At 39.9% G+C, this 69,223-nt stretch overlaps 2 protein-coding genes across 5 annotated transcripts in view; both read right to left on the bottom strand.

Annotated features, from left to right (window-relative positions):
• Positions 1 to 35,986: 35,986 nt before the first annotated feature.
• LOC308703103 (cell adhesion molecule CEACAM5-like) lies at positions 35,987 to 55,808 on the bottom strand. The gene is made up of 17 exons (XM_081386372.1): positions 55,679 to 55,808; positions 54,200 to 54,229; positions 50,214 to 50,468; positions 49,214 to 49,468; positions 48,680 to 48,964; positions 48,122 to 48,376; positions 46,667 to 46,951; positions 45,790 to 46,044; positions 45,169 to 45,453; positions 44,575 to 44,829; positions 42,139 to 42,405; positions 41,045 to 41,146; positions 40,206 to 40,262; positions 39,731 to 39,784; positions 39,431 to 39,499; positions 37,002 to 37,049; positions 35,987 to 36,573 (listed from the first exon to the last, which is right to left on the bottom strand). The coding sequence occupies exons 1-17, from the start codon at positions 55,707 to 55,709 to the stop codon at positions 36,566 to 36,568; spliced, it is 2,796 nt and encodes a 931-aa protein (XP_081242498.1). The 5' UTR covers positions 55,710 to 55,808; the 3' UTR covers positions 35,987 to 36,565.
• Positions 55,809 to 61,396: 5,588 nt separating this feature from the next.
• The window catches only part of mybpha (myosin binding protein Ha), a 26,415-nt gene continuing 18,588 nt past the window's right edge, over positions 61,397 to 69,223 (bottom strand). For 2 of the 4 annotated variants that reach the window (XM_081386375.1, XM_081386374.1), the window contains 3 exons: positions 66,057 to 66,243; positions 65,771 to 65,816; positions 61,397 to 61,679 (listed from right to left, as the gene is read on the bottom strand). In XM_081386375.1, the coding sequence (XP_081242501.1) occupies positions 65,785 to 65,816; positions 66,057 to 66,243 (219 nt within the window). In that variant the 3' untranslated portion in view covers positions 61,397 to 61,679; positions 65,771 to 65,784. The remainder of the gene's footprint in view (positions 61,680 to 65,770; positions 65,817 to 66,056; positions 66,244 to 69,223) is intronic. The other 2 variants (XM_081386376.1, XM_081386373.1) reach the window with 2 other exon arrangements.

Below are 69,223 nucleotides of genomic sequence, written 5' to 3'. Positions count from 1 at the left end.
CACAAAAAATGCTCGCTTGCCATTCCTTTCCCGGATAAACACCTTAAAGGGTTAGTTCACCCAAAAATGAAAATTCTGTCAGTAATTACTCACCCTCATGTTGTTCCAACCCCGTAAGACCTTTGTTCATCTTCGGAACACAAATTAAGATATTTTTGATTAAATCTGGGAGCTGGATCACTTCTCCATAGGCTTCTAAGACATTATAACTTGCTGGCCCAGAAAATGTATTAAAGACATTGTTAATATAGTCCAAGTGACTACAGTGGCTCAATCTTAAGTTTATAAAGCGACAAGAATACTTTTTGTGCGCAAACCCCCCCCCCCCCCAAAATAACGACTTTATTCCACTATTCATTTCCTTCTCTCTGGGCCTCGAGTTTTTTCACGTAGTATAACTGCGCAGCGCGTCTGTGTTGTACGTCACACGTAGACTCACTATTGGCCGACGCTGGTCATGTGTGTGATGTGTGTGACGTACAACACAGAAGCTACATATAAAGATACTACGTGAAAAAACTCGAGGCCCAGAGAGAAGGAAATGAATAGTGGAATAAAGTCGTTTTTTTTTTTTTTTTTTTTGGCGCACAAAAAGTATTCTCGTCGCTTTATAAACTTAAGATTGAGCCACCGTAGTCACTTGGACTATATTAACGATGTCTTTAATACATTTTCTGGGCCAGCAAGTTATAATGCCTTAGAAGCCTATGGAGGAGTGATCCAGCTCTCAGATTTACTCGATCTTAGGCTGCAGACAAAATACAATGTGTTGAAATGCAATGAAATGTAGTCACAACCAACATCAGGAAGTCATCCATCAAACTTGACCATTTCACACATATTTTTAACACATTACCGTTTAAATACTCTCACAATAGGGCTCTCAAGTCTCGAGACACACATTTCAACCCACTCACACGCCACACCTTGTATTTCTCACGCAGAGAAATTTCCAGGATAACGCCCACCAAGTTGCGCTGCTAATAAAGGAATCAAGTGAGTTCCCCATAGAGTTCAGAAGGCCCTGCCACACACTAGTTGATCAAATAAAAAATTATAGCTACAGAACAGCCAATCAGAAAATAGTATTGCTGTACTGATTTGTCCCTAGCAATAATTTCGATGAAACATATATATATATATATATATATATATATATAATGACTGTTTTCCGGTTGGGTCTTGTGGTTTTTATGTATTACTTATTTTATTTAACCAGGAAACATGAGGCAACAACAGGAGAGAGAGAGAGAGAGAGAGAGAGAGAGAGAGAGAGAGAGAGAGAGAGAGAGAGAGAGAGAGAGAGAGAGAGAGAGAGAGAGAGAGAGAGAGAATTGAATTTTGAAAAAACCTTTATTCACAATAATTCACACAACTTTAACAACAGAAAAAAAAAAAAAAACTAATCAACACACCTTAAAGCAACACACAATAACAAATACAACCAAGCCTCACAAAAGAGGGGGGGACGTTACAAAGAAAAAACTAACTCTTCTTCAGAAACAACACACAATGCTCCATTACTACACCAAATCATCTCAAAAGTAGTAAAGTCTTCCATAGTTTTATAAAATGTAAAATCAATCACCACTCTTGATTTAACCAGCATTGAAAAAACCTCAATGATACTTTGGCAAGGCTTTTGCTCTATTTTCTTTTTCCTACTAGTATATATTGCCAGTTTTTCTTGTCCCAAAACAAAATTCAACAATTGACAGGCATACCTCTTGTTCCAACTATATTTAAAACCCAGAATAAAAGTTTTTTCAGAAAAAAAATCTCTTTACAATAGCTGAATATTTATTATAACCCTTGTGCATTGTTAGAATTTACATCCTTTCGTTATGTTTGTGGCTGAAAACAGCCACTACTTTAAACTGCTGTAAAAATGTATCAGATAAATATTTTTTTCAAATTTTTTTGCATTAATCTATTAATCAACCTCAGTCCTGCTCAAAAATATTATGTTTTAAAAAAAATTCAGGAGAAACGGCGAAGTGTGGTTTTCCACTAACGCGGAGACAACTCTCTTTCTTCAGCCTGCCAGTGGCGTGACTCCAGGGCCGACGCGCTATGCCATCACAAGGCATAGTCATACATGTTTGTATGACTGTACAAACATGTATGTGTTGACGCAAGTCATGCTGACAATGAGGTCAATCATCTCCTCCGTAAAAAACAGATTGAACACGGAATCCATGTTCTGGACCCTTGCGAAGGCATAGCGCGTCGGCCCTGGAGTCACGCCTCTGGCAGGCTGAAGAAAGGGAGTTGTCTCCGCGTTGGTGGAAAACCACACTTTGCCGTTTCTCCCAATCCACCCAGATCCAGGATCCTCCGAATCCTCCTCGCCTTCAGTGGAAGCTAGAGAGGATGATGAGGGTGCCACATCCAATCAGGATCTGACTCTCCTGAGTCTGTGGTGTCAGAGGGAGAAGACGAAACATCCTGCAGCTCGCTGGAAGGGTCAGGCTGCATAATCATCTCTAAAACTTCACTACAAGTCAAGCCCTTTCTCATGTTGCTTGCTGCTCTTCTCACCATCAAATGACCAGCAGGCTTGCATGCACGCGTTTAAATCCACTTGCTTTGTTTTTGTTTAGTCTGCATTTCTCACCATCAAAAGGCAGCAGATGCATAAATACACTTACTTTGTTTTTGTTTACTCCATGCAGTTCTGAGAGCTGAGGTGCATATTTTGATTTTCTCAGACGCATCAAGGTGAGTTCACACACACACACACACACACACACACACACACACACACACACACACACACACACACACACACACACACACACACACACTTTATTATGCTGTTATACTCCATATAACTCCATGTAAAAGCCAGAAACTAAGCTTTTTTTGGCACAGGCCTATCTAAAGGGTTAATGGTGCCACCCGGTTATCAACAGTAAAAATTACAAATTTTACCTCTTCCCAACAGGGAAAACCACCAACAATCAAAAATGCATGATTATATGGTGTCATGGCTTTGCAATCAAAAAATGTGGTTATAATGGAAGTCAATGGGGCAAAAACAGCCACGAACAGTAAATGAGGGAGAAAAAGTTAAAATCTGATGCTGCACAAAAACTAACAATGCATCAAAACCAATGTTGTTTCTAATCTTTGACATGTCCAAGACTGTGATAAAAGGTAAAAAAAAATCCAGTCCACAATCACATTTTATATTGAAAATGAGTCATTTTGTGTGTTTTTTTCCCAAATCAGTGACATCATTTACAAATTTGGCAATTAAAGAGTTAAAATCCTGATTTTTTTTAAAACATTTAGTATTTTTGAGCAGGACTGAGGTTGATTAATAGATTTATGCAAAAAAATTTGAAAAAAATATTTATCTGATACATTTTTACAGCAGTTTAAAGTAGTGGCTGTTTTCAGCCACAAACATAACGAAAGGGTAGTAAATTTGCCCACAGTGTACTGTTGAGTTTTTGAAAAATTTCAAAGCATTTTCCCAAAATATGTGTCAAAATAAGATTTGTCACCAAAAATCATTCCATTTGCTGAAACACAGAAAAAGTTATAGCCAAATTTAGACTCAAAAATACCCCATAGTGGATGAAAACATCCCCAACAGCACATAAGGGTTAAGGGGGGGGGGTTAAAATGCTATTTCATGCATACTGAGTTTTTTACACTGGTAAAGAGTTGGATTCCCATGCTAAACATGGACAAAGTTTCAAAAACTAAGTTGTACGTTTGAAGGAGTACAACTTAGTTTTTGAACTCCTTCCGGTTTGTCACAAGTTTCGGAAAGTTTTTTTACGTAAGTCTTTAAAGTCTTACGTAAGATAGAGCGTAATTTCCTTACATGGGTCCTAAGGGCACTTCTCCGTTAAGATCGCGGGCGCGCGCGCACTCGTAGACCAGAGCAAGAGAGTGAAAGCAGTTCGCCATCAAAGCGCCCTGCCCGGCTTTTGGGAAGTCAATGTCACCAAAGAAGTGTGTTTTTGGTTGCCAGGGCAAGACAACCCTGCACAGATTCCCAAAGAACCCAGCGTTAAGGAACCCGTGGATGGAGTTTGTTTTCCTGAGCATAAACGGAGTTGTGTAAGACTGTTGTTCCCTGCATTTCGACGATGATCGTTTTATAAACAAAGCCCAGATCGACGGATTTGCAGATCGTCTAATGCTTAAGGATCGAGCAGTCACAATGATAAAGGTTCGCGGTCGTGCGTTGGAACCGGACGGTGAGTAAAATTGTTGAACAAATTTCTCTGTGTGCTGTTAGCTCGGCGCGTTAGCACAGCTAAGCTTCGCCCACACGGCCCGCCCCCAGCCGCTCGTTTTTTTCCGGAAAGACTCGGTACAGCCTATCTTTCTTTAAAAAATATAATAAAACAAAAGACTTTTTGGAGATATGAAGGATGCAATATTACTCTATAGGTACTCAAGATTAACAGGAGATTGAGTGAAAATGAGCATTTCACCCCCCCTTTAATAACAGAAATAATTGTTCTAATCTAGAACATTGCATAAAAGCATGAAAAACTGTTTCCCTTTGAAAACAAAAGGGACATTCGGAACTAACTGGATTCAAAACAGAAATAAAAGAGTTTACAGCAATGATACCATGAAGGATTCTCCACTGTAAATCCCCTGCCCTCTTTGATAATGGCGGCTTATATAGAGATCTCCACTCAAGTTTTACATTTTCATCTAGCCCAAAAAAAGAGCGCCATGGTGTAACCTTTCTTTCAAAATATGTCTTAATAAAATCCATAACACAAGCTCTATACAACAAATTACCTTTAGTTGACAATAAATCCAACCACAAAGATTGCCAATTCTTTAAAAAAAAAACTGTACACCCATTAAAAACTCTGAAAGGTCCTGAGCATTGGGAGTGTATGTCCCAGAGTTGTAATCTTTTAACTTTTGGTTCTCTTCATCTGTGAGAGCTGATCTCAGTTTAAACAAAAACAAAGAAACAAGACGGACGTACTTGGTTACTTACGTAACCTCGGTTCCCTTAGAGATAAGGGAACGAGTACTGCGTTGCAAACGCTGTGGGAAAACTCCTTTTCTCGAGAATATTGAAGCCTTTATTTTAAAACGCATTGCATGCAGCACAGGCGAGAGCATCAAGCTCGCGCGAGCGAGCTGATAGGCTGTGCTGTGGGCAACTGCACGAACCAATGGCGGATCGGCAGAGGCGCGCGAACCAATCAGGGAGCTTGGCACACTGCCAGTGTCAAGCGCGCGAAACTGCACGTGACCAAAGCATATAAATATAGACAATATTCCGCCATTTGACAGATATAATCGACTGAAGCGAAAACACCTGACATAAGAGAGATTGCACGGCAAGGCAACGCAGTACTCATTCCCTTATCTCTAAGGGAACCGAGGTTACGTAAGTAACCAAGTACGTTCCCTTACGAGAACGTTCTCTCGTACTGCGTTGCAAACGCTGTGGGAACGCTTATTTAAAACGCCGTGCAATTAATCTCTTATGGCCGCTCTGACTCACCAGAAGTTCCGGGAAGTTACAGAATAGCCAGGATAAAACGAGACCGAATTTCGGGCCCAGAAAATATCCAATAATAAAGATCTGGGCCAAGGGCCAGATTAACTTCACCACAAGTCCAGTGACAACTGAGTGTCCAATTTCACAACTAGTCTGGGTCCACAGAGCCAAAGTCTAGAAGGAAAAATTGTGTCTGCAAAGCAGAGACATATAAGTTGAAAAAACTCACAAATGTGGACGGAGTGGACTTAGCCGGCCGCCACACAAATATCCTGTATAGGAACACTCACGTGTTCAGGTCTGAAGTCCGCAGAGCCAGGTTCTGAACAGAGAAGAGCTCGTGCCTGCAGAGCAGGAACATCCAAGCTATAGAATCTAACAAATGTGGACGGAACGGACCAACCGGCCGCCGCACAAATGTCCAGATAAGAACACTCATGTGTCTAAGTCCTAAAGTCAGCCTGGGTCCGCAAAGCCAAGGTTTAGACAGAAAGAACTCGTGCCTGCAGGGCAGGAACGTCTAGGTTATAGAATCTGACAAATGTGGACGGAACGGACCAGCCGGCCGCCGCACAAATGTCCTCAATAGGAACACCACTCGACCAGGCCCACGAAGAGGCGACACCTCTCGTGGAGTGAGCTCTAACACCTATGGGACAGGAAAGGCCCAGTGAAGTGTAAGCCAGAGCAATGGCGTCAACTATCCACCTGGACAGCGTGAGCTTAGTAACAGGAAGGCCCTTGGTTCGGCCCCCGAAACAAACAAAGAGCTGTTCAGACTGTCTGAAAGAGGCTGAACGCTCCAGATAAATTCTCAAAGCTCTGACGGGGCAAAGCGTGAGAGAATCACTGTCCTCTTCGGAGGAGGGAAGAGCTGACAGAGAAATAACCTGGGCTCTGAACGGAGTTGAGAGCACCTTAGGAATATATCCATGTCTTGGCCTAAGGATGACCTTGGAGTCATTAGGGCCAAACTCCAGACAGGAAGCGCTAGTAGAGAACGCCTGCAAGTCCCCTACTCTTTTAACTGACGCCAGTGCCAGAAGCAGGGCGGTCTTCAGAGAGAGGGGCTTGAGATCTGCCGACTGAAGTGGTTCAAAGGGAGGTCCCCTAAGAGCCCGCAGGACCAGTGAAAGGTCCCAGGCCGGCACAGACGGTGGCCGAGGCGGGTTAAGCCTTCTGGCACCCTTAAGGAAACGAACTATAAGGTCGTTTTTACCTAAGGAGGCTCCGGCTTCCAATACGTGAAAAGCAGCGATGGCTGCCACGTACACTTTGAGAGTGGAGGGGGAGCGACCCGCGTCCAACATCTCCTGTAGAAAAGAAAGCACATTTGGCACTTCACAAGTGTGTGGGTCGAGGTTTCGAGCTAAACACCAGCTGGAAAACACTGACCATTTTAGGAGATAGAGGCGTCTAGTAGACGGAGCTCTAGCCTCCATAATAGTGTTTAGGACACCTTCTGGGAGATCCTGGGGTACCCGTTGAGTGGCCATACATGTAGGGCCCACAAGTCGGGACGAGGATGCCAGATTGTCCTGTTGGCCTGAGCCAGAAGGTCGCACCTCAGTGGAATTGGCCAAGGGTCTGTTACAGACAGTTGCATCAACTCTGGGAACCAAATCTGGGTCCGCCAGAGAGGAGCCACCAAGAGGACCGCGCTTTTGGTGTTCCTGATCCGTTCGATGACCTGAGGGAGCATCGAGACCGGAGGAAACGCATAGAGAGGGAGGTTGGGCCAGTCGTGGGCCAACGCATCCCTGTTCTTTGAAAAGAATATTGGGCAGTGACAGTTGTCTTCTGAGGCGAAAAGATCTACTTCTGCCTTCCCGAAGACCTCCCAAAGCAGGAGGACCGTCTGAGGGTGGAGAGACCATTCCTCTGGGGGAACTCTGCCCCGAGAGAGCACGTCTGCTCCTGTGTTCAACGTGCCTGGCACGTGAGCTGCCCTGAGCGAGCGCAGGTTGGTGTGAGCCCATAGCAGGAGCTGCGTGGCTATGGCAAGCAGGTTGTGGGACCTGAGGCCGCCCTGGCGATTTATGTAGGAGACCACTGACATATTGTCCGTTCTGACCAGCACGTGGTGTCCAGCCAGGTGAGGGAGGAAGGTTTTTAGGGCTAGAAAAACTGCTCTCATTTCGAGGCAGTTGATGTGTAGGCGTTTCTCCGAGCTCGACCAGAGGCCGGAGGCAGGCCTGCCCTCGTACAGCGCTCCCCAACCTGAGTTGGAAGCGTCTGTTGAAATCACCCTCCTCTCTGAGACCACCCCCATGCTCACGCCCTGCTGGTACCAGCTGGCGTCTTTCCAAGGTGCCAGGGCTTGAACACAGCGCTGGTTCACCTTGATAACCAAGTGGCCTGAATGCCAGGCGTGGGGTGGCACCAGAGGTGCTAGCCACAGCTGAAGAGGACGCATACGCAGTAGGCCGAGTTGGAGTACTGATGATGCGGAGGCCATGAGGCCAAGGATCCTCTGGAACGTTCTGAGGGGTACATAAGAGCCCTCTGTGAACGATGCTGCGAGCTGCTGAATCGTTAGAGCACGGGCCAGTGTGGGCCATGCTCTCATAAGTACGGAGTCGAGAACTGTTCCCAGGAACGTGATACGTTGGCTGGGCAACAGAATACTCTTGGCAAAATTGACCTTGAGCCCTAGACATTCTAGATGTCTGAGGAGCCAGGCTCTGTGAGTATGTGACTCCGCCTCTGACTGGGTCAATATGAGCCAGTCATCGAGGTAGTTCAGGATGCGCATTCCCCGCTGTCTCAGGGGGGAGAGAGCTGCATCCATGCACTTTGTGAATGTACGAGGTGCAGGTGCCAGTCCAAATGGTAGGACTGTGTACTGGTATGTCTGCCCCTCGAAGGCGAATCTCAAGAATGGCCTGTGGTGGGGGTTCACTTGAATGTGAAAGTAAGCGTCTTTTAGATCTATTGAGAAAAACCAGTCAGCTGGGCGAATTTGCGCCAGGATGTGTCTGGTCGTGAGCATTCTGAACGGCTGTGACATGAGAGCCTTGTTCAGATGTCTCAGATCTAAAATGGGTCTCAGGCCGCCGTCTTTCTTTGGAACAAGAAAGTAACGGCTGTAAAAACCTGACACGCTCTGAGAAAGGGGGATCTTTTCGATGGCCCCTTTGGCCAGCAGATTTAACACTTCGGTGCGGAGGACATGACTCAGTGTGCTCCTTACCGTGGTTTGTATAACCGCACGAAAACGCGGTGGTCTGCGGGCGAACTGAAGCGAGTAACCGCGCTTTATGATGTTCATTACCCATTCTGAAACTCCGGGGATAGCTTGCCAAGCTAGAGCCCGCAGAGACAGAGACATTATCATATCTGGAACGCCCAGTGTTGGGGGTTCGAACTGACATGTATGTGAGGGAGAAATTTTGCTCGATTTGTGTTTTTTGTGGGTCGCTGTTAAAACAGCGTTTGTGTGCAGGGGTGCGTGACAGGTGACGGGCCCATGTTCTGCATTTAATACTGCTCCAACCGCCTGAACTGAAGAGGGGGCTGAGAGTAGCACTCGAGCGATCTTCGGGGCTGGTCCGGCCGCGGCGGGACAATGACCCCTTTTTAAGCCGGTTAGGACGGCTTCTTGGGCTCGTGATCGAGCGTGAGCTTCGGCCGCGGGCCCTGGCGCTTAGGGAACGGGAACCGTTTTGCAGGCTTCATGCGCTGGCTAGTCTCAGCCACTGGGCGGGGCTGGAGGACTTGTGAAGCTACCCTCTCAGGTCGCGGCGTGCTCTTGGGGCGCCGTTGGACCGAACTGGAGCGTTTAGGGAGGAAATGCTTCATGGCGCTGGAGGCTTTCTGAGCCTCAGTGAAGCGTTCTGCGAAGCCGCTGACAGATGGGCCGAAGAGACCAGATGCTGTGACCGGAGAATCGAGGAAGGCGGTTTTGTCTGCGTCCCTGATTTCGGTCAATGTCAGCCAAAGGTGGCGCTCTAAAACTACTAGGCTGGCCATGTTGTGGCCCAGTGCTTGAGCGGTGGTCTTAGTGGCCCGTAGCGCTAGATCTGTCGCACTTCTGAGGTCCTTAAAAGTGTCTGGGTCAGGGCCTGACTCATCCATGGAGCGGAGGAGCTTCGCCTGAAACACTTGGAGGGTCGCCATGGCGTGGAGAGCAGAGGCGGCTTGACCGGCGGCAGCATAAGCGCGGCTGGCAATGGCCGAAGTAGTTCTGCACGGCTTAGATGGGTGCACAGTCTTAGACCTCCAACTTCCAGCAGTGGGAGGGCATAAGTGTGCAGCGACCGCTTCCTCCAGTGGGGGGAGACACACATAACCTTTCTCTTCAGCGCCGTCAACAGTGGAGAGCGTTGAAGAGGCAGATGAGCGCGTTCGCGCTGAAAAGGGCGCGCGCCAGCTTTTTGTGAGCTCTTCGTGGACCTCAGGCAGAAAAGGGGCGGAGCGCTGACGAGGGGCCTGTTGGCGCCCCGGCAGGTACCACTCGTCGAGGCGGCTTCTGGCAGGCTCAGCTGGGGAGAGCCAGTCGAGTCCCAACTCGTCAACAGCGCGAGACATGACACGGAAGAGTTCGGCGTCGATGTTCGCTCGAGTGTCAGAAGGATCTAACTGAGAGGGGGGGGCGGGGTCCGCGGAGCCCGACCAATCCTCACTCTCAGATGCCGCCACGGAACCTGCGTCATCCATATCATCAGCAGATCCGCCGAAAGAGACGAGCCCAGCCGCTTCAGTGGAGGGGCGTTGGTCGCTCTGAGAGAATAGAACAGGCGAAGAGGGCGTGGGCGAAGCACGGGGAGAGAGGCCCGGCGTGCATTCGCTAAACTCACCGCGTTCATGAAGCCTCTGATCGCGCCGCTTCTTCCTACGGGGCTCGCGGGGCGCCGAAGATGGAAGATGGGCGGAATCACTCACCGACGAAGCGTGCACGAGCCGCGAGCGGAGAGTAGAAACAGGCATCCCGTCGCAGAGAAGGCAGCCGCCTTTAGTGAGCGCTGACTCGGCGTGCTCAGGGCCGAGACAGGCAGCACACTGTGTGTGTCTGTCAGACACATGCAGAGGAACCCCGCAGGATTCACAAATAGAGAGCGGCATTTGAAACAACGCCGCGCGCTGTGAAAACAGCGATTTTGCTCTTTTAGAAAGAGAGAGAGATAGAGAAAAAGGATACTCGTCGGATGCCACAGGGAAACGCTCAGCTGGCAGATGCCGGGATGCGAAGCTGTTCCGCTGGACGGCTGTTCAACGACGAGCGGCTTCTTTATCCGGAGAAGATCAGCGACGAGGTGAGTCGAGCTGAAGGAGATAAAATCTGTCAAATGGCGGAATATTGTCTATATTTATATGCTTTGGTTACGTGCAGTTTCGCGCGCTTGACACTGGCAGTGTGCCAAGCTCCCTGATTGGTTCGCGCGCCTCTGCCGATCCGCCATTGGTTCGTGCAGTTGCCCACAGCACAGCCTATCAGCTCGCTCGCGCGAGCTTGATGCTCTCGCCTGTGCTGCATGCAATGCGTTTTAAAATAAAGGCTTCAATATTCTCGAGAAAAGGAGTTTTCCCACAGCGTTTGCAACGCAGTACGAGAGAACGTTCTCGTAAGGGAACAGATCTAATACCCAAATGTTGGGATGCCATCTCTGCGTTCTCCAAATTTGAGCCAGCCAAAGTCAACATCTGTCCTAAAGTGACAGCCCTGGATTTTTGGAGAGCAGAACCGAACCCATGTAAATTACAATTGTTCGTTATATCCAGACATGCTCCAAATATCAAAGGTTCCTCTAACAGCCAATTAAGAGAGTATGAGCTTTCAGTCTTTTGAATATGAAACAAACTCCACACTTTAAAAAGGTTTTTGTAAAAGTACGGCATCTTTGAAAAGTCAATTTTTAAAGGTTTCATCAAAAAAAAGATGTTTATCCAACCCAAACCCCCCAAAGTTTTGCAATATGGCAGAGGCAGCGGCCCTCCAACTCACATCAGACGCACCATCAAAAAATCTCTGTAGAAACTGCAACTGAAAAGCAGCGGTTCTGCTTTGTAAATTCACGAGTCCTTGTCCTCCTTCTTCCTTGGGCAGGTATAAAACACTCTGTTGTACCCAGTGTAATTTGTCCCAGAAAAAGTCCACAAGGACAGCTTGAATTTTCGCTAGAAGTTGCTTTGGAGGATCCACACAAGCCAACCTGTGTCACAGAGAGGAGGCAACCAGATTGTTTACAACAAGAGTACGTCCTCTATAAGACATATTTGGAATCAACCATTTCCATTTTTCCAGACGCCCCTTAATTTTTTCACACACCCCTTCCCAATTTTTCTGTTGAGTTACATCATCACCCAAAAAAACACCTAAATAATTAATCCCTCTTTTACCCCAAACTAACCTATCAGGAAGGTTTGGTTTGCCATCAACCCACTGACCAACCAACAGTGTCTCACATTTTGTCCAATTGACTTTAGCAGAGGATAATAACATAATTTGTTTTATTAATTTAAGTAAAATTTGTACATCATTTTGTCCACTAATTAAAACCATCACATCATCAGCATAAGCTGACAAAACAATGTTATTTTTTACAATTGGGTAAAAATAAGCCACACACCTTTTGTCTTATTTGTTGTAACAATGGTTCAATGGCCAAAGAATATAGCATCCCAGATAAAGAGCATCCGTGTCTTATACCTCTTTGAACCTGGAAAGGAGTGCATAAGCTGCCATTTATCTTCAGTACACTCTCAACTTTATAGAGTACTTTGACCTTGTCTATAAAATCTTGACTAAAACCAAAAGCTCTCAAAGTCCCCCACAAAAAGAAATGTTCGGCTCGGTCAAAGGCTTTTTCTTGATCCAAAGAAATCAAGCCAATGTCTAACTTTTTGAAACTTCTAATACATCACGAATTAGTGAAATGTTATCAAACATTGATCTACCACGAACGCAATAGGTCTGGTCCGGATGGATGACCTCGTCCAGCCAGTCTGTTAGCTAAGGCCTTGGAGAGCAGTTTGTAATCGCTGCACAGAAGTGAGACGGGCGGCATCTCTTTATTTCAGTGAGATCCCCTTTTTTCGGTATGAGGGTGATTATCGCTCTACGACAACTCAGCGGCATCATACCTGTCATTCAGTACCTGTAATATATCCACTCCCAGCTCCGTCCAGAATGATTTGTAAAAATCAACTGGAAGACCATCAACTCCTGGACCCCTCCCAGACTCCATGCCTTGAAGGGCCTTATGCAGCTCTCCCAAGCTCAACGCACCTGAAGGGGCTGCATTACCCTCTTCAGACATCTGGGGTAAGGAAGTGAAAAAGGCATTTCCTTCTTAACTCCCTGACTCAAGACTCACTTCTGTATAGATTCTAATAAAAACCAACTGCTCTCCTTCGGATATCAACAGGTTCTACTAACAACCCCCCCCCCCATTCTCAGAGTGCAAAGCTTGAATTAAACGTCTTTGTCCATTCTTTTTCTCAAGGCTGAAAAAGCATTTGGACGGCGCATCCATTTAGGCTATATTTTGAAATCTTGACCGGACCAGTGCCCCTTGTATTCTATGCCCCAGCAGATCATCTAACCGAGCCTTTTTCCTTAATCCAGTTTCTAAATATTGATTATCTCCAGTGGATTCCGCTAACTGTAGACATTCATTTATTTCAGTTTCTAAATTCTCCAAAGATCTTCTTATATCTCTAGTAACATTGTGAGTGTACTGCTGACAGAACTGTCTAATTTGAAGTCCAACCACTGTTGTACTGATTGAAATTCGTGCTTTGTATTTCTGTATTCCTCCCCAAAAAAACTTTAAAGAGCCCCTAAAAAACTTGTTACTCAACAGAGAAATATTAAAATGCCAGTAAGCACTTCTAGGTTTGAGAGAGCTTAAAATAAAACAACATTGCACCATTCCATGATCTGAGAAGCCTATAGGAATAATTCTGTTAAACTGCCTCCTTGTCTTTACTAGTTACCTGTAACATTACATAATTAATGAATTAACGTATTGTTTAGGTCAATATAGACTAACCTTAATACATTATCCTATTAATTTCCTGATTAATCCACTTCTGGGGATGTCCCCACCAATCTCAAAATCAAACCTACGCCCTTGCCTATGAGTACAGTAAGTCATCTCATCATTGCTGGGGAATATATGTGTCCAGGCAGCTGGTAGGTTAGCTAACAGTTTGACCAGAGTATGTGAACTAGCCTAGCTAGCCGGTTGAATCCCTGCTAATTTCAGCAGCTATTCTAACACTTGTTTAGTATTAGTTTTGATTCAGAAGGAAAGAAAAGGAAAGAAAAAACAAAATATTCCAAATTATTATGGAATATTAATTTGCCATTTGCCTCTTCCCTGACATCTTTGAAACAGACAAATGCAATAATTAATACAATGCATTGTCTGGATAAAATATAATTAAATTATATATTCATTAAAATATAATGAAATAGCCTAGGCCAAAGGTTTTCACATTGGCCCTCATTTATCAAAAGTGCGTACACCAAATTTCCAGCGTACACCTGGCGTACACCCAAAACCACGGTGACTTTGAGATTTATCAATATGGACGTTGGCGTACGGCACGCTCAAATCCTACGCCAGCTCAGGAGGTGGTGTACGCACGTTTTGAGTGCGGGAATGCGCAGAAAAACAATTCCTAACACCGCAAAACGCACTGACAAACTAAAAGATATGATATATTATGACCCACTGTAAAAAAACAACAACATAGAATTATAAACTTCAGTGTTTATTTTTGTGCAACATGGACTTCAATGTTTAATTTGTGTGATTTTACCAAAGCATTTGATTTGTAGGCATATGTATTCCTTAAGTTGCGAGCCTGTGCGCTTTACCTGACGTTTCAAGCCTTGTTTATACTTTCGCCTGGCTCCGCAGCGCGAGTCTCCGCAGACTGCGCGCGCACCTCCCCAAACGGACGAGGCGTTTATACTCGACGCGCTCGCCGTTGTACTATTCTTTGAAACGATGGTTAGGCCAGGCCAGGGTTAGGCCCGGCAGGTGTGCACGGACTGGGTTTCGTAATGAAAGGCTTTCAATGACCAAAAAAATAATTCAGACTGACAAAATAATAAAAATGGCATTCTTCTTATTTTAAATAATAATAATAATACAAATAATAATAATAATAACGACATTGTTCCTCTAAATAACAATAAGCGTCATTAATAATAAAAATCTAGAAATCAATTTTGTTTCTTTCCACTTCCCTGGTTTCGCTTTCTCTTTCTCAAAGAAGTTTCTCTTCTTTGCCGTCTTCCGTGTGTCCATGGCGTAAAATGAGGGCGTGGGGGAAGCGGAGACTTGAATATATAGGGGCGTGTTAGTCTAATGACGATCGATTTCAGCCGCGGCATTTATCAAGGAAAGGTATTGCGTACACCAGAATTTCAAAGGTACGCACAGCTTCATAAATCAGGCGATGAGAAGAGTGTAAGCATAATCTTACGCCAATATATACGCCCGTTTCTACGCAAGATTGATAAATGAGGGCCATTGTGAGTGTGTGTAGGCATACAATGTATATGTAGTCTATGGGTAAAATAGCATGCTTACATAGAGGAATACCTTCAACCACTTGCACTTATTGTGCATATGTTGCTGAATCTATGTGCACTTACTGTTTGTCTATCTAGTTTTGAATTAAAGTGCTGATTGCCAAGTGAAATTCCTGTGTGTCTACCTGATGCATTTGGCGAATAAAAAGTGATTTTGATTCTGAGATATTGTTTAAACTACCTGGACTTAATTTGCTTTATCTCTTTCTGTTCTCTGTCTGGTGGGAGAAAAACTATATGCTGGCTTCACCACCAGAGCTACCCTAAACAGGCTCCTTGAGGCTGGAGACATTACACCTCAGGAGGTGCAGCTATTCCAGCAGGCAGCACTGGCGTTGGTGGAAGATGCCATATACTTTTCGTAGACAGGCAAGGGTTTCACATTTTCCAGGATTTCAACATATTGAATATTTTAAGTTTAATTTTGATCATGGTCACAAGACAAATCCTTAATCAGTTCTTTACAGATGGTGCTCTTTTTAGATTTCAGGAACTACTTCCTTTCCATGGGCCAGAGGAACAGGACAAAGGTGAGTGAGGAGTTCCTGGAGTATCAGCTCATGGATATCCCCATGCCCCAAGATCCCACCACCTTTAACGTTGAGTTTTGGGGGAGTATGTCCTCAAATCAAGAGCAAGTTAAGAAATATTTGGCATCACATGACATACACATAATACATTGAAATCATAAAAGCAAAGCATTTGAGTTATAGAGGCTCTTGGTTCCTTTTTTCAAAGGTGACCGGTTTCAGCCAGTTTGGGAGGCTTTCTACAATAGCTGCATTAGTGTTAGTGCTCCCTCATTCAAATGCAGACACTGAGAGGGTTTTCTCCATGGTTGGACTAAACAAAACCAAAACCAGGAACAGCTTGGCACTAGATGGAACTCTGTCATCCATCATGACAATGAAAATGTCTGGCCTGGAACCACAGTATTTCCAATGGGAGCCACCAACCCCTGTGCTGAAGGGCTCAAAAACTACCAACACCTACAATAAACAACACTAATCATTCTTCATTCTCTCTCTCTCTCTCTCTCTCTCTCTCTCTCTCTCTCTCTCTCTCTCTCTCTCTCTCTCTCTCTCTCTCTCTCTCTCTCTCTCTCTCTCTCTCTCTCTCTCTCTCTCTCTCTCTCTCTCTCTCTCTCTCTCTCTCTCTCTCTCTCTCTCTCTCTCTCTCACACACACCTGCACTAACAAATGCTGAATTAAATATATATTTTTTATTTTTATGAATTTGTCATTTTTCAGATCAGACCCCCATCCCCACCTAAACCCCTGCCGTCGCCACCAAAATCTCACTCTGAACTCATTTCAAAATTTGAGAGCCCTGTAAAATCAATTTTAATAAGGTGTAATTAATACATGGATTACAAACCGAGAGGCAGCCGCAGTTAATAACCCATAGTAACGCTGTGAATTGGCGTAACTGAAGCTATATAACCCAACTCCAGTGCTAATGCTTTCCTGGCCTCAATAATTTTATCCCTCACACACACTTAGAGGTGTCATGGTCCTTATATAATGTCAAACATCTCATTACCTGAATTTCTGCCCACTCATGGTTCATCAGCTGCACTGCATGGGTCAAATTTACAGAGGTATTTCAGCATTCTGTTAGCACATACTGTAGCTTTTGCATTTAAAATATCCATATATAAAACTAAAATAACTAGCTTCCGGTCAAACGAACATACGGATTCCACTTAAGTCTAAGCGCAACTTATGCGAGTAATGCAACGTACTGGTGATATTTACGTTACGCCATGACGCACTACGCTACTTCTGATGTCATAGGTTGTGCTTTAGGCGTAGGTAGACTGCGTTCAGCCGTTTGGCCGGAAGCTAGAATTTTACTTCGTAACGTGTTAAATATGAATATTTTTCTTACACAAACCCATCGCACAAACTTCAGAAGGCCTTTATTAACCCCCCGGAGCCGTGTGGAGCACTTTTGTGATGAATACATGCACTTTTATGGACTTTTTAAAACAGAATCGGCCATTCACTGCCATTATAAAGCTTGAAAGAGCCTGGACATTTTTTAATATGACTCTGATTGTATTCGTCTGAAAGAAGAATGTCATATAATGACGCTGTCATATAATGACACGTTAAATGTCGCTGTAGATTTAGCAGCACAGTACTGTAAAAACCTACAGTACAATGCTTCATTTCTAAATTACAGTAAAATACCGTAATTTGCATTGCATTCGTAATTTTGTTTGAGCGGGAACATTTTACAGTATATTTTACTGTTGCTGAAACCTGGCTGTAATATGCCAGGCAATAATACAGCACTGTAAAAAATTTCTAACCCTCCCAAATCAAAAATTTCACGTGACCAATAACATCTAAATTTTTCAATTGGCCCAAGTGAAATTCTGTAAATTATAAAATTAAATTTACAGATTTTCACTTGGGCCAAATGAAATTTACAGAATTTCACTAGGTCCAATTGAAAAATTTAGATGTTATCAGTCACTTGAAATTTTTGATTTGGGAGGGTTAGAAATTTTTTACAGTGAGGGTTGCTGTAAACAGAGAGCGCACGCGACCTGTCTGACGTCAGGGCACAACTGCAGGCAGCAGTTCACTCACTGGATATCTGGAACTTTAGTAAGTTAATTTTTACTTTTATAATTAGGTTTTAGGATTTTACGCTATAGTGTATAGCCTTTAGTGTGAAAATGACAGTGGAGGTTTAGCCAGCAAACGTTTCAAAAACACCGTTAGTTAGATCTGCTCTTTACCCCGCTGCTTACCGACATATTCAAATCTAACGCAGTGAATTAAAGTTACCTTAAGGTTTATTTCGTCCAAACCAGACTTGGTGATTGTTGGAACGGTTGAAAGACAAATCATGATGTTTTTTGTTGAGTTTTAATTTGTTTATTTTGAATTAAATGTGTTTTACGATGGTCTGCAATATAAAATTACTTTATTTGACATGTTAGGTTTGAAGGATCTTATGATGAAAAATGTCTAACTGTTATCCTGGGATCCTTTCCATAACATCCAATCCGAGCCTGTCAGTGGTAAAAACAAGCACTTATAATAGACGTAACGTTATATAGATTGTGCTCAAACTGCTAAAAAGATTTGCAGTCCATTTCCCAGATGACTTATGCAGCGGTCGCGGTCAATACTGGAACAATTTGAATAACGTTAAGTCGTTTAGACACAAAAACATGTGAAAACAAGGCTTAAAAATACAGAACTTTCCTTTGCAATGCACATGGATGATTTGGGCTTAGAGAGATTGGCTATTGGTGCCAGCTTAGCCTTTTACTTCATTTATGTTTAGGCGGGAGACCAGTTCTGTGGCATTGTGATTGCAATGACAAATAATGATTATAATAACTAAAAATATGAATAAAGGTGTAAATTGTTCAACAAACCTTTATCAGAGTTAATAATGATCTATTAGGCAACAAAAACAACTAAAATGCATGCCAAAGAAGTTAGAATATTTAGAGAGGTCAAGCAGAAGCTTATTTTTTATTAAACTAGATGTAGGGCTATTGTTGGAGTGTATGAAATATGTGTCCTCAACAAGCACACAACAGTTAACTGAACTGTACGTAAACTGTACATAAAATGTATTTTGATTTCTTACAGCTCTACAGTGTGGGCCAATTAATATTAGCAGGAATGAGTTTTTTGTAAGTATTAGCCATTTTACTACAATGTTTTTAACTTAAAGTTTTAAAATCTAAAAGTAAAAAAAAATTAAAAAAATGGTTGTTCTTGTTATTTCTACAGAATTTATTTTGACAATTTCTCTCTTACACTGTCTGCTCATCTTTATTGGTGCTGTGGCTAACAGGTTTTGTCATACATGTCTTTGTGTGTCATGACTTTTTCAGTCCAATCTTCGCCAGGTTCCAGTACCTCCTCAAAGTCATCCCAGTCAAGTCTCTGTCTTTAGATCAGTGTGCTCAATAATGTGCTTTTTGCAGTAATGGGCTTTGGAGGTGGTCGAGGCGATGCCGCAGGCAAGGAGCCAGGAGATGGCGAAGGGATGGCAGAAGCAGGCAGATGGGACCGTAGAGGTGCAGATTAATGTTGCCGAACCAGAGCGCAACCAGGACGATATCCCACGGCGGCGTGGATGGAGGAAGGAGCCATGATGGTGATTTGATGGGCATCATCCTGGTGACGATCGATGGACAGGCAGCCTCTGGAAGAGCCCCTCGCACAGATGTAGAGCAGAGGAAGTGATGACACGCCGATGACCTAGGCGGCCGCGACAGAGCCGCAGCAACAACCCCCTAAGAAGGAAGCGGGGACCCTGAGGGCAGAGGACGAGCTGGTATGACCGAGGGCGGAGGTGATGACTGAGGGAAGGCGGAGCTTGCTGGAGCTGATGGGGTGGAGGGCCGGAGGTAGTGATGTTACATATGACACTGAAGCTTCGATGCGCGTATCACATAAGCGACACAATTTGTAGCGAAACCCCGTATCAAGGCGTGTATTGGTTTACTAGAGTCACGTGATCGATGACAAACGAAGCCTCACTTTCTGTCCAGTCACGTGCGCGTTTCGCTTTGGGTGTCAGAAGGCTCGAACTTCAGATCGTATTTAACGAGTCATTGTTGCCTCAGTCTGGTTGATATTTACAATTATTGATATTGACATTTAATAACAGATGATCCTATCAGACAATGTCCTTATTCATTGTGTGTGTGTGTGTGGAGAGAGAGAGAGAGAGAGAGAGAGAGAGAGAGAGAGAGAGAGAGAGAGAGAGAGAGAGAGAGAGAGAGAGAGAGAGAGAGAGAGAGAGAGAGAGAGAAGGCCTACATTAAATCTTATTGAATCATATAAGCTTATAAGCTATTATATTTTATTGTCACACTTTAATGGGAAAATGAATTTATTTAATGAACAAATCAAACACAAACATGTAAGGCTTTTATTTGTACACATAACTTTGAAACTATGGAGTGTGTTGTGGTTGCTTCATCTGCCAGAGCTTCTAACACAGACTTCTGGCTGCTTTATTTTAAATAAGCACCAGATGGCGCTGTTCTCGGCGCTGTTCTCGACACTCTCGAAGCTTTGAATCATTTCCCGGAACAGTCAGGGGAAAGCCTCAAGCCGTTTCTCAATATGCGTTCTTGTCTGGGGCCGGTTTCACAAAGCTATTTTAGACCGGTCTATAGTGTTAGACAAGTCTAAAATCTGCTCATAGACAGTCTAATGCAAGTTAGACTGTTTCACAAAAATAAAGACTGACTTAATTTAGACCAAAAAAATTAGACACCTTACCCCCCGGCTAACTTAGGTCTAAGACTCTATGTTACCTTGGCAACCAGCAGTAACAATCAGTTACATTACAAACTGCCAAAAGAAAAGGGAAAATGGCTCATAATTTAAACATTTCTTCTTGTTACTAACGTTACATTCCCAAGTAAAATGTCCTTGTAACTGTTAGGGCCGTTACATAGTCAACGCGAGCAACGATCGAGGCGCTCCCTTTCATACGCAAGCGCCACGGGCGATGCGTGAAATGCAATACACCGTGACTGTTCAACCGTCTATTTCGCTTCAAACGCTCGCTTTATGCGCGCGTCCTATTCGCATTGGACGCACGAATGGATTCAAAATGTTCAAGCGTCGAACTAGACGCGATAGACGCGAATTTGACGCTCTATTCGTGTTTGGTGTGAACGCTGCATAATAACAGGCTGCGATGTCAAGATTGCAATGCTGGAATGTGTGTGTGTATGTCAGAGAGAGAGATGGCACGGGCGCGATCGAACAGTGGAAACATAAAAACATACTCCGTCATTTATACTCCTCCAACAAACACTTATTTTCCACTGGGGTAAACTGCACTGAGCGGTTGAATGCGCTTACTCGATCCGCCATGTTTTTTGTTTTGAAAAGTGTCTTATTTTACCCAGAGTGCATTGCAGTGTAGTCCTACTTAAGATAGTCAGAGTCTTAAGTGCTTTGTGCAACGGTCTGATTTAGATGTCTATCTGAAGTCTGACTATCTACTATATCTAAGCCATAGTCAAAGTCTATCTTTGTGAAACCGGCCCCTGTACTTGTGTTCTTGTGGACTTGTGAAACGTCATCAGTCGCTGCCCTAGTACTGTGCCAATTCAAAGTTCACATCTAGCCAAGTCCAGTTCGAATCCCCGGATGTGTTCTTGATCCGCCCCTTTTACCGAGGATGCATCAAGAGGTGACTTGTGCGGACTTGACAAGCCAGGTATCCCAGAATGCATCTCATACCACCAACCAGCAAGCGTCAATAGCAGAGGAGGAACCCCGCGTAATTTAAAAATACTGCTATAAATGTGTCACAAAATGTAGTTTTAAGAGTATCTCAGGCGAGAATGTAGTTGTTTAAAGCTCAAATCTTTGGTTTATTTATAAAGATAGCGCCTATTTGAAAATTTGATCTGACGTTTTCGGAGTTGTGAGAACGAGGAAATCGGACGCTCGGCGCTCGTACCCCGCCGAGAACAGCCTTTCCTCGGCTTCTGCTGCTGACTTGCCGTTGGCTCGGATGTCTCTAGTCTAGTGGTATAACATGAGATTTAAATCGTCTTGTGTATATCCAACAGGGGATCTATTTATTTTATTTGTCTCATTAATGTATTATTTGTTCCCTGGCAAAACGTTTTAGCTGAGGGCAAAGTGAAGTTATAGCTTTATTTAACGTTAGTCTATTTAACTATGTAGCCTAGAGAGCTGACTTATGTTTGACTGAATCGTTGGCTTTATTATTGTATAGCTTCTTATACCTTTTAGGCTACTTATACTTTTAGAATGGCTATTATTGATCATTAAAACTGACATTTAGCAAAAAAGGTTATGTCATTTTATTTTATATATTTAAAACATATAAAATATTTTATTATAATAGCCTACATGTTGCCCACATTATCTTCACTGTATATACATATATGACACAACCCTGTCTCTTTTTGCTAAATGTTCGTTTTAATGATCATTGATCAATATTATAATGTTTTTTATTAATCATATTTTTAAAATGAAAACAAAAAGAGTCAGGGTTGTGTCATATATAAATATGCAGTGAAGATAATCAATTGCGTTGCCTGAACCTCATTTGTGTGGCCATTATGTTAAAGATCTTTTCTAAATGAAAATGAAAAGAGGCAAAATGGTGGTTTATAACATATTTTGTTTTATTTGTAGCCTATAAAGAGATAACCGGAGTAGCCAGAGCAAGCTGAGTGACGCTATCAAGTACGCCGCTGTTCCATTTGCAGAATTATCGGACTTGTGTCCTCCCGTCCTCGGGAGTTCGTTCTCCTGAGTCGAACTTGTCAGTCCGAACTACCAAGTCCGAACTTTGCGTACTTGGTATTGAGAAACGGCTTCAGTGATTCATGAGGCTTCATTTCCCCATCCCTAGCCGGAGGGCAGCGGACGGCCCGCAAGTCCGCAGTGGAGGCGTGGTGAGGTCTGACCCAGACGGTGCCAACGGTCCGAGGGAGTTCAAGTTACTTTATTTTATTTGTACCCGAAGGTAGCTTTTGTTTGCAGTAGAGTCCTCATACACACATATGGAAAACAAAGGGGAACATATCACACATCATTCAACTTAAGACAGTAAAAATTAGGAAATGGCAACAATAAAAAAAAAAAAAAACAATTAAAAACAAGTAAGAAAGTTTAAAAAAAAAAGTAAAAATAAAAGTTCTTACTGGTCCAGAGTAAATGAATACATACATAAAAGCAAAGTAAACACCTGTTCAAAATATAGCTATGACTTATTCCTCAGTGTAATGGCTGCAGGGACAAAACTGTTTTTGTGTTTTTTTGTTCTTCTACACCTGGGGATTATAAACCTACGCCCAGAGGGTAGAAGCTGAAACTCTGTGTGCAATGGATGGGAACTGTCGTTTAAGATTAAACCAGTTCTGCGCTGTAACTGTTTTGTGTACAAGGTCTCCACATTAAGCTGTGGCTCACCAATCAGCATGCTAGACCACTTTACTATTTGGTTGAGTGAGTTTTTATTTTTCAAAGAGAGGTTCCCAAACCAGGCTGCTAGCGCAAATGATAAAACTGATTCAATAAAAGCGTGGTAAAAGAGGGTCATGATGAATTTGTCAATGTGAAAGTGACTCAGTTTCCTCAAACAGAACAGGCACTGATGCCCTTTTTTACACACGACTTCACAGTTAGTTTCAAATGTGAGTTTGGAGTCTATTATTGTCCCCAGGTATTTATACGATTTGACACATTGAACAGTTTGCCCTTTGATTGATGTAAATTCTTGTGTATGGATTTTTTTTTTTTTTTTTTTTTTTTTAAATCAATGAGCATGTCATTTGTTTTGGCTACATTTAGTTGAAGGTGAGTTGCTTTCAACAAAGTCATTGATGACTGGACCATGACCTGTTTCACTGTCTTGGAGCAGGCTAACAAGGCTAACAAAGAGTCATCTGCATATTTAATTATAGTCCTGTTTTCCCACCTGCTCTGGCACATATTTGTGTACAGGGAGCCTGGCGAGGTCGAACGGCCAAAAGTCAATGCTGGAGTCTCTGTCCAGAATTGCCCCCTATACCCTTAAATAGGGCACTATTTGTAGTGCCATTTGTAGTGGTGTCCGGCACCATAGTGGCACAAGTGCACTCATTCAATCTCATAATGCACCACTATGATGAGTGTACAGCTGATGTAGGGTGCATCCGAAAACTGATAAATGCTTTCCAAGGTCGGAAGGTATCAGGCACATCCGAATGCAATGTTGGTTTCACTTCCTGTCTCCTGAGATACCTTCATTTGCTCGATTTTTAAAGGCAGCATAGATGTATCCTTCGCTGCCTTTTAGGGATGCACCGAAATGAAAATTCTTGGCCGAAACTGAAAACCGAAAAAGAGGAAACCAAGGCCGAAAACCGGAAACTGAATCACCGAAAGAAATGATGCCAATTATTTGTCATTTAAAGACGCATGCACTTAAACGGCGTGCTTAAAACAGAGCTGTTTTTGACCAGGTAAAATGAGTGTTTTCTTACAATACTAATGAGAATTTTTAATTAAAGTATATTACAAAATTTGAATTTAGACCCTAAAGAATCATATTAGCTTGTACAAAAATGGCATTATAGGAACCCCTTTAAGGTTCATACATAGTTTCCATGACAGAGTTCAAGATGCATCTTTTCATCACAACTGGAGCTGCAAGCACAAATTAGGCAAAAGAGGCAGCCTTTCTGGCGCACTTCTGGCACAGGATTATGGTGTCCGAATTCACTCTTTTGTTTTCATTCACTCATTAAAGTGCACTCATGTAGGGAATAGTGAATGAGTGTATGGGGGGTTATTTCAAACACAGCTTAGTAATCTTGAAGACCTTGATCAGGTGTGTTTGATTAGGGAGCTAAACTCTGCAGGACATTGGCCCTCCAGGAGCTGAGTTAGAGACCACTGATTTAAGGGTGAAAGAGGTTGATTGCCCGATGATTATGCTAACTGTATAACAGCTAAGGCATTGCAAGCTGCACATGGTAATTGAAGCACTAAACATAACAAACACATATCATCATCATTGTTTTCATAAACATATCAAAACGAAGAAAAAAAAAAGGAGAACATTTTGGTAAACTAGTCAAACTCATAATCAGCTTGAAGGTTCTTGGGAACTAGTCGAAAAGTTGACCATTGTGACACCTCCCTAATTGTTATATGAATATATATTATATCATTTATATGCAACAAGGACAGCAAATACTTTGCAAACCTAAAGGCCTTGTGCTTGCAAAATGCTTTTGGCTCAGGTTAGGTTACAACAGGCTGGAAGTTAAGAAACGTAACCAGCTCAGTGTCAGCTTTCGTGGTGTAACAGCTATACTCACGCAGAGAGCTGACAGATGCATGTTGCTAAATTATTGTCAGTTTGCAGCACAGCAGCGTAATCCGTGTTGTCATGCAGACCTCATGTACCACTGATGCGAGGAACCACTGTACCACTCATGTGAGTCATTAGCACTCAAGGCAGAGCCAAGTCTTATCTCCACACAGTGAGAACACCTAGTATATCCCCTTCCTCATCACCCCCAATTTTGGCAAGTGCTGCATACATGAAATGGCCAAAATAAAAAGGTTACTGCTCATAAGTAATTCTGAATAGAAACATAACACACATACATTTAGAAAGCCAACCCTTGAGAGTTTATAGTTCAAGACTCAAAATTAACCTGACTGTTATTAATATTGAGATATATAAGCTCAAACATATTTTGAACTAAAATAATCTGGGATCACCAGTGATCCCTGCCAGGTAAGGGGATATGCTGTCAGTCAGTGTGTGCTGCCAACAAAAACTCACATTTTAAAGGAGCAGTTAATTTAGTTATTAATAGCAATAATAAGTATTTGTAGTAATTTATTTGTAGGCTGTTTGCATCTTGCCATATTCATAAAGAATGTGAGATCATGTCTGCAATTATCTACCCTCTGCAGATTTCTTTATATTTTTGGGGAAACCCTGATACATTTTTCAAGATTCTTTGATGAATATACATTTAAAAAGAAAAGCTTTTATAATAATAATAAAAAAAACTTAATGCATCATTGCTGAATAAAAGTATAATACATTAAAAAAAAAATCTTACTGACCTCAAACTTTTGAACGGTAGTGTGTGCAACCACACACAGCCTACAGTAATAGGATAGTGAATTATATTATTTGGTGGACAAATTGTTTATTGTGACCATTATATTCATTTATGTCATGACAACTCTCTGAGCACAACCAATCAGCTTGTGCAATGTAGTTAATGCTGTAAATATCATCAGTTTGCGTTAAGGACCCATCAGCACCATCTAGAGTTTCTTGACAGAACTTGGCATTTGTAATCTGAATAGGACCCATGGAGGATTGAATACGAGATTAACCTTCCTACCAAAAAAAAAAAAAAAAAAAGTAAGTATTATTGGTGTTCAATTAAGGATTCATGATAACATCATATCTGTCACGGTGCGTTGCCCTAGAATGCTCACGAAGACGAATTAACAAAGAGAACAGTATTTTGAACCAAATTTCTTGTAGAAAACCAGCCCCTTGCTTAATAAAAAAAATACACCTTTGCATTTTACTTTGTCCTTTAGTCCCCTTGCATTTAACAAACAAAAATATAAATATGATTTTAATGAGAACATGCGCCCAGTGGAACTCAACAAGTGAATGGACGGAGAGTGTCACTAAGCAGACGACTATGAGTAACGAGATCAGAAGTATACAAATGCAACACTTACAACAAAACGCCTCTCAAAAAAAAAAAAAAAAAAAAAAAGATTAATCTCTGTAGATTCGCTTCGAATATTGAATGATTATCTGGTGTGGTATGAAATAATTCTTAATATAAATATTATCATAGTTTCATTAATCACAAGGCTGGCCATGAGTTTTCATCTCTCTCATCATCTGAAACAAGGATAACATTGTATTGTTTACTGCTGTACAAAGACACACATAGTATTTTAAGTTATCTCTCCCCTTCTCCTGCATTCATAAATCCCCCACACTAACATTAGTGAAGTTATAGTTCTAGATACATTCCAATATACCAACAATCCCCAGCTGATACAGTTGGTAGATGATGTCAGACCCAGGTCACAGGCCACGGAAGCCCCAATGTTCCAAAAATCAATGCTTCGCAACACAGACGGGGTGAATTTGTGAATGAAAGTGTGAAAATTCATTCACAAAACAATGTTGTTACGTATCCTTGCACTTTTTTAAGTGGGTATAAGGAAATCCTTGACCTTTCCTTGTGGGTATACGGAGTATACCTGCGGATCACGTAGACTACACCACTGGGCTATCCAGAACAGGAAAAAATAGGTCTTTGTCACACTTCCTATATCCGGTAAGTGAAGCAGTGTAGCGCTACTTCCGGTCCCATCGCAACGCAGTCAAAAACTAATGGCTGAATCCTCTCTCTGGTGTTTTTGCAGCATACCTGGCTGCTCTAATTCTAAACAACGACACCCTTACCTTATTTTTCACGATTTCCCGAAACAAGAAGTATTGAGGAAAGCATGGGTGAGACTGATGTGGTGGGATGAAGGTCTTTCTTTTAAAATAATTTGCTGTAGTACGTTTGTGTGTAGTATGCATTTGGAAAATGATGATATTTACATCTCATATCTTCAACCTGCCGAAATGTTCCCTTCCAAATGTGCATTCTGAATAATAAATACATTTATTTCCCAACTAACCTGCCGCAGTCCAGTGCTCGTCTTGACCATGGCCAAATTGACCATAGTCATATTATAGTAAAAATGTTTTCGCAGGTTGATTGCCATTTGTATTACCAGTTTTACTACAAATACCATGGTTCATTTTCATAAGAGCAGTATTAAAATAGATTGTGCGGAAAATGCCTTAAAGAAATTTAACGATGTTAAACAATTAGGCTAATTAATCTTAAACAGCAATGCGTTGACAGCGTGACTAAATATAATTTTTTTGGCATAAATATGTGGATTACATACAGTGAAATGATTGTCAATGAAAAATGACAAAATAATGACTAAAATATTTAAAATAATTAAATAAATATGAGTCTGATCTTATTCATCAGGTCTCTCGCACTGCAGAGTCACGGTGACTATGTGGACTAGCACTGACACCGTGTGGTGAAATAATCACATATTCTTACGAGCCACGGCTATCTCAGATCGGCTTATGTTGGATTAAAACAACAAGTTCTGTTAAGTATGGAAAATTCTGTGCACAGTAATCATCAGAATATCTCTTCTCCTGTCTCTAAAAATGTCCAGATTTTGAAATCATCCTGCAGATGCTAATTTTAAGAGGCGTTTATTCTACTAGAGGATTTCAGCACATTGAAAATATAACCGGTAAAATTGATACACTGCTTGGATGAGCACTTCCAGTAACCAATTGTGAAAAAGGTCTATATATTATGTCATCAGAGCTATCACACCAGGGCTTCAGCTTCAGAGCTATCTTGAGGGAAAGGCAGGGCTGATACTCCCAATGCTGAGACTTCACTCTCATTATCAGATGAAAAATGCTACTGAACTAGGCTATATATAACAGCTCATCACAGAAGCTCAGTGCATTAGAGAAACACCACAAAGCTTCAAAATTCCTTGATCTTAGACAGAAAATCAGTTTGCTTCTCAGTTGGATGACTCCCCTTACGAAAAAGTTCATTTTATGAAGTATACTTAAGTAATGTTCAAGTATATTTTAAGTATACTTTATGTAGTAAGCAGTGGTTAAATTGGGCCGGGGCTCTCCGGGGCTCAGCCCCGGCACATAAGCCTGCTCGTTTACAGTCAGTTGCCTACTGGAAATTATGTCACATAAAATTTGATGAAAGTGATGCTTTTGAAAACATATTTCTGATTATAAATGAAAGATTTTGAAATGGCATGTCTATTTTGTCTCGGCGGAGCTGAGATCAGAACAATCGGAACACGGCCGTATTCTTGTTCAGCTGCTTAATCTCGTTGTCAGTCGACCATGATCGCGCACCGCTCGCGCATACCATGCGCATTTAGGTAGGCTACTCAGAACTCCGACACTGATAAATGTACGCAGCAATACACAATGAATGTTCCTGGGAGATCCGTAGTTGCGCGGGATGTGGAAGCGCACAAAAGTTCCAGAACCTTCTACTGCCTTAAAAAAAAAAAAAAGAGCTGCTGGCCACCGCTTTAGCAGCAGATCAATTTTGTCAAGTTCAGCACAACGTTGGTTGTACAAAAAGTGCCCTGGCCTTGAATGACAAGGTAAGGAAAAAATGTTTGGCACATTGTATGGGTCACTATCATAACAAGGTAATACAATGTGTAATCAAGTGTTTTATATTTAATATGAGGGAAATAGGCTACACATGCCGTGGACGTGACACAAAAAATCTTTAACTTTTAGGTGGCAAAATATTTTTTTGTAATTCTGTGAATTACACTGCAAACCAAAGTAATACTACCCACCAGATGAAGAAGGGTTGGCTCTCCACAGAACATAACATATTCATTTTATTTTATTTTTCATGTTCGCATTTATGAGGAAAAAAACAATGTTACGGACGGGACCGCTCTGAAAGCGGCACTAAAAGACTGTTTAAAACTTTCACTGAGACCTCAAACAGAAAGCACAAAGCCTTTCTTTAAAATTAATTTCGTTTTGTATTAATTGTATCTTAATTTTAATCAATGTTTCATCAACCAATTGCCTGGATTTAATAAAGTAATATAGTATATAGACAATAGATAATCACGACACGGACGCGCCGGCGAGTGAACTGACTCTCGTCTCATAAATGAACCGAAACTCAGAGTATAAGGGAGCCTACTTGCCTGACAGGCCTGATAAATATATCTATAGCAAGCTTGGAATGTCTTCTTGTTTATTGTAACACTTGTAACATTTATTGTATATGTAACACTTGTTAATTAATAAACAATTAAAATGTCTCCTTGCTAAATTTTACATATTAATCATTACTTTTGCCGGTTCTTTGTGACAGCTTTTAGGTGCTTTATTGTCAGCGCCACCCTCACGTTACATGAACGCGTCACCGCATCAGCACCGAAAACAGGACATTTTTTTCAATCCATGTTTTGGCAGGGGAAAAACTGATCAGAAAATGTAACGAAACGTTGTAGAAATGTAGTGGAGTAGAAAGTATAATAATTGCTGCAAAATGTAACGAAGTAAAAGTCAAAAGTATGCACTATTGATTCTACTTAGCCTAAGTAAAGTAGGCCTACAGAAACGAAGTATTTGTACTTCATTACATTTCACCACTGCTGATTAACAGTAATGTAAATGCTAAATGTCCTAATACCTGTTGATACTACAACAATGCAAATATGCTCTTAACCTTGCAGTTTTTCACATATCATGTAAGACTCAATTTCTCCATTTCTTTGCACAAAACTCTCCCGAAAATGCCATTTAATAGTTTATTTTTTTATTTTTTTATTCCCGGGGGGCATTCCCCCGGACCCCCCTAGGGAGAGCCCCTCCACATAATAAATCCCAATTTAACCCCTGGTAGTAAGTATACTGTGTACATGTAGTAAATATCAATGTGTACATGTAGTAAACTTGTAAGTGTACTATTTCAATACTGCTTGGGACCAAATTGTCCCACTTTTAGTATATAATGTTATGTTTAAGTGTACTATAAGTGTAAGAGTAGTAAACTTTAAGTACACAACTAGGTTTCTCATTTGTAATGCATCTGTACTACAAGTGAACTTCTACTTCTAGTTCTATAGTACTATAGTCTATAAATAGACAATTCTTTTTTGTTTAAATAGCAAATGCATTTGCGCCCATTTGTGCGCTCATGGGCGTGCTGGTCTCAAAACATCTCAGGTTACGACTGTAACCCTAGTTTCCTGAGAAGGGAACAAGACGCTGCATCGATGACACTTTGGGAACGCTCCTTCATGATTGCGCCTGAAGCACTTGTGTCAACTAGTCTAATGGAGACAGTGAACGTCACAGGCGGGTGACGTCATGACCAGGAAAGGATAAAAGCACATCCGGTCTGACTGGCGTCAGCTTCGATTTAGCCGAAGCAAGTCGATCACAGGAATGCAGGGAGTGTGGAAAAGTGACGCAGCGTCTCGTTCCCATCTCAGGCAACTAGGGTTACAGTCATAACCTGAGATGTTCCCTTTCGAGGGAACTCACGCTGCGTCAATGACACGTTTGGACAACGAGAATGCCCGAAATTCACAACTCTCTGCAAATTCCTTTTGGGGTCGTAAAGTCTTATCAGTCTTAATGTGTCCTGTAACAGGACATTGGGTTCTGCCAGTGTGTTAGCTTCATTAGGGATGTTAGTTTTGGGGGAAGTTTCATATACCTTTGTTGGGAGAGTGAATTTGCTGGATTATTCATTAAATATAATGAATAATTTGTGTGTGTCTGATTGGTCCAGATGCTACATTTATTTAAAACAAGGATGCAGAATCAGAATCTTATTCTTGCGACTGTAAGCCCATCTAGATCGATCCCAATGTCGTCATCTGATAGAACGGGGGAAGGTCTCTGCGTGCTACTGTCTTTCCAAGTGTTAAATTTAATTCCATTTAAGCTTTTTATCTGACTCCATTTTATCACAACCTTGAATTTAGGTTAGATTGCCAATTGGTTATTGGTCAATTATACAATAGTTTAGCAATACATTTGATTGTTCTATTTAACTCTTTACTAATATTTTACCCAGAGCGGCCCGAGGCATAAGCGAACTAAGCGGCTGCTTAGGGCCCCGTGGCCACCAGGGGGCCCCCAATCGACAATCAAGTTTTTTTTTTTTTTTTACATATTAATTAACTTAAACAAGTGACATAAATGAATGAATTAATGACTAATTCAAGACAAGAAAATTCTGATTTCATGATCAATATACCTGCCTACAACAACTGTGTCTGCCAGTGTTTGAGTCATGCGCATAACCTCGCGTGCATAGACAATTCGTGCGCAAAGTCACAGTATGTTAAGCCATGTCACAAAAATTTGATTTGATCAATGGTTGATGATTTACATTTAAATCAATGATTTATCCTTTAAATTTAATAATATTCTGAACAGAACAAGAGTAAAAAAATAACTATAATCAAGCCAAAACGAAATAATTTAAAGCGAAAGTGAAAGTAAGCGGCGTTGGGCTCACGTATCTCTCTCAAAAGAATCAAAATGTTTCAACATTCGCAATGTATTTGGATGGTAAATTATTCTTTATTATAGGCTTTGTACTTTACTCACGTTCCAATATTGACGGGGAAAAAAATCATCCTCTTCACTTGCGCTAAAATGTGCTTGGAAACATCACAGTGGAGCGGTGCTTACGCTGAATGTACGAATTGTACAACTGACTATTTAAACAGAGCAGTGTAATTTTAATATGTTAGGTTGTCTATTTTATTATTATATTCTATTACGGCTATAACGAACAGGTGTGTGTGTGTGTGTATGTGTGGACATGTTTTTCTACACTGGTGGGGACTTAAACCTGAATGCACACAGACTCATGGGGACTCGTGTCACCGTGGGGACCTAAATTGAGGTCCCCATGGGTACAAAAGCTTATAAATCATACAGAATTAGTTTTTTTGAAAATGTAAAAATGCAGAATGTCTCCTGTGATGGGTAGGTTTAGGGATAGGGGCAGTGTAAGGGGATAGAATATACAGTTTGTACAGAATAAAAACCATTACGTCTATGGAGAGTCCTCACAAAGATAGTGCACCAGGAAATATAAAAACATACTCCGTCAAGTTCATGCAAGACATCATTCAAACTGCAAAGTGTTGCAAAACGTTGGGGGATATTTTGCAAATAATTTATTTAATATGTTTTGTGACAGTTTGTTTTCAGAAGTTTCAAACAGTTAGTAAAAGAGTAAAGAAAAAGTTAAAACTTTTTATTTAAGTATCTATTTTTTATTAAGTATTTATTTTGTATTAATACATAACCTCATTGTATTAATTTATAATTTAACATTATAGCGTGACATTTGTGTCAATAATCGTCAAGCACAGGTGACTCCGCGTGGTGGGAGGGGGCCCCCAAATCAAATTCTGCTTGGGGCCCCCAAAAGGCTCGGGCCGGGACTGATTTTACCCGTTCATATTATGAAGCTATTTCGCTCAGTGGTCCTCACGCCTTGTTTAATGCCTTGGGTCTCACGATCACAAGCTCGCCAGCTTCGGTCACCAAACAGAGGTAATTGCTATATACCTAAGATCGGTCGCATTCACGATTACACAATCAAAGATACTTTGGTATAGCCCCCGTGATTGCATACACTTGAAATTAAAGTTACATTTACTTCAGGCAGAGGTATTGCCACTATTACAGATATAAGCTGACCAACATTACTTCTCTTATAATAGCTTTGGATTGGCCATGCCGTGGTTTCCCACGTACACTTATCTAAAGTAACATTAAATTAAAACAGAGGTAAGGCACACCCAAATTTACACACCAGCAATTTTGCTGTTCTAAACGGAAATTCACTTCTTGTCTTTGCAACCACGCACACTTGAATTAGTGCCAAATATTAATCATCACTAATCTGACGCAAAACTTGCGGTAATATACGAATTTGTTTAACCTACTTGAGAAAACAATTTCAGAGTCAGTCGGAATAAAATCAAATGTAACAATTTATTATGTCAGGTAAATGTATCATGCCAATTTCATAATCAGTTCAAAGATAATAAATATAAAACATCAAATGCTCTGGAATAAAGAGGGAAGATGCGAACCTGACATTATAAAATACATCATGTGGAGTGCCTGCATATACGTCGCATCACAGGCTAATTTAAGTTACAAATCGCCCTGAGCCTCTTGTTGCAGTTCTTTATATAGACAGAAACTTCTTTCACATGGAATTTGCATTCAGAGTTTACACCATTTGGGAGGATTCCATTTGCCTGGAAGACCCACCCTTCTTTATTACCTTTTGGTTTACTTCTTTGGGAATGAGACATTTGTACCAGTCGCACTGAGACATTTCAAATGATACAAAACATGTATAATACTGTATGATAATTATTCACATTAACTGTCACCCACTGTCTTTTTTTTTACTTCCTGTTCGGACTTACTTCCTGTTAGCTACTGTTCGGATGCCCTTGCTTACTGCTCCGCGCTTTGCTCTATCGCTTTTACATTTTATCTCCTATATTTTTATACTTTATTTCCTTTTATCACCTAATTTTAACTTCAGCAAATCAGCACAGTGCTCATACAACAAAGTTTGGATTACAAAAACGCAGAATTCTTTTACCCGACCAGCTTACATTCCGGGAAAGGAAAACACAACTGCCTACAAGGATAAGAGAAAATGCCTCATCTGGTTCAAGAATCTACTTGCTGCACCAACTGCCACAGACTTTTACAAAGGATTGCAGTTCTTGAAACAAAGTTACTTACGGGACCACCAAACCAGACGGAGCACACAACAGAGCTTCGTCATGGACAACCTCAGCATACAGCCGGTGAGTCCCATGAAACTAGTGCTCCTCGACAGGTAGAGAAACAAGCCGATCGACTTACAAATCGATGGCACAAACAGGGAGCGAGACCCAAAGGCACTCGAGACATCAGATTGTCACGAGCAACACATATTGCCGCAGTAGCATCCTCTACCCCAGATACAGCTCTGACAAGGATTGCAAACACTGGTCTCCTACCACTGCCTATACATCTTGAGAACAGATTTGAAGTACTAATGAATGTAAATGAGGAATCCCCAAACATGATGAAAGTGATCGAACACAGACTGAATGGGCCAGTAGCTAAAACTGATGCTAACTGGCGCTCAAGGTCGAGCAGACAGCGGCACTCAGCTCAGAGCACAGCCAAGCACAGGACTCTGATAGTGGGGGACTCCATAATCAGAAACATTAGCGGCAGGGATACAACTATGTGCTGCCTTCCACAAGCAACAACTTCTGATATAAACAGGGAACTTCAGAACATTCTGATGAAACATAAGACTGCAAATCGACTCATCATTCATGTGAGGAAGAGTGATATTCATAAAGAGCAGTCAGAACTCCTTAAGAAGGATTTCAATGAACTTTTTGAAACACTTAAAAGACTGAAAGTTCAAACATTCATCAGTGGACCACTCCCAGCAAGAACAACAGGTTTTCACGGTTGCTTGGGCTAAATACATGGCTGCAAAAAACCTGCAATATAAAAGGAGTAAACTTCATTGACAATTTCAATCTTTTCTGGAGTCAGAGACAACTTTTTCATCGGGATGGCCATCACCCAAACAAACTTGGTTCAAGAGTGTTAAAGGACAATATCTACTTCTCCCTCAATCATCCTTCTGCAGTGTGTGCCAATCCACTCAATCTGAATCCCGGCGGACCTTCTCCAGAACTCCTGGGAGCAGAGTAATCGGGGAAAAACTTACAGACGTAGCCTCGGCCATGTCTATACCACAACATCCGGCCCCAAGGGAGCTGGGTGTGTGAGGGAGAACCAAATTGGACAGTGTTTCGTATCCTGAGACGAAAAAGATCCACTTCCGCTTGTCCGAAATACCTCCCATATATAATTCACCACCTTGGAGTGAAGTTTCCATTCCCTGGGCCTCAGCCCCTGCCTTGACAGGGTATATGGTCCTATAGTCTGGCACCCTGGGATATACACTGTCCTTAGGGAGAGTTTCTTCCCCAGGGAACACAGGAGGATGTGCCAGTTTGCATAGTGGATGCGATCACAGACCCCCCTGATGATTTATGTCAGAGACCACTGATGTGTTGTCTGACTAGACAAGCACATGATGGCCCCTCAGGTCTGGGAGGCAGTTTATTTGCCACGAAAGGAGGTGACTACTCCACAGACCCTTAGCTGAGCGGCCTTCCATTACTGCTCCCCAGCCAATGAGGGAAGCATCTGTCGAGAGCGAAACTTGATGGCAAAGAGCTCCTAACACTGGACCCTGGGATAGGAAGCAAGGTTTCCTTCATATAACCAAGGCGCGGAGACACTGCCACGTGATCTTGATCATACAAAGTGGGTTTCCCCTTGGGGTATCACATTGGACGCTGCTGCCATGAGGCCCCAACAGGATCTGAAACAGTTTTACAGTGAGTGACTGGCCTAGCTTTAACTCTTTTGTGGCTGTGAGGATAGCAGCTACACAAGGGGCGATACATAGTGTATCTTTAAGTTATCTTTGTGTCAATTAAATGGATTAAACTATTTAGAAAAATGCCTGTCCTGCCATTTCCTCAAGATAGATTGAACCTAAATGTTAATTAGAATTCAATGCGTAATCAAGTACAGTAGATTGTGAAGGCATCTGGGTAGTATTATAATACAATTCTCAAAATGTTGACTTCAGTACACAGAAAATTAGTGTATTTGGTTTTTGAAAACCAGTTGATTGGATGATCAAATGAAAGTCTAGCTTTGTGTTAGTCTTACATGTTTATTTGAATGTAAATAATCCAGAACCAACACACTAAAAACACAAAACACACGCACTCACAATAACAATATCTCAAATAAAATGTGGATAAAAAAAACATATTTTTAAGCAGGTGGCACATACAGTAGATTTTTTTTAAATCTTTTGTTTAATATGCAAATTAATTACAATAAGACAATAATCTAGTAGATGTATTACAATTAATATTTTAGGTGTCATGTTGTAATATTTGTATTTGCAAGTAACAAATGAAACAAACCATATAACTTTGATTACTTCTGATAATTTAAATTTTTTTTGCCGTCCGTTATTCGTCTCCCCCTACAATTACTGTCTTCATTTAAGGAAGTATGCGGTCTCCACAACACTGCAGTTCAATTCTACATTTTCTCAAGCTGTACACAAGCTGGTTTTCAGCCTTTAAAAGTATACAAAAGTGCAGCTGCTACTAGACAAAGTGCCGTGCTGCTAATGCAATCTTTTTAATACAAGCATATGTCATTTAGCTGCCTCAGTGCAAATATAGAAACTTCATCATGATGTTGATTGCTGACTTAATGGTTCAGATTCCTGGAGAGGCAGAAACATGACAATGAGTTTTTAGAATAATAATAATTTGGTATCCACAATAATTTATATAGCACTTTTCTCTGCACTCCAAAGCGCTTTTTATAGGTTTATCATACTTGAAATTGTTAACCTAGAGTCTGAAATAGTTAATCTCAGGTTTCGAGATTTCACACTGTACATTTAAAAACCCTGGATGGGACTTTTTATTTGCATATTTATGGGAATAATAACAGTGATTATTATTTATGAGGTACTTTTTTATGACAGTTCAAAGTGCATGAATATTTAATAAAACATTGAGGCAGTTTATGACCCAGGGATAAAAGATGTTAACTCAGGCTTCTTAGTGTGAAACACTTTTTAACACCAAGAGCTATGACTTTTAAGACCAAGTTCAAAACGGCTTTAAAATTGTGTAATTTAACTACCTTTAAATGATGTCAGGCCATTAGCTTCTGCCGCTGGTGAGTCTTCATCTTCAAGAAAAAATTGTAAGAGTAATTTGTGATTACTGATTTCTGAGATTGCTCACTTATTGCTCAGATTCCTGTATTTTGTGTACACTCTTAAAAATAAAGGTTCTTTATTGGCAATGATGGTTCCATGAAGAACTTTTAACATCATTGGTACATTTTCATTCTACTAAAGGTTCTTTATAGTGCAAAAAAATGTTCTTTAGTTTATTAAAATGTTTTTCACACAAAGAAAAATTGCTCTTTTAAGAACCGATCACTAAACGTTCTTTGGTTCCCTTTCAGTCAGTCATGTTCGACATCACGCCGGAATGTACCAACGAATTGGGATCTTGCCTGAGAGCCCAATCACCTTCGAGTGATTCGAGCTCGAAACTAAAGAGCCAATGCACGCACCCTCTGCCCAACCGTGGAACCAGATAAGTATTGCACCGCACACTCAGACCCCACTTCGGGGCTCTATGCCGTCGCTTAAGTTGGGTCGCTGCGTTCCACCTCGCTGCCCCACTGCGGGTACATCTGTGGTTCTTCTGGCCCCGCGTGTATGGTCTCTGGGATCCCCAGCCCATCTCGCTGGCTCATTCAGACTATTAGACTCGGCTATGCTATTCAGTTGGCCAGTGTCCCCCAAAGATTATAGACATTCAGTTCACCTCTGTGCAGGACAAGGATGCCCCTGTCTTACGGACGGAGATCGCAGTCCTACTGGCATAGCCATTACCTCCAACCGATATGAAGACAGGTTTTTTTAGCCCCTACTTCATTTTACCCAAGAAAGGCGGTGGGTTACTGCCAATCTTGGACCTGTGAGTGTTGAATCGGGCCCTTCACAGGCTCCCGTTCAAAACGCTAACGCAGAAATGCATCTTCGGGTGCATCCATCCCTCGAGATTGGTTTTCAGGCATTGACCAGATAGACGCACACTTTCAAGTCTCGATTCTCCCTCGAAACAGACCACTCCTGCGTTTTGCGCTCAATAGCCTGCACTTCCGGGAAAACGGAGAGAATGAAGGCCGCCATCCACAGGGACCCTCGGCTTGGATGTGCTGGCACACAGCTCGCCCTGGGAACTACAGAAGTATGCGTTTCCCCCAAATCCGCCTCGCTCTCAATCCCCTTTGGATCTCTCGTTGGTGACAACGGCACTGCAGAGAACCACCTTTGAACCGCTGCAGTCAGCAGTGCTTCTGACTGCGCTGGCTTCCATTAAAAGGGTAGGGGACCTGCAAGCATTTTCATGTAGAAGAATCTTGCCCATTTGTTGTGATCCCTATGGTGATTCTATATGTGTCATCTTCCACGGTATGGCTTCCCTGACGGCGAGTCTGTGTCTTTCCCTTGGCAGAGTCTGCTCTGCCATCCCTTTTGGTGTTGACTCCCCCAAAACTAGGCCAGAGTTACCTCAGAGACATTCCATATGTCGCACTGCCCTATTAGCCAGTTCATATGATACCTCCCTACGAGTAGGATGTGGTTTCCGCAGCGTCCTTTTCCAAAACTTGAAAGGGCACGCTTTCCCAGTGTTATCCAATAGTCTCGTTGAATGGTTCATGGGGAACAGCAGTTATCAACTTTCTCTGTCCCATCTTCCGTCCCAGGAAGTGTGCTGGGAGGTGCAGCAATAGTGGCGCTTTGTTAGGGATCCCAGTTCATCTGGCGTGATGTTAAATGTGACCGACTGAAAGTGAGCATCTCCATTACATATGTAACCCTCGTTCCCTGAAGGAGGGAATGGAGACGTCACTTCTCGTCGCCACAGTTGCTGTACCACTGTTTAGCGGCCGGGTCACCTGCTCGTCTCCTCAGCTAAAACCTGAACTGCGAACACACCCGCTTCCATATTTATACCCGTGCTGCGGGGTGGAGCACGTGATGCAAATCTCGCATGCCAATGAGCACTGGGTCGTTTAGTTTACATTTGAAGGTGATTGGGCTCTCAGGTGAGATCCTAATTCAGGGAACAAGGGTTACATACATAACCTAGATGTTCTTTATCACTGAAAAAAAAAAAAAACTCGCAGCCTTTATTTTTAAGAGTGTACACTCTAAAAATGTGTTGGTTCAACAACAACAAACTGACACAACAGTTTACATCCATCTTTTTGAGTTATGACATATTTGAATGAAATTATGTAGAGGAACATAATTATGTAACAAACTTAATTTTTAAGTTGATTCGTCAAAAGTCACTGCAACTACTTGAGTAACGCCGGAATTTGAGTTTAAATTACACACAATATTATGTTAATGTAATGATCAACATTATGTCAACAGAACTTAAAATGTTTAATGAAATTAAAATTAAAATTAAATGATTGATTTATTTTACAAATATTATGATATGATAGACATTAATAGATTATATGTTTGTTAGGTTTCTTACCTTTAATCACACCATCCACATGAGTGGCTGAAACAAGATCAGTTATCAGTTCTTCTTTTTCCTCACGTTCTGAATGATATTAGAGAGAGTGTGGTGATTTTATTTTAGTTTAAAAATCTACAGTGATAATTCTGGCTTGTTAAACAAGCAAATTCATGCAACATGAATGTCACTAATAGTTTTTCATATAATATCATCACAAAAGCTTGGGATATGAAATAGTACCATTTGTTAAAGCGACTGAGTACATGACTGTGCTTTTGATTGTAATGTCAGCCAAACACAGTTAAAGGCACATACCTTCCATCTCTGTGGGACTGTTGTAAATGTACTCCTCCAAGGGTGAAGCTGTTTCTGCAGAGTAATTAAAGACCCATACAAATGTAAATATAGATAAATTGCGCACACACACACACACGCACACGCACGCACACGCACACGCACACACACACACACACACACACACACACACACACACACACACACACACACACACACACACACACACACACACGTTTTATGGTGGCTTTTCATAGACATAACGATTTGTATACTGTACAAACTGTATTTTCTATTCCCTTACACTAACCCTACCAATCACAGGAAACTTTCTGCATTTTTACATAAAAAAAAAAAAAAAAAAAAAAAAAAAAAAAAAAATCAGTTTGTATGATTTATAAGCTGTTTTCCTCATGGGGACCAAAAAATGTCCCCACAAGGTCAGACATTTCTGGTATTAATATAGTTGTGGGGCCATTTGGTACCCATAACTTACGGTTCTTGGAGTCTGCCATTGAGAAAAACAAGTCCTCTGGTACTGTTTCTTTTTTCTCTAAAGATAATGACAAGAAACAAAAGTTTTGTAAGAAGTAATTAAATGTAAAATGTTACTAATATAATTAAAAACACAGAAGCTAAATGTTTTTTACACAGAAGATAAAACTGTTTTTACTGTATTATTGATCAAATAACGCACTGTACACTATGCACTCAACCATGTACTGTATGAATTTTATAAGGGTATATTTGTCCCTACGTAATTAAAGCTGTGACAGTTGAGTGCATGAAGTGTTCAACATTGATTAAGTGCATCATCCGGATATTTGAAGTGCACTTGTTTTTTTTTCAGTGTGAACACACTACTTGCACTATTTATACTACAAATCGTCATGGAATAGTACATAAGTATGCAGGATTGGGGAGCATTAGAGACTTTTAGAAATTTAAAACATTTAAAAATCGAAACATCTGAATGGTAGTTTATGACAACATGCTGAAAATGGCTGAATCCATGTCAAAGGCTTAAGGCTTAATAACAATTTTACATTTTTAGCAGCTATTTACACTAAGTGTACTAGAGGGTAAATAGTGTTTACACTGAGTGTAAATAATAGTAGACACTGTTTACCCCAACTGTAAATATCAAAAAATAAAATCCTGTTTACACTACATCCACTGATAGATACTATTCAAAGAAAGTGTCAATAGAAGCGGCACTACAGTATTTGAAGTCTGAGCAATGGGCGACATGAGGCTGGTTGCTGGTGCTTGGTGTATAGATATTGCTTGTTTTTTTTATATTAATTAAGTATATGAATTGTTTTCTGTTTGTACCTGGTTTACGGGTAATTCTCAGAACGAGGCATCCAATGATCAGGATTACAATACAGCAGACAAGACATCCTGAGATGGCCAGCAGAATTTTTCTTTTTAATACTGTAATAATGAGGGAAGTTATAAGGTTAATAAAATTAAATTAGCATTTACTTAAAACATTTATGTAGAAATTATATATAAAAAGTTGTTTTCCTCATTTTTAATCTAAATATATGTTCCCTTTCAAAAACTATTCTCAATGCTGCGCTTAATTCAGTGCTTTGGTAACACTTTTTGTTGTGACCAGCTGTGAAATATGTGTGCAACACGGGCATCAAGGACAGGGACTGAGTGTTCCTGCTTGATGCCCCTATCTCACCTTCCTGCCTTTTTGGTGACTTGGTTAATGCAGTTGTCAGAAAGTTTCAGGAGGTGAAGAAACGCGAGGAAGCATTCGTGCAATTCCTTAATCGCCGCACTCAGGGGGAACGGCTGTAGGCCACCCAGCCTCATCCCGGTCCTTCTGTAAAACGTGAGGCACAAAAATAGAGTGTGGCAAGTAGCACTCCCCCTCATCAAGACTGGGGACCGGCTCACCGTCCTCAGCAGCCTCCAAAATGGCCAGACCTCAGGACGATCATCTCCAAAAAGAGGAAGTCCTGATGGTCTTGTGCCCAGCCCTCGGGACGGGGCACATGAAAAATAAATCAGCCCGCCTCTTCCCGGCACCCCCACGAAATCTCTGTACAAGCCCAGCTGCCTCTGGTGTTTCGGGGGGCAGCGGTTTCCAGCGAAATGTTGGGTGTTGCGTTGCTTCCTTTTGTTGCCTAGAAGACCTTTTCGCAAGCTTGTGAGTTCACACTATACAACCGTGAGGGGTTCAGACACCCCCAATTCTAAGTCAATTTCATTGATGTGTTGCACACATATTTCACAGCTGGTCACGACAAAAAGTGCAGTATCTCGTTCCTGCTTTTTCAGGGAACAGGGTTACAGTCAAGTAACCTGAGACGATCTTGAAAATCTTGAAGATAACTTGACACAATCCACAAATCATTCACATCTATACATTGTATGAAATAAGTTTAATAATAAATATTCACATTACTCACTAATATTATTGGCTGTGAAGCCCTCACTCAGAGCAGAGTACAGTGGTCTCTCTGTCCTTATTCCCTGGCACTTGAATTCACTTTTAATAGTTTCTTCAGTTGCTGTCACTTTGAACATATCTGACGACACATTGAGACTCTGTCCATTCTCGAACCAGGCGTAGCTCCACTGTTTGCCGTCTGAGACGTTACATCTGAGGGTCAGGATATTCCCAGACATGATGTCGCTCAATTCAGTCTCCAGACTCAGAACTGCAGGTGGACGAGCTTAGAACAAAACAAAATATTATTTCATAAATACTTTGTTTTCAAATGTATTTCATAATGAGTCTTCTAATTATTCCTAATCAATAGACATCAGTGCTTTTACTTTTACTAGTTTTAGTAACTATTTAAAATGCATTTACTAGTGAAATCAATACTTTATTCATACCATGTATTCAAAACATGTGATGTGTTCAAAACATATCATAAAGTAAACTACACTCTACGTAACTAGATTACTAGTTACAGTTACAGAGATTTTTTCTAATTAAATTACAGTTACTTATGAAAATGTTAACGATTACAAAGATGGTTACATCTAAATATTTTCTGTAAAAAGCTAGGATATGTTGAATAATGTTTCTGATGTGCACTATTTCTCCTGCCATTTAAAGGCTGATTATTAAAGCTATGCTATTCTGATGCTTTTGATTGGTTGTTGAATTTGCAGCGCACCCCATCAGCCAATTAAATCAGTCCACATTGCTGCTGAAATATTTAGGTTACAAGCTGTCTGAGAGTTGCCACCATGGCGAGTGACAAAAATGCATCCCAGTGCTGGAAATTTAAAAATAATGTTCTAAATCAGAAAGGGGCGCAAATATAACAGCTCAGTGCAAAATATGTTTGCCAACTATTAAAATGCTATTGACATCGAAGGTTTCAATGTCGAACCTGAGGAAGCATCTGCAGGCCTAAAGTTAACTGTAAGCAGTCAATAAAAAAGTAGTAAAGGCATTGCCTACTCTCGCCTGCCACACCATGCCACTAATGTGTATTCAAGATGAATTTTAGCTGTTCTGCTAGGTGCATGTCCAGTAGTTTATTTAACAATTATAATATCCATTCATAACAAATTAGTTATGTCTAGTCTGCTAGCTAGATAAAGATGTCTTTACCAGCCACACTTCTATTTATGAATCAGTGTTGTTGAGTACTACTGTAAGGTTAACCCTGCCTGGTTTAAATGTTTTAAAATGATTAACAGTTGAAAATATTCATTATAAATTTAGAAAAGTAATCAAATGTAATCAGTTACATTACTTTAATAAAGTTAGACAATAGTTGAATAGTTACACAACTTATTACATTTTAAATAGGGTAACATGTAACATGTAATCTGTAACCTTCAGTAATAACAAAGTACCTTACCAAACCTTACCAACACTGGGCACTAGAGACTCACCTTAAACTTGATGAAAATCAAATAATGAAAATTATACTTATAGCCAGAAGCCCAGTTTCTTGGTCTTAAAATTGTTTAGTCTAAAATACTTATTTAACTCTCTTGATACCATGTCATTTCTGTTAAGGTATTGGTCTGAATTTCATCAGTTATATTCCACAATAGAAATGACTATTAAAGGGGTGGTTCGGGATTTTTGACATCGGACCTCATTTTTAAGTCAGCCTGGTTGTTATTCATCAGTGGAGACATTTTTTAAAAAAAATTATCCAGTCCTTATATTTGGATAGTTAGCTGATGCTAGGCTAGCGCGAGTCAAGGGTAGATGTCAGCCAGCCATTAAAAAAACGTTTTACCCACTCCACAGTGCACCAAACGCAAATCAATTATAACACTAGACTATCGATGCAAATGTACGTTGAGAGAATAATGTTAGAAATCAAACTTACCTTTCATCTCAATGATCCCAAAGGAACTAGTTTCTCAGCAGCTGCGGAATTTTACTTTGCTCCAGTTAGTAATTCGGCAAAAAGTAAACACAGAAAAGAAGCGCACTACAGTGTGTGTACTGTGTAGTACATGTGTGTACCGGCTCACTCGGTTGCCTAGGTAATCAATATCACTCCGCTGCTGCTGTAGACAAGGCTTATGATTACAGGGAACAAATTATAACTAATGCAATGTGATGAAAGGTAAGTTTGATTTCTAACATTATTCTCTCAACGGACATTTGCATCGATAGTCTAGTGTTATAATTGATTTGCGTTTGGTGCACTGTGGAGTGGGTGAAACGGTTTTTAATGGCTGGCTAACATCTACCCTTGACTCGCGCTAGCCTAGCATCAGCTAACTATCCAAATATAAGGACTGGATAATTTTTTTTAAAAAATGTCTCCACTGATGAATAACAACCAGGCTGACTTAAAAATGAGGTCCGATGTCAAAAATCCCGAACCACCCCTTTAAGGGGTAAATTATGGACTCACCTTCAACTCGCACTTGTAGAGTCTCACTATCCACTGAGAAGTCTCCTCTCTTTGCTTTGCAGTGATAGACACCAGTGTCAGAGAGAGATGCTGTGCTGATGGTGTGATTTGGATGTGAGGTCAAGGGTTTTGAGTCTTTATACAAGTTATACTTCCATCCATCACCAGTCATGTTACAACCAAGCTGGACTTTCTCCTCAGTGTAGAAGAAATCAAACCACTGATCTTTCCTGATGTGTGGTTTTGGTGTGTCAACTAGGAGCAACAGAAGTAAAAAAAAAAAAAAAAAAAAAAAATTACTGCCTTGAATTGCATGTGCTTGTAATTCTTTATAATCCTCACACAAAATGAACAACATTTTTCAGTGAAAATCCTTTTGCACATAGTCAGGAAGCTGTAAACGCTGAAACTAACCTTTTTATAATACAAATGTCAGTGCAACAGTAAAGCAGCTAAACCTTTTCTATGGAAAGCAAAATCCTCATTGACCTCTTTAAGACACATGGCTGTCACTACAGTATTTGAATTGTTTTGTCTTTTTGTCTTTTTTCTTCATTTCTGACTTTCAAATTTTTCAGAAGTAGATTCACTTGCCATAAATATGAAGTTTCAAAGCTTCTGTTTGTCCTGTAGTCACTGGCGTTCTCTTCAGATGTTTTCCTCTGCAGGTATACTGTCCTGAATGACTCGCTTTTGCTGAGCGGATTGAGAGTGTGTTTCCAGAAAAGGAAATTTCATTGTTACCTGAAAGTCGAGATCCGTTTCTAAACCACTCATAGCCCCATTCATTAGAACTGATTGAACACTTCAGAATCACTTTTTCATTTGGGTAAAATGTTTTCCATTCAGACTCTATTGACAGTTTTGGTCGAGATGGGTCTGCACAGGAAAAAAATAAAAAACAACAAGAGTAATGAACAATTGACGTGGAAAAGTGAATGAGAATTATATTTATAGCCAGAAGCCCAGTTTCTTGGTTATTAAATTGTTTAGTCTAAAATACTTATTTAACTCTCTTGATTCCATGTAATTTCTTTTACATATTTGGCAGATGCTTCTGAAGCGACTTACATTGTGTTCAAGTTATAGGTCTGAATTTAATCAGTTCATTAATTTCCTGGGAACTTTACTGATGCATTGTAAACTCAATGAATGAACAATGGGAAGAATATTCCACAATAGAAATGACTATAAAGAGGTACATTATGGACTCACCTTCAACTCGCACTTGTAGAGTCTCACTATCCACTGAGAAGTCTCCTCTCTTTGCTTTGCAGTGATAGACACCTGTGTTAGAGGGAGATGCTGTGTTGATAGTAAAGGTTGGATGTGTGATCAAGGTTTCTGAGTCTTTATACCAGTCATACTTCCAACCATCACCAGGCATTTTACAACCAAGCTGGATTTTCTCCCCAGTGTAGAAGGGCTCAAACCACTGAACTTTCCTTATGTCTGGTTTTGGTGTGTTTTCTAAGAATCACAGGGGTAGAATTAAAAATAATAGACTCTCTTCAAATGATAGCAGCCTTGAGTTGCATGTAGTTGTAATTCTCTATGATCTGAGAATAAATTATCTGTATTATGCTGCTAATAATATCTGGCTTCTTCACTGTACTCTTTTTTTAAGTGTCTGTTAATTTCATTCATATCTATTAAAGGAACCGTATGTAAGAAATGTATTTCAATTAATCATGAAATGGCCCTGATATGTCACTAGACATTAAGAAATCATGTTCATTTCAAATACTTAAATCACTGACAACAGTAGTCTGGCCAGGATATTGTCATTTAAAAGTGAAGTTGCAGCCCTCAACTGATGTTGATGTTGTCATGATGCCCCACCCTCCACCTATCTACCAATCACGAAGTCAGTAGTGTTTCGGCATCCGGGTTGCCAGCTCTGCTCTAGTTACCACAGCTGCAGCTACAAACGTTCCTGCTGGATCCTGCAGCCTATCTGGCAACCTCGAGTCAGGGGGGAGGGGGAGGGGATACACCGCTCTACAATAATTTAAAAGTGATTGCAGTACCAGTTTTGGCCACAATCTTACATACAGTTCCTTTAATCATAGAATATCATAAGTAGTTTTACCATGAATATTAAGTTGCAAAGCTTCTGTTTGTCCTGTAGTCACTGGCGTTCTCGAACGATGTTTTCCTCTGCAGGTATACTGTCCTGAGTGACTCGCTTTTGCTGAGCGGATTGAGAGTGTGTTTCCAGAAAAGGAAATGTCCTTGTTACCTGAAAGCTGATGTCCATCTTTAAACCATTCATAGCCCCATTCATTAGAATTGATTGAACACTTCAGAGTCACTTTTTCATTTTGGTAAAATGTTTTCCATTCAGACTCTATTGACAGTTCTGGTCGAGGCGGGTCTGCACAGGAAAAAATAAAAAACAACAACAGTAATGAACAATTGATGTGGAAAGGTGAATGAAAATTATATTTATAGCCAGAAGCCCAGTTTCTTGGTTACAAAATTGTTTAGTCTAAAATACTTATTTAACTCTCTTGATTCCATGTTATTTCTTTTACATATTTGGCAGATGCTTCTGAAGCGACTTACATTGTGTGCAAGTTATAGGTCTGAATTTAAAGGGGGGGGGGGGGGGGGGGTGAAATGCTATTTCATGCATACTGAGTTTTTTACACTGGTAAAGAATTGGATTCCCATGCTAAACATGGACAAAGTTTCAAAAACTAAGTTGTATGTTTGAAGGAGTATTTTTGTTCCAAAAATAGTCCTTCCGGTTTGTCACAAGTTTCGGAAAGTTTTTTTCGAGTATGGCTCTGTCTTACGTAAGATAGAGCGGAATTTCCTTATATGGGTCCTAAGGGCACTTCTCCGGTAAGATCGCGGGCGCGCGCGCACTCGTAGACTAGAGCAAGAGAGTGAAAGCAGTTCGCCATCAAAGTGCCCTGCCCGGCTTTTGGGAAGTCAGTGTCACCAAAGAAGTGTGTTTTTGGTTACCAGGGCAAGACAACCCTGCACAGATTCCCAAAGAACCCAGCGTTAAGGCACCCGTGGATGGAGTTTGTTTTCCTGAGCATAAACGGAGTTGTGTAAGACTGTTGTTCCCTGCATTTCGACGATGACTGTTTTATAAACAAAGATCGACGGATTTGCAGATCGTCTAATGCTTAAGGATCGAGCAGTCACAATGATAAAGGTTCGCGGTCGTGCGTTGGAACGGTGAAATGTCTCTGTGTGTTTTCACTAGCTCGGCGCGTTAGCACAGCTTAGCTTCGCCCACACGGCCCGCCCCCAGCCGCTCGTTTTTTTCCGGAAAGACTCGGTACAGCCTATCTTTCAATTAAAAATATAATAAAACAAAAGACTTTTTGGAGATATGAAGGATGCAATATTACTCTATAGGTACTCAAGATTAACAGGAGATTGAGTGAAAATGAGCATTTCACCCCCCCTTTAATCGGTTCATTAATTTCCTGGGAACTTTACTGATGCATTGTAAACTCAATGAATGAACAATGGGAAGAATATTCCACAATAGAAATGACTATAAAGAGGTACATTATGGACTCACCTTCAACTCGCACTTGTAGAGTCTCACTATCCACTGAGAAGTCTCCTCTCTTTGCTTTGCAGTGATAGACACCAGTGTTAGAGGGAGATGCTGTGTTGATAGTAAAGGTTGGATGTGTGATCAAGGTTTCTGAGTCTTTATACCAGTCATACTTCCAACCATCACCAGGCATTTTACAACCAAGCTGGATTTTCTCCCCAGTGTAGAAGGGCTCAAACCACTGAACTTTCCTTATGTCTGGTTTTGGTGTGTTATCTAAGAATCACAGGGGTAGAATTAGTAATAATGAACTCTCTTCAAGCAATAAATACTTTGAGTTGCATATGATTACTATTATTTATAATCCAATACTAAATGAACTGACTCAAACTGCTAATAGTGTCTGGCCACTGTCAAGAAGAGTAGACAGGGAACTGCATATGCTGACATGAACACTGATACAAGCCAATGCAAGTGAAAAACAGCTTAAAATATAAACAGCTTCTTCGTTAAACTCTTTTGGGTGCCTGTCAATTTAGTTCAAATCTATTAATCATAGAATATCATAAGTAGTTTTACCATGAATATGAAGTCGCAAAGCTCCTGTTGATCTTGTAGTCACTAACGTTCTCGAACGATGTTTTCCTCTGCAGGTATACTGTGCTGAGTCACTCGCTTTTGCTGAGCGGATTGTGAGTGTGTTTCCAGAAATGGAAATGTCCTTGTTACCTGAAAGCTCAGCTCTGTTTCTAAACCATTCATAGCCCCATTCATTAGAATTGATTGAACACTTCAGAATCAATTTTTCATTTGGGTAAAATGTTTTCCATTCAGACTCTATTGACAGTTTAGGTCGAGGCGGGTCTGCACAAAAAAAATAAACAACAACAACAACAACAACAACAACAACAGTAATGAACAATTGACGTGGAAAAGTGAATGAAAATTATACTTATAGCCAGAAGCCCAGTTTCTTGGTTATAAAATTGTTTAGTCTAAAATACTTATTTAACTCTCTTGATACCATGTCATTTCTGTTAAGGTATTGGTCTGAATTTCATCAGTTATATTCCACAATAGAAATGACTATAAAGAGGTACATTATGGACTCACCTTCAACTCGCACTTGTAGAGTCTCACTATCCACTGAGAAGTCTCCTCTCTTTGCTTTGCAGTGATAGACACCTGTGTTAGAGGGAGATGCTGTGTTGATAGTAAAGGTTGGATGTGTGATCAAGGTTTCTGAGTCTTTATACCAGTCATACTTCCAACCATCACCAGGCATATTGCAACCAAGCTGGATTTTCTCCCCAGTGTAGAAGGGCTCAAACCACTGATCTTTCCTGATGTCTGGTTTTGGTGTGTTTTCTAAGAATCACAGGGGTAGAATTATTAATAATGAACTCTCTTCAAGCAATAACTGCTTTGAGTTGCATATGATTACTATTATACCATACAGAAAAAAAAAATATTGAAATATATTTTAAAGTGTCAACAATATATGTGGCATATATTCCCAATACATTGAAATATATTTGCATTGTTGTTCACTTATATTTATCATTTTAAAATATATTCTGAAATATAACAAAAATAGATGATGTTAAGTGTGAAATATATTTACATTTATAACATGTAATGTAAAATATATGACAAAATATATGGTCATAAAATGTTTAGCTTGCTAAAGAAGGGTTGAATGTATTTTGATAATAGTAATTCCTCTACCTTTTCCCCTATACACAACAGTAGGCTACCATATTTCACTACTGTATTATGACACACAGCTATAATAAATACTGTACTTACGTTTAAATGACTGCAATGTAAAATGACAGATAGTTGCTTTCCTAGGACTATTAGGCCATATTAGGTGGCACGTACCTAACACTATGTGCAATTATTAGATTTATTGTTGTTTTATTCAAATTTTTCCTGAAGTCATTTATTGAAAATACGCTCAATATTTATGATGCAAGTATAACAGTGACACTCAAACAGTGAAGTGCCCTTAAACAATAGATAGAACCATTTCTGTTAAGGTATTGGTCTGAATTTCATCAGTTATATTCCACAATAGAAATGACTATAAAGAGGTATATTATGGACTCACCTTCAACTCGCACTTGTAGAGTCTCACTATCCACTGAGAAGTCTCCTCTCTTTGCTTTGCAGTGATAGACACCTGTGTTAGAGGGAGATGCTGTGTTGATAGTAAAGGTTGGATCTGTGATCAAGGTTTCTGAGGCTTTATACCAGTCATACTTCCATCCATCACCGGGAATATTACAACCAAGCTGGATTTTCTCCCCAGTGTAGAAGGGCTCAAACCACTGATCTTTGCTGATTTGTGGTTTTGATGTGTCAACTAAGAATCACAGGGGTAGAATTAGTAAGAATTTACTCTCTTACAATTATAAAAAAAAAAAAAAGTTTATAATTATTTTATAATTTTTAACAATAATTTAAAGATTTATAAAATTATATTTATGCTGGGTTTGCTTATGATTTCAATTAAAATACCAAGAAACATTCTGGTCACTAATGCAACCTTGATTCCCTGAGGTAACGGGAACGAGCATTGCGTCAGTTTTCTCCGAAATACTGAAGCCTGATTGGTTAATCTAATCATTTAGTGTTTTCTTTTTCGGTTGCAAGTTTTTGAAACAGCCATTACAGTCTAACTCAGAATTGTTGTAGAATTAATTGATTAAATAAAATTCGATGACGGTTGAATTATCTTTGAACTACAGTATGTAGTTCTCAATGTCTCATCCATGAAGATACAACAATGGATAACAAGCTATTTTTTTTTTTTTTTTTTTTTGAGAACCAGAAGCAAGCTGACTGAGCAAGTTGAAATTTAGCTATAGTGTGAGGCCCTTTACTGCCTGCTCAACCAAATGGTTGAGCACATTCTGAGTCACTATATTTTATTGAGAGGAGTACCTGAGCCATCTCTACCACCTGGTTGAGGTATGTTATGCCAATAAAAACCACTAGATGTCACAGTGTCAGTGTCAAAACTAAAAAACTTTAGTATTTTTTAAATAATTTTTCAAAAACATGCTCAACCAAATGGTTGATTTGTCACATTATGGTAAACATAGACAAGCTAAGCTAATGTTTTCAGATCATCCATTTCTGCAGTCAGAATGAGGATTAATGGATTATTTGCTGATAAATATAAACTTCTGATCATTCATAGCTATGAATATGACAGCTATTGTTATTTCTTTATGAATATACTGAGATATTTCTTATGTATTTTTTGCCACTTTTGGATATTTGTTTAAGTTAATATAATGAATGCATAGAATTACTGTGTGGAAATCATAATTATCAGGGGGGGTTGATATGGTGCGTCTTGGGATTGATACACTAAGACGATGGCATCCACTATCCAGTGGGCCAACCTCTGCTTGGAGACAGCCTTTCCCTTCTGCTGGCCTCCATAACAGACGAAGAGCTGGTCTGAGGTCCTGAGGCTCTGCGTTCTGTCCACGTACAGGCACAGAGCGTGGACGGGACAGATAAAAGCCAGGGCTGGGTGTGCCTCCTCTGGGGGCAGCACTTGCAGGTTCACCACCTGGTCTCAAAAGGGAGTGGTAGGAACCTTGGGCACATATCCAGGCCAAGGTCTCAGGATGACGTGAGAGTTGGCCGGCCCGAATTCCAGGCACGATTCATCGACCGAAAATGTGTGCAGGTCCCCTACCCTCTTGATAGAGGCCAAAGCAAGCAGGAGAACTGTTTTTATAGACAGGACTTTTAACTCTGCTGCCCACAATGGCTCAAAGGGAGGTCTCTGCAAAGGGGGGTGAGGCAGATTCAGTCTCCTCACGTCCCTCAGGAACCTGATGATCAGGTCATGCTTCCCCACAGATCTCCTGTCAACTGCATCGTAATGTGCGGCAAAAGAGGCAACATACACTTTGAGGGTGGAGGGAGACAGCCCTCGCTCCAACCCATCTTGCAGGAAGGAAAGCACAGTACCGATCGAACATCTTCGGGGGTCTTCTCGGTGAGAAGAACACCACTCAACGAACAGGTTCCACTTCAGGGCGTAAGCATGCCTCGTAGAGGGTGCTCTCGCAGAAGTGATGGTGTCTATGACAACTTGTGGTAGATCACCTAGAAACTCCGCGTCCCGTCCAGGGACCAGACATGGAGTTTCCAGAGGTCTGGACATGGGTGCAATACGGTGCCCCGTCTCTGAGAGAGGAGGTCTTCCCTGAGAGGAATTGGCCAGGGAGGGGCTGTCGAGAGGAGCATCAGTTCGGGGAACCAGATCCGGTTGGGCCAATAAGGGGCAACTAGCAAGACCTGCTCCTCTTCCTCCCTGACTTTGCACAGTGTCTTTGCGAGAAGGCACACTGGGGGAAACGCATACTTGCGGAAGCCCCGGGGCCAGCTGTGTGCCAATGCATCCGTCCCGAGGGTCCCCTCGGTCAGGGAGTAAAACAACTGGCAATATCCATATTTGTTACGGATTGTCACCTTAAAAACAGTCCTTTGTATGGTGGTGAAAGGGAACAAGCAATTCTTTATGGGAATATATGGTTAGCATCTTAATTGAATCTTTATTTTATTAGTTTATCAACTAATTATGTTAACTCAACTAATTTAATGTAGAGGAGCTGGATACTAATTACTGTGCCAACTAAGTATTGATTAGAGTTGCCCCCGACTAAAGATTTTTCTAATCGACTAGTAGTCAATCATTTGAGCAATTAATTAGTCAACTAATCACACGTTTATTTTAATTTAATTAGGCTGCTTAAATATGGGGGCATCATGGAGGAATATAGCCTATTACATGCTCAAGTGCATGCATAAAGCTTGCCACAAAACACAAGCAAAAGTAGGCTAAGGATAATAAGGGCCCTATCATACACCTGGGTGCAATGCAGCGCCAGGCATATTTTACTAGTTTCAGCCTGACGCAGTTATCATTTTCACGTCCTGCACCACGTTGCTTAAATAGCAAATTACTTTCATCCATTTGTGCGCCCATGAGCTGCTGGTCTGAAAACAAGGTGTGTTCAGGCGCATTGTTGGTGAATTGCTATTTTGAGGCAACTGAAATAGACTGTGGCATGACCAACAAAAACCTTGTCTAAAGTCTATGGTGGAGTATTAGTATGTTTTGTTGTTTAAAGGCCGCATTAGTAATATAAGCCTATAGGCGGGTGCACAACACGCGTACACTCACAGGGACACGCAGCAGTGCACAAACTAGACAAATATTAACAATAAAATAATTACAATGTAAAAGATTATCATTGTGTACATAAAGATATGGTGGAATCCGGCTTGTCCCGTAGCGTGCTTTAACCTTGCACGAGCAGATCCGTTTCCTCGCTAGAGAAGCGATCAGTTTTTCCGTTAGAAAATTCCGCCATGTAAATAGCGAATCTGCCATGGCGCGAGCACAACTGACTTTTAAAGGGAATGGGAGTTGAGACTCTGATTGATTTATTGCTCGTTACGCCCAAAACACACCCATCATTCATTAAGAGAATGGGGACAACCCTACGTGTCAACTCATTCTACTAACCCTGAACCCTACCTGTCTAGCGGATGAATAATCCTTAGGTTAGAGTGTATTTATGAACATAACATAAACACACTGATGATGGCTTAGGCCGAAAACGCGTCTGTGAGGACATGGTAATAATAAATGTATGAAAATAGAACCTGAGAGTGCGGTTTTTCATCTTTACTTTTGATAAACGTTTTTTATTACTCGCACCCATAAACTATTTTGAGAGTTGAGCGCGCCTGCTCTTAATACATAACATAAACATAACATAACACTTTGTAATGTATAACTTAAAAATTAAAGTTAAATGCAATAGTCATTAAAAGTTCAAAGTAGATTAAACTTTTACAGGTACTATACAGTTATCCGGACCACACCTGACCACAGGTGACCACAACCACTCTTGGTTGGTCGTAACCCCAGTGACGGGTAGGTTTAGGGGTGGGGTTGGGGTAGGTCATCACATGTGTTCCAGATAACCGTATAGTACCCTTTTACATTAAAAGTAAACAAACCAGAAACCACATAAAAAATAAAATAAAATAAAAACTTACCTCCATTGCCCTCTTGCACACAGACTGCCACTATAATATAAAAAGATTCAGAGAATATATTAATTTATCAGGAAATGTAAAGGATAAAGACATCTGATATATTCGTGGTATTGTTTTGCATTTTACTAGTTAGTATATTGTGTATGTGTAGGGCATGTACGTATATGCCTAAGACATTTTATTATTATTACTGTTATTAATATTTCTATTAGGTACATGGGTATATATAACTATATGAAGGTGTATGTAGGTGTGTGTGTGTGTGTGTGTGTATATATGTATGGGTGTGCATGTTTGTAGGTGTATATGTATATATATAGGTACATTTATGTATGTATGTATGTATGTATGTATTCCGCAATTACTTTGAATTACCTTTAACTGATGCTATGATTTGATTTGCGATATGATTTCATTTCCTTTCTTCCTCCTTTCTATTCTTTTTTTTCTCACCCTTCCTCGGTCTCCTGTCCCCCCCTCCCCCCCCTCCCCCCTCCCTCTCTCTACTCTCCAACCCTTTCTCTCTCCCTCCCCCTGACAAGGTCATGACAGGACCACATGGTCTGTAGACCAAGAAGGGACTGGATAATATATGATACGTAGCGAGTGTACGATGTTATTGCAATCATTTATTATTTACTGTAAAAAAAAAAAAAAAAAAAAAAAAATATATATATATATATATATATATATATATATATATTTTTTTTTTTTTTTTTTACAGTAAATAATAAGTGATCGCAATAACATCATACACTCGCTACTTTACAATACTAAACATTCTGGGTGGGCGAGTGTACGATGTTATTGCTATCATTTATTATTTACTGTAAAAAATAATATATATATATATATATATATATATATATATATATTTTTTTTTTTTTTTTTTTTTTTTACAGTAAATAATAAATGTTAGCAATGACATCGTACACTCGCTACTTTACAATACTTAACATTCTGGGTGGGGAGATATACAATCTGTCCGTATGTATGTGTAGAGATATGTATGTTCATCCATATTGCTTTCTGTTTTATGTTGTTTATATGTTTGTTTATTTGTTTGCTCATTTGTCTCTTCTTGTATTATGCATTTTTTTCTTGTTTGTCGTCAACAAGCTTAATTGTCTGATACTTGCTTTTTCAACATTTATATTTGTCTATATTTGATTTTTGCTGTTGTTTTCTTTATGTACTTATCTGTATTGTATTGTTTGCTTAATAATAAAAATAAAAAAGATTCAGAGAAAATCTGGGTTACAGTATAGTGATTTCCTAGTTTTATTTACCCCCAGAAAAAAAGGTAAAAAAAATGTCACTGGGTCGGTACCCTTTTTTTTTTTTTAAAGGTTCTAATACGTACCATTTAGGTACAAAGGTATACCCTTTGAAAGAGTACCGCCCCAGTGTCAGCTTTTGTAACTTTTTTTTTTTCCTCTGAGTGTTCGTTTCCAATTAATATTAATAAAGGCACCCTACCTGTCAAAAGGATGATTTTAAATATTTCCATTTGCAGCTGCAGTCAAAGTAAAGCCTCAGTGAACACAGATCTTGCATGAGTCTCTGCAACAAGAAAAGCTTCCTCCCTATTACCTCTTTTGATGGAAACCTGACAGGAAATCATGACGTCTTGTCTACTTCCATTTCACCTATAAAGCTCATCAAATGTCATAAAGGCATTTTTAACCTTTAGAATGCACCAGTGGCCAATTCAATTTTATATTATATTTTAAAATGATTAATACTTACCAATTCTGAAGTTCTGCTATTGTTCTGGTTTCTGTTTTGCATTGTGGGTGTGGTTAATTGCACTATTGTTAAAAAAAATAGCCTACAGATGAATGCAGTCTTATGTTAACTTCCTTTTTTTCCTTCATAGCCCTGCTGGATTATGACATGCATTCAAAACGGTATCACACAAATATCACAACAAACATTTCTAGCAATGAAATACTTTTAGTTTGAACCAGAGGAACCTAAAGAGTACCTTTCTAAAATGTGTGCGCATCAACAACTGAGGGGAAGGACTGGAGGAAAGTTTAAATATTTTTCACACCACGGTCTGTCCAGCAGAGGAAACAGAGAGCACAAGACATTCCAACTTCCTACTGATTTCCTGTTCATTATTAGCTCAATGAGATAACCTGAGGGGTATTCCAGAAATCAGGTTATTGACATACCCAGGTAAGTTTAAGGGTAAGTAAGCGGATAACCTCAGCTTTCGGTTCCAAAAACGGAGGTAGCTTAACTATCAAGGTATGCAAGTAGCCATAGCAGCTCACTCTCTGAACATAACCAGCTCCAGAGCAGGTTATGTTCCAGGGTTAGTTTGTTTCAGAGAGGTGACGGAGCATGGCGTGACCTTTTGAAGACGATATATTAGTGGATGTGGAAGCACAGATAATACAAAATAATTGCTTTCGTATTCAAATGAATATTTGCGGGAGCGTTACCCTTTTTCACATGATTCGTTAATTTATTTAACGAATCTTTTGAAACCATACATCGCGGATCAGCGCTTAACACAGAGCACATTTTGTGCATTGCCATTTGTTTTTTTGCAACAGGTAGTTTTTTGTATAGCATAGGCGATGCAGAGTGGGAAAGGCAACTGTGTGTGGGCCTGTTCATACAGTATGTCTTGCATATCCATACTGTACAGCCAGAATCATTCTAAAAAGTTTCTAATTGTGTAACTTTCAATTTCAGGGTTCCCAAATGTGATTGGGTGCATTGATGGAACCCACATTTCTATTAAAGCGATAGTTCACCCAAAAATGAAAATTCTGTCAGTAATTACTCACCCTCATGTTGTTCCAACCCCGTAAGACTTTTGTTCATCTTCGGAACGAAAATTAAGATATCTTTGATGAAATCTGAGAGCTGGATCACTCCTTCATAGGCTTCTATGTAATTGATATCTGCCATCCCAGAAAGGTTAGTAAAGACATTGTTAAAATAGTCCAAGTGACTACAGTGGCTCAACCTTAAGTTTATCAAGCGACGAGAATAGGCCTACTTTTTGTGTACAAAAAAAAAAAAGAAAAAAAAAAGAAATATCACAACTTTATTCAACTATTAATTTTCTCCTGTGTGAGCTTCTGACGTGAGTTCACGTAGTGTAACAGCTAAGTGCTTCTGGGCCAGCATCACACACATGACCAGCGTCGGCCAATAGTGAGCCTATGTTCTGACATACAACCCAGAAGCGCTAATTTATGGAGGGCAAAAAGTAAATTCTTGTCTATTTTTTACAACATGACCAAAATAATTTTGCATCACAATGAAAGGGGAAAACAGACTATTTATAATTTTATAAACTCAAGCATTTACTCTGTCCATTATTTTTTGCCAAGCCAACTCTCTTTCCTTTGCTGATGCAGTAGTAGGCCTATTGCTTTTTTTGTTGTTGTTATAATGGGCTTATAGTCTTCATAAGCAAGCATTAAAACCTCCAACTCAGTTTCACTGATATAATATGTCGCTCGTTTTTTTTCTCCCTGGGTTTCCATGGTAACTTACCCCTGAAATCGGCGATCCATTGAAAATGTCTTTATGTACTCGCCGTGCGCGTGCACAAACTCTGGATTGAAACTCCTCACAGGTGTTTTGGAACCGACATACCCAGGGTAAGCAAGTTTTGGGTTATTCAACCGAGAGTGCAGGGTATATGTGACGGTAAGTTAACCATGCTTTCTGGAATACTCCCCTGTGCCTGGCTTGTTGTGTGTGTGTGTGTGTGTGTGTGTGTGTGTGTGTGTGTGTGTGTATAAGACCTGCATTTGTTTTTATCTTGTTCGGATCATTTTACTGACTTTAGTCGAGTCATTTCGTTCATTTAAGTGGCTTTAAATGTTATACTTTTAACAATCAAATTCCCCTAACACATCCATCTATGCAATCTTGATCATATTCTGAATTAAGAAATCATTATAATACAGCCATATATTTACTTTACCTTTCGAGTCAGAGCCATAGAGAGAAAGAGTTGCGACACTCTTTGATGTCGCCGCTATGGCTGTCACGTGGTTCATGTAAGCCCCAATAGTTCTAAAACATACGCTGGCTGTCATGTTCTTCTATGGGACAGACAGCAGCGATTGCATTATTGAACGGTAAATATAAAATAAAACACACCTCAAGTACTTTTTCAGCTGTTATTGCATTTTGTTAATGTCAGTTTTGCATTTGGAGACAAGTTTTAGGCTATATTTTTGGAGGGAAAAGCTCAGTGTTCATGTTCGCATGGTAGTAGCACTGGCTTTAGCGGCTCTAACTTAACTTTTCCATATCATTCATCTGATGATGGACGTCTCATGATATTTATTTTAGCACAACTGGGCTGTATTAGGCTATTGATTCCCGTGATTTTGCTTATAAATTTTGATTCAGCCATTAGCCTACCTTCGTGATCACGCAAAGAGGTCTGCCGTGGCGGTCCGTTCAGAGTTCGCTTAAGCTAGCTCACTTCTTCTGATGAAAGTGGCCACCCCAGGACCACAACGTGAAACATTATCATGTTAAGACTAAGAATATTATTTTAATATTAAGCCATACACATTATCAAAACTATAACAGATTAAAAACGAATTTAAGCATTGCTAATACAAATGAAGGTTTTCAAATAAACAATTTTTATTAAACAATGACAGACAACAAAAATGTGTGCTTGTGTGAACAAGAAAAGCAAAAATCAGGGGCAGGTGATCCATGAAACAGACAGGACTGATGATGGCCATAACAATCCTAGAGGTCCAGCATTGTTCTCACAAGCCGCTTCACTCAAGACAATAAAACATAATGAAAAGTTAGTATATCCCAAAAAATTAAATAAAATAAAAGTTGCTATAAAGGTCGCAGCGATTCATTACCGAACTCTTAACTGACGAAGTCGCGCTAGCTAACTAGCTAAGTTATCAGGCAGTGCTTGAAAATTGGTTGAAACAACTAACATAAAATATAAATAATTACGCTGTGCATGTACAAATGAAGACCAGTATAAGCATCGCAAAGGGCCTCTGATACAAAATAGACAGTTGACAATTCAAAAGAGGTCGATATTTCAACAACTTAACTCTGGAACAACTCGACGTGCAGCAATGTAAGTGAATGGGGTCCAACGCCAAAATGACAGTGTTTAGAACTATCCCGCTCTTCAAATCCCGGAAGTGGGCGGTTAAAAGCGCCGCCATTATTTACAACGGAGGTCTATGGGAGTGTCGCAACTCTTTCTCTTTATGGCTCTGTTTCGAGTCTTTTGTTCATTTGTCACGTGACAGACGCAATGAACATGAATGACTCATCACTACAGTCTTGAAGTTCTTTTGTGTATGCCTGCTTTCTTTTGACCCGTGTTAAAATTACCTTGAGAGACTTTTTATCCTGATCTTTTGACCTGCTTGTTAGGGAACTTTGCTTTATGTTATTGGACATTTTTTGCTTGCATCAAGCCATTGTGGATCTGCGCCTACCTTGTTCAGCCCTGCTTTTGATGTTTTTTTTTTGTTTGTTTTTTTTGTTTTTTTTTATTCAAGATGGACATTAAGTAAAGACTGTTTGTTGTCCTCAAGTCCTGCCTCTTGTGATTCTCTGCAATTTGGGTCCACACAGCTCCATAGTGTAGTAGTGGTTAGAACTCTGGGCCATCAGCAACCCTGGTCGTGACAAGAATATGATACTTGGGTTCACTGAAAGATTCATATTTTTCTCACATGTATTTGAAACATTAATGATGGACTGAAGTGTTCTGCAGCTGAACGTCCACTTTCAGCACATTTACACAAAAAAGACAATGTCTTCTATAGTATATTTCTTAAGTTTTAAACCAGTTTTAAAAAGATAAATATGGGAAGTCACATTCAGCCCAGCCTCCTGATCTGGCATGTGGTGAACCAACAGGATGTAGCCTAAGCAGAGGTTTTAACAATTCTGCTAGAGATGGGGCTGCAACAAACCTAAAGTGTTTTCTCAGAAAACATCCCGGAAATGATAATAATAGTTGCCCATTCTTACTAAGAAGTTGATATTTGAAAACCCAGAGTCTGATGGGAACAACAGTACCTTGCTGTTTGCTGTTGTTCTCGGCAACATCTGCACCAAAATGCTGTCGCTTTGTCAGTTTACACAATCTCACAAAGTTCCTTTATAATCAACAAAGCTGCAAACAATGCACAATAAATCTCTTACTTGCATAGTGTCTAGGCCTACACTTTGTTTTGTTAATGAGAGGTTTCGTGAGCCTGTATGACTCAGCATTGAGTAAAATCTCTGGCGTTTTGAGCGGTGAGTGGATTCTGACACCTCTGATTGGCCATTGCATTCAAGAGATCAGCAACTGTATCTGTGATTGGCTACATTGCTCACTGCTGCAATGTACACATGTTGTTTAATCAACAAAGTTTAGGAGGAACACGTTCAAATGATCTATCCAATCACCACATCATTCCAACCAGCTGTCACCAATCAGCATGAGTGTAGGCCTATATGTATATAGCCTATATATACATGTATATGTATATATAGCCGACTCACCTATGTTCCTCTCAAGTTTTCAGCATCCCTGCACCACCCTGTCTCACACTCGCCTGGTTTGGGCCAAATTTCGAGCTCTGAGTCCTCTCCTCGGACAGCATGCCAAATACGCTCTTTAATCTGATTATTTGTAAGTGTGAACTCGTAAAGTTGTAAATAGAGACATTTTATGTTCTCTGATGTTCAACTGAGGGTGCTCTTGCTTCTACCCCCATAGAACCGGGCCTGAAATTATAAGCAGAGCTAATGCTTTACCGGTTTTAAATTAGGGGCAGAGTAATAGTTTAGAATTTTTTTGATATACCATAGCATCAGCAACAGTTAAAAAAGCACACTATTAGTAGGCTCTGACTAAAGGTCAATCGTGTCACCAGTGTTGTTATTAACTGATTTCATCTGTGTGTATTTGCAGACAGTTCCAGTTAAAGCTTGTTCAATCTATGTAAAACCTTTGAACAAGCAGATAAGACCACAAGTCATATATTTAAAACCCTTCATGTTTCTAAATCAACCATCCTGCTGTTATCAGAAACAGACTAATGGTGACAGCATCCGGTGCGGTACAAAATTTGACATACAATAGGATTTTTTTTCTTTGTTCACTGCAGCACTATTATAATATAAATAATTATATTAATTATAATTTATAGATTATTATATAATATTGCAATAAGATATGTGGGTTTATTATTTTATTGGAAACACTCTCAATTACAACGAGGGATTTCATCATGAATAAACAGGTTCAGACAACTAAAGTGACACTTGAATACATGCAAGAAATATAAAACTAAAAATACGTATTTTACGTAACACTAACAGGTTGTTGCTTTTAAGCCAAACTATCCGATGTTTCTTGTATTTTGTTGAAAGAATGAATCACAGAAGCGAGTCTGAGCCTCTATTATTGTGCACACTTCAGCTCGTCCTCCTGCACCACTGTAAACATCTACAACAGGAGAAAGAGAGAAGAAAGTGTGTCAGTACCAGGAAACTCCATTCCCCAGAATGCATCTGTTAAACTAAACCAAATGCACTGAATATGTGAGGGACTGCAACAGTACTGCCGGTCACTGAGACATATTTTATATTGATAGACATGCATTCAAATAAGGTTATTTCTTATACTATTCGATATATAGTACAGGAAGACTAGAGTATTTGTATACTGGTATATTGTATAAATATTGTAGAGCTATTGTAGCTTTGCTCACCATTGTTATTCTATAGTAGGGGTGGGCGATATGACCTAAAATTAATATCACGGTATTTTTCATCTTTTGAACGGTGACGGTATAATATCACGGTATAACTTTTTAGCCTGCCCTGTCTCTCTTTAGTATGTGAATAAAGTTAATATTTTTATAATATAATAAGTAAATGGTATAGGTATCCTTATCAAAAAGAGACATGGGAGAGTATTATGCATTCTCAACATTTATTTTGCAAAAAACCTAAAGATCTTACTTAACAGTGTACAACAAAACAAAAATTAGCAGTGTAATAACTAGGGCTGTTTTCGACTAAGGATTTTCATAGTCGAATCTGATTCGTTAGATTTTGCCGTAGTCGAGTGATAGTCGAACCTTTTTTTTTTTTCTTTTTTTTTAGATAGCAGCTAGATTTTTTCCATTTCAAACAAAAGAGCTAAAACACATATATCACACATATATCATAACATTTCATAAACATGAGGAGCAATATGAGAGAAATTTGGTGATGGTTGTTTAGGTACATTAAACCACGTAACGCACATGAGAACCGCGTGGAGTCAACTCGCACATGAGAACCGCGTGGAGTCAACTCACAGCCGCTCCGCAGCCCTGCTGAAAATGTGAAGCAGAAACGCTTAATATCAGATAACGTCCATAATAATTGGACTCCGGGTTCGATTTTTTTTTTACCATTTTCAGTGGTTATGAGGAGCAATATGAGAGGGAAATTTGGTAATCGTTGTTTACATTAAACCACGTAAAGCTTTTTAACGCACATGAGAACCGTGTGGAGTCAACCCACAGCCGCTCCGCAGCCCTGCTGAAAATGTGAAGCAGATTTTTGAATACATTTTTATTTATTTACATTAGTAAGCGTCTTTCAAAACATGACCTGCGCGAAAGCGAAAAAATAAATAAAAATGTACCCAGCCCTTCTGAAAATGCGAATGCATCTCTGTCCCCAGCACATTTCAAACCAAACTGACGCCCATGTATTCGACTATGAGGTTCATAGTCGAATCAGACCTCTCCGAATCGAATCGTCGAATCCATTAGAAGTCAGCCCTGTTATTTAGAATTAGATATTATTGATGTAAATGCAGCCGTTCAAGGAACATAATTGATTTATTACGGTATTGACGGTATTAGAAAATCCATGTCGTGGCGCAATGTCACACCGGTGATGACTATGACACCGGTGTACCGCCCACCCCTATTCTATAGCATTATGTCCTGCTGCTCCTTAACACGAGAACTGCAAAAAACAAAAAAAAAACAATGATCATCACAGCATTACTAGTCCAACACGAGTTTAGTATAAAATATCCAGGTGAAAGTGAGGGTACAACTCAGGTACAACTCAAACTAAAAGTCCATGATAACTAAGACAAACTGTGACACAGCCACTGTGGCTAGTGGTTTACTAGACACTCCGCATTTTCACTGGTCACAATTTTGGGGATACCATGGGGAAAAATGGCCATGTAGATATTTTTAATATTATGTCATAATTTGGCAGCAGGTGTATTAGGCTGCTGTCACTTTAACACACAGATCCATTATACTGTTACACATGAGTTTTCTTTCTCAACTTTTTACGTTCACTTAAAACATTACTGACTGTGTTTATGAATACTCGCCAAGACCGGCATTTTGACATTATTTTGTGTGTATTTGACTGTTTAAGCACAATAAGCAGCGAAAACCTCAATTTAGTACTGAGAGGCAGCTTTATCTGCGCACACTTAGGGTGTGAGCACAAAATCTGCTGGAATGAGTAAAATTATGCGCAATAAATGCTATACCATGCTGAAATTCAAGCCCTGTAACACCAACAATATTCATCCGGAGCCAATGAAACGAGTGAGTGAGGGGAGGCGGGTTTGTGTGTCACTCGCTGTCAGAGAGATGAGAGAGAGAGAGAGAGAGAGAGAGAGAGAGAGAGAGAGAGAGAGAGAGAGAGAGAGAGAGAGAGAGAGAGAGCACAGCGGGTATCGTGTATCTATTCGGCGGAAAATGAGTATTGGAAGTGTTTCAGATATTTCAGTGATATATATCGAAGAATCTATATTTTTGACAAGACTTAATTGCACTTATTTAAGATGCCTTTTTAAAAGGCTAAAATTGAAAAATGTATATATTATATATAAAAATTCAACCCTCAAAAGTGCAAAGTAGAAGTGAATGCGTTAAACACCACTGCTGAAATACACACGCATTTGGCGGGTGCTAATGTCAAGCCTTGGTGCGTCTTTAAAATTGGCATGAAACTTAGTGATACTCTTTTCTTCCATATTGTGAAATATATATTATTATGATGAGTTAAATGGCTTCTTGAACAAGAAAAAACGTAGGATGGGAGTTTGTAATTGGTGGATCTCATGTGAGGTTATTGTCCCGCCCTCACACTTGTAAACACGCCATTAGAGAAGAGAAGAGATGTTGCTGCAGGAGGGAGGGGAAGTTACTTTGATTAAAGATTACACATGAATAAAAAATATATATAATTAACGATATGCACGGATAAATCATTTGTAATTAAAACTGCAATATTCCACAATTGTGAATTGCCAATTTTGATTTGATGGTGACTTTAAGAGGGTAGGTTTATTGTTACATTAAAAAGATGGTATGAACTTGTTATTTTTCTTCGTAACTCTTACAGTTCCTAGGTTTTAGGTGTTGCTTGTGCATTCAAAAAACTAATCTTTCAGTGCTTGGGAACCAAACTTGAGGTGTCAACTTGAGGTCTGTCCGGCAGTGTGAGGCAATTGTCAGAAGTCATTGGTGATGTGCTGTTTTCCGCTCTCTGCTCTCTGCCAGGCCACAGTTTCATTTTTAGCCCACATAACCACTAACAGTCACTCTGGCCTCTTTGAGTTGAAGCGGCTACATTCTCACAGTTTGCAGCCTCCTCCATGTATTGGAGTCTCACAGCGGGAAACAGCAGCCAGCACATGTCAGAGACTCTCTGATAGGGATGTTAGACGCACAAAGTCTACAATAATGTTTCGTCAGGTTGTTTTCCGTGGGTTTCTCCATCAATTTGTTGCATTTTGCCAATTTTTTTTTTTTTTTTACATGTAACTTTAGATTTTGATATAATTGCATGATGCAATTATAAAAAACTTAATAAATTAAAACTAAAACTAAAGCTAAAAACTAAAACTAAATAAATAATAATTATAATAATAATTGTTTAACTGTCATTTAAACCTGATGCTGAATGTCTTTCAAAGGTCTGAGTGGTGAAACCACAAACCGTTCCTGGAGGCATAGTGTGCATTCAAAATGAGTTACTACATAAAAGACAAGCTTTTGATGCACATCAGCTTTTCAGAGTTATTTGAGTTATCTTACAGAGTGTAACTGCATGTCCATGGTGGAAAAAACAAGTAGTTGTTTTGAGAATCAATGTTTTTTTTTTGCAATGTGACCACAATTACTACAATAATTATAATACAAATAATAATAGATTTTATTTCATTTTTTACTTTATATTTTTATATTTACATACAATTTTTGTACTATGTTAAAAATAGTAAATAATATTTATATATTATTAATTCATTTATATATAAAAAAATTGTGTTGTCAAATTGATTAATCGCGATTAATCTCATCGAACCAAAGTTTTTGTTTATATAATTATAAATGTATGTGTATATGTATTTATATACACACACGCATGTGCACGCGCTCACACGCACACACATATACTATATATAAAAATAATAACATACACATATATTATTATAAAAACTTATGTTAAATGAGATTAATCACGATTATGTATTTCAATCTAAACCATTTTTTATTTACTGACCTGTGCACATCATCTTATTTAACTTTTTCTTCTTGGATGGTCACCTCTGGTAAAAGAGAAAAGCAAATTGTCATCAACATATCTCTGTACCCATCCAGTACTCACACCCACACATTATACATGCTTTAAAACAACTCAAATTAATCATAGTCAGCACAAAAAATGCTCGCTTGCCATTCCTTTCCAGGATAAACACCTTAAAGGATCAATGTCACTATAATCAGCTGAAAATGCAACTTGTAGCATATTAGCGTGTCAGGCAAAGAGCAAACGATCCTGTACTTACGTTTGACCTCCAGCCTACAGGCAACTGTAGCCTCACCAAGGGAATTCTTGGCCCTGCAAGTGTAGACGCCACCATCAAAGCTGGATGGTTTGCGGATTTCAAGCGAGCACACTCCTTGGTTGTTGATCTGCCTGTATTTGGGATCGTTCCCTATGACCATCTGATTCTTCAGCCACTCGATCTTAGGCTGCAGACAAAATACATGTCATTTCAACTGACTTAGTCACAACCCAGCAAACACATTTACGTCTGTGCCACGTTGCATTTATACTATGGCAACGTTGCTGTCTACGTGCTCGCAACATTGTAACAACGTAGAATTGTAAGATGCGACAGGGCTGTAGCAACGTTGTTGCGTGACATTCAGCAACTGAGAGACGACGTTCAAACATTTTTTTTATGCTAGATATAGATATCCCCCATTTAGCATGTTATGTTTTGAGGTTAATTTTTAATTAGTCAGATGTTAGATAATTATATACTTTTAAAATATTGTGTGTCATCATTATTTAATGGGCCTAACAGTAAATAAATTATAATTAACACCTGCAAGTGTACACTTTGAAGAGTAAGGTTACGTTAATTAAATTTTATTAAAACTGCATATGGTAATCAAAGTGCACTTCCAAAAGTCATACATATGTGAAAAAAAAACCTAAATAAACAAATATTCAAATTTCTTTTACGTATAATAAATAAAACATAAAAAGAAAAGGCAGATCAGAACATTTAATGAACAAAACCGGGTTCTGTACATAGCAGACAGGGGAGCATAGTCGAAAGCCGGGCGATAAAGGTCAGTAACCGGAATCAGTCCAGGAAACATCAACAAATCCAGAGGAGCAAAGAAACGAATGAGACTAAATAGCAGACAAATCAAAGGAAAAATGAATTTATTTTTTCTCTGTGCGTTTACAAAAAAGGAAAAAAACATTAACGTGCAACAAGTATAATTATAATATCATTAAAGGGTACATAACATGCACAGTTTCACCTAATCTCATGTTAATCTTGAGTACCTATAGAGTAGTAGTGCATCTTTAATATCTCCAAAAAATGTTTAGTTTTATTATTTTTTATAAAAGAAAAATACAGCTTTCCAAATCTCTCCGGAAAAAGCCGAGGTCCTGGAGGCAGAGCTATAGAATCAAGCGGTAGAGTTGATTTCCAGCAAAAGACAGAAATCTGATCCAGTTGTACTTACATGAATGGGGTCTTTTATCACTGGGACCGCTCCACGTTTTAATAGCAAACGATTTGCAAATCCAGCGTCGAGGCCTTGTTAATAAAACATTCGTCACTGAAATGACCAGAACACACAACCGCACTTGGTACACTCCGTTGCTGCCCCGGAAAAACAATCTGCATCCACTGTTCCTGTAACACTGGGTTCTTTGGGAAGCTGAACACGGTAAGCTTTCCCTCACATCCAAAAACACACTTTTTTGGAGACATTCTTGAACAAATCCTATGCAGCGCTGGCTGCCGATGATTTCCTGTTGAAGTGCGTTGATGTGCGCGGTCTCGCTCTCCTCTGGTCGACGTGTGCGCGGGCGCGCTTTTCCGAGAGAAATGCTCATATAAGGAGTTCCACTCTCATCTACGTCATTAGAACCACGATAGAAAAAAAACAGCCGAAACTTGTACCAACCCGTAAGTAAGATTTTCGGCACAGAAATTCTCCGTTATTCTTACAAAATATTTTTTTTTAAACTTTGCCCATGTTTAGCATGAGAATCCATCTCTTTAACACTGTAAACAACTCTGAATACATGAAACACCATTGTACCCCCCCTTTAAAGTAATTTTGGATTCATTAGGGCTTATAACTTTTGGCATTAAGTTAAAATATTTGTCATACCTGACCAGAAGATGTTCAACACTTTTCCTAACGGTAAGGATAAAAGAATATCTGAATACTAAAATAAATATAGCTAACATTAGCATATACTGTAATTTACACAAGATCGCAAAATCCATGAATTATCAGCTAATGTTATTATGTCCCTTCAGTTAGACTGAACAAATAAATATCACATTAGAAAAGGAATTTGTAGGTTGTGTTTAGGGGTGTGCGATATGACGATTTTTGATCGTGGACGATTAAAATGTCTCCACGATCTGCTTTTGAAGAAATATCGTAGAATCGTGCATTATATCTGTTCTGGCGCCTCTGTCCCAACATACTGAACAACGCGACGTATATTCACATAAAATGTTAACGCAGCGGAACAGGAGACTGCAGTTCACAAAAGTTCATAATTTGCATGTGCGTTAATGCCTTGTCGGTTAAACATTTAATTCGCGTGCTGATGCACTGTTCTAACGTATGCGTTTCTCAGCGCGTAGACATGTGAAACACATGCACTAAAAGCCTGTCTACCAGTGCCTGGATACTGGACTAAGTTAAGTTATCTTTCGAGTCTTATTGTGCTTATACTGTTAAATACACACAAGGTTTACATAAACAAAGTCGGTTATGTCTAAAGTGAAAGCAAACTTGAGAAAATTGAGAGAAAATCTGCTTGTCAAATGCGTGTATGTATATTAGACGCGTCGCGCGCAGCTCTTAAAGAGACAGTAGCAATAGTAAACACGCTGCCGCTTGTCCTTAAAGAGATAGTTCACCCAAAAATAAAAAAAAATATCTCATCATTTACGCACTCTGTTGTTTCAAACCTGTATTAATTTCCTTCTAATATTTTCTAATATTTTTCTAATATTAATATTTTGAAGAATGTGGCTATCCAGCTGTAGCTGGTCCCCATTGACTTCCATATGAGAAAAATATACTATGGTATTCACCGAGGTACATCCACTGTTGGTCATTCTTCCAAATAACTTTTATTTTCAACAAAAGAAAGAAACTTATTCAAGTTTAAAACAACTTGAGAGAGTAAATTATGATAATTTGAATTTTTAGGAGAACTATCCCTTTAATGTTAATAAAACAACAAAATGCAAAGAGAAAATCACTCAAATCACTTGACTGATAACTTTAATAGTAGCTTTAATAAGTATCAATTATTTTGTTACCTAAAGCTTTGTTTTTAAAATATGGATATTAGTTTGGCTGTAATTCTCAGTCACAAAATAGTAAAACCAACATAAAAAGAATCGTGATAAAATCGTTAATCGTGATTTTCCTGAAAAAAATCGTGATATGA

Source organism: Scardinius erythrophthalmus, assembly GCF_964197995.2.
Source record: "Scardinius erythrophthalmus genome assembly, chromosome: 15".
Taxonomy (NCBI): Eukaryota; Metazoa; Chordata; class Actinopteri; order Cypriniformes; family Leuciscidae; genus Scardinius; species Scardinius erythrophthalmus.
This window is presented reverse-complemented; position numbering and strand designations above follow the sequence as displayed.

What these genes read in the sequence shown, in the direction of transcription:
- LOC308703103 (XM_081386372.1), bottom strand. Translation starts at nt 55,709, where the DNA reads ATGGAAATATTTAAAATCATCCTTTTGACAG. An exon ending in TAAAATCATCCTTTTGACAG is followed by an intron (nt 54,230 to 55,678) that starts GTAGGGTGCCTT and finishes TTTATATTATAG; the next exon opens with TGGCAGTCTGTGTGCAAGAG. An exon ending in TTTGAAACTTCATATTTATG is followed by an intron (nt 44,830 to 45,168) that starts GCAAGTGAATCT and finishes TGTTGCTCCTAG; the next exon opens with TTGACACACCAAAACCACAC.